This window comes from Emydura macquarii, unplaced genomic scaffold (assembly GCF_026122565.2).
Source record: "Emydura macquarii macquarii isolate MOO-44397 ecotype Brisbane River unplaced genomic scaffold, CSIRO-AGI_Emac_v2 contig_1253, whole genome shotgun sequence".
NCBI classification, from domain to species: domain Eukaryota; kingdom Metazoa; phylum Chordata; order Testudines; family Chelidae; genus Emydura; species Emydura macquarii.
Genome location: NW_027131390.1, coordinates 34,494,461 through 34,555,408, shown reverse-complemented (window position 1 = coordinate 34,555,408; position 60,948 = coordinate 34,494,461). Strand labels below are relative to the sequence as shown.

The 60,948-nt window shown below is 44.6% G+C and overlaps 2 protein-coding genes across 3 annotated transcripts; one reads left to right on the top strand and one right to left on the bottom strand.

Moving 5' to 3' along the window:
* Window positions 1–225: 225 nt before the first annotated feature.
* Window positions 226–18,156, bottom strand: NUP62CL (nucleoporin 62 C-terminal like). Of its 2 annotated transcripts, none has more exons than XM_067548429.1 (13): window positions 18,020–18,156; window positions 16,389–16,689; window positions 13,953–14,341; window positions 12,344–12,454; window positions 11,650–11,775; window positions 8,336–8,431; window positions 6,850–6,961; window positions 6,362–6,506; window positions 5,843–5,892; window positions 5,544–5,678; window positions 4,738–4,849; window positions 3,661–3,727; window positions 226–444 (listed from the first exon to the last, which is right to left on the bottom strand). In XM_067548429.1, the coding sequence occupies exons 2-13, from the start codon at window positions 16,673–16,675 to the stop codon at window positions 353–355; spliced, it is 1,722 nt and encodes a 573-aa protein (XP_067404530.1). In that variant the 5' UTR covers window positions 16,676–16,689; window positions 18,020–18,156; the 3' UTR covers window positions 226–352. The 2 variants fall into 2 exon arrangements, with proteins under 2 accessions (XP_067404530.1, XP_067404531.1); XM_067548430.1 differs by lacking the exon at window positions 18,020–18,156 and adding an exon at window positions 17,806–17,824.
* Window positions 18,157–18,307: 151 nt separating this feature from the next.
* DNAAF6 (dynein axonemal assembly factor 6) lies at window positions 18,308–32,289 on the top strand. Its single transcript, XM_067549767.1, has 7 exons — window positions 18,308–18,396; window positions 21,034–21,145; window positions 23,205–23,274; window positions 24,933–25,038; window positions 27,794–27,890; window positions 29,197–29,282; window positions 31,373–32,289. The coding sequence occupies exons 2-7, from the start codon at window positions 21,047–21,049 to the stop codon at window positions 31,500–31,502; spliced, it is 588 nt and encodes a 195-aa protein (XP_067405868.1). The 5' UTR covers window positions 18,308–18,396; window positions 21,034–21,046; the 3' UTR covers window positions 31,503–32,289.
* Window positions 32,290–60,948: the final 28,659 nt, after the last annotated feature.

Genomic DNA, 60,948 nt, shown 5'->3' with positions numbered 1-60,948 from the left:
GGTCTTAATATAGGTCATCAAATCCAATCTTAATGCAAAATTGAGCTGGAGAAGCTAGTCATGTGACTTCACTGGGGTTTAAAATACTAGCAAACAAGAATTGAGTAATACACATGAAACGTACAAAAACACAGAAAAAGGACACAGATGCTGCAGAACTAAGAAGCTCCATGCAATCTCCTATGGTATGAGTCAATGTGAATTTCAGTAAGACAGAGACTGCAGTTTGGCATGAAAAAACACTTTATTGAAACAAAACAAGGTGGTATCACAATTTTTACTCTATTTTTCCTACATTTTTACATAATGACTATCAGGTAAATATTACAGCGGTAGAGATTTCTTGGGTCACTCAATCAAATGTGATCCGAAAACTGCGTTCCTGTTCCTTACGGCGGCTCTCACAAACCTTAGTCACCTCCTCCACCTTCCTTTGCAACAGAGCTGTGGGGAGAGAGAAAAAACAATACACACATGAGGCTCACACGAACTTAATAAGAGACAGCTTTGGGCAGCACAGGTCTGAAAGAAAGAAGAGTGTTTCAGAAAGAATGAAGATCTAAGGTTAAGATATGCTGGGGAACAGGAGAGAAAAACCCAGCACAGGACACTGAACTGCACAAGGCTCACTGGATGGCTATGATGGCAGAAACTCCGGCAATACCCAAAAACAAGTGGGCAAACCCAAGAGGACTTTTTATCCAATCTTCCACCATAATCTTCCTTGCTGACCCAGCTTCAATTTGATTTATGTTAATTAATGTTATTTCATTTACTTTTTCAAGAAAAGTTTTACAAAATCAGAAACCAAACACTTGCTGAACTGAGTAGCTGGAACTGCTCCATACTTGGAAATATGCAAATGCACTTAAAACAAAACAAAAAGCATACATTATCCACTCTGCCCCCTTTGTGACCTATAATCCATTCGTAATTATGGTCTGTAAAGTAAGTAAATTACTGTAACAGTTCTGCATGCTGTAGGCACTGCACTGAAAGAGGCCTATTCTTGCTGGAAGCCCGTAAACGACTCCTCCAGAATCATTTCACCAATCTTTTTCATAAAGCTGCACTATGAGTCTGTAGTATGGAGACATTCTAGTCCATTTAAGTTCTTATACTACATCTGTGACACCAGAGAGTCTTCCAGTAGTACATTAAGTAATGTGATTAGTATTTATGATGTTTTCTTTCTTCTTTCCTCTTAAAGGAAAAGATATATATGGGATTATTATATATACACATTTTAATGAATGTAAGACATGCTGTGTGTTTTTGTTAGTGAAGGCAGGCTGAAGTGCATTTTGCACTTGGAACAGAGCATCACGTTTTGTATTGGTACTTAAGAGTCTGCAGGAGTTCATTCCAATCTTAAGCCGGACCCCAGGAAAGCTGTCCCTCCTGCACAAATAAGCTTTCCCTTTGCAGATAACATGCATTAAAATACCTGCAGTGGCCCATATTTTCAAGCACAAATAATTCTGCCAATTTAAATACCCTTTCAAAGCTCCATATTATCCAGGGCACTTTTTGTGTACTGTGAGTCTCAGCCCCACCGTCAGCTACACGTATATGCATCTCAAAACGTAATACTCCCATTACAAAGCAGAGCTCTCGCAAGTGTCCGGTCAGCTATGGTAACCTTCAAACTTTTAATAAGAAAATCAGAAGAAAGTAAAATTCCTTAGAGTTGTTTTGGCAAGAGGGGAGACTTTTTAAAAAGTCTTACATGCTTACTGGACTAATACAGTCTCTGGATGCAAGTGTTAAAGTTACATGAGTCTTATTAAGAAACCCCTCAGACAAGGTAACAGATGTTACAATTATTGTCTGGAAGAGCTCATTTGCTTTTATGAAGTGGCCCAGAAGGTGTTTTAAGGGAATGGGATTTACAAACTTCTGAAAAGTCTCTAATGTTTTACATTTTTAAAATCAAGAAAAATATAATGTTAGAAGCTCCACTTCTCCCAGCCCTGCCAAGGGGACAAGCCATTCTGGCTGTTACAGAAGGGGGCACGTGATGGGAAAACGTAAATAAGAACAGGAACTTTTACATTTGCTAAACACCCTGAGGGAACAAAGGAAGCACATGAATCATTTAGAGGGGAAAAAGTACATTTTCTAACATCAGCTGTTACTACCCCTGCTTGAAGGACTTGCGATACCATATTAAAGTTGACAGGTTCCTCTTTGAAACTTGCATATCCACTAAAAAAAATAGACAATGGACTATTCAATTAACCTAGTGATCTAATTGGCTGTACAGCCACGATTTATAATACAAGAAAAATTCTCACGCTAAGGGAACGAATTGCAACCCTTTTAATAATGATTTTCAGAAGAAGCAGGAAACTGTTTTACACAAGGCTGAAGTTTCCAGTACTTTCTACAAATGGACTCACAAATCTGCTGCTACAAGACACGTCCCAGAAGCTGTCAAATCTCATAATGACGACATGCACTGGATACTGAGAAGTTAACACCTTTTAGGTATCTGGAAGCCAAATACAGCCCTGGTATAAGCAGACACAATTCTATTTAAGTCAAGGAATTGTGCCTACTTTCAACGGGAAGGAGTATAAACCATGGGCTTGGGGACATTCAACAGCTCAGTTGAGAGTGCAGCAGAGCTGGTGTACCTCAGTCCACACCACATTACTCAACACTGCCCCCTAGAGGCTAATTAGGTTTAGCTAAGGAGACACACAAACCAGCTAGAACACTCAGAATCCTTTACTGGGAGACAGATGGTTCCTGGTCATGAAAACAATGTGTAATAACTTTAGAAAAAGCAATTAAACCCTGGAAGCATCCCAATATTTCAGTGAAAAAACCCAACCCCTGGAGAGCAATCTTCCTTTCCAGTACCAAGCATAACATCTGCTCAGTATTATCTTTTCTAATTGTTACTCTGAAACTTCTGCAGTGTCACTCAGAACATGGAGTTTCTACAGCTGCAGTGAAGAAATGTTTGACTCCCAGCTAACAGTGTAAGGAACAATCTTCTTGTCCTGAAAGTCGGAAGACAGAGACCACAGGACAGATACGGAAGTAGGAAGACCAATGGAGGTGACCAAGAGCATTTTAAAAACTGGCATCTGTGAGTCCCTCATAAGACATTTTCATAAAGAAAAGCCTGATAACATCATAAAAGCCCATGTTCATAAATAGGGAAGCCATTTTCTACTGATCTGTTTTAGAACAGTGTTTTTCCTAACATATTGAGCAAATGGCCAGGAATTCCATCCAGAAGCTACTGGGTCTATAGGCCTTTAATGGAGCACAAAGAGAGGGGGGAATCCAAATGACAATAGACTAGGCACTTGGGGAAGACTCCTTGTGTATCTTTCTGAACTGATCTACGATCAAGAAATACACACACACCACCACCACAACAAACCACACACACCAGAATTGCACTTAGTACTTTAACTTCATAACAAAATGTTCGTCCTGCACAGTCCACTACCAGCGCCAATCACTATCTAACTGATCTCTCAACCTTCAGTCCCTCCACTAAGCACTGAATAAAGAAGCCAATCAAGAGATTCTCTTCCCCTCCTCCTTCAAGACATCCAACCATCCTCCCTAAGCACAGCTCAGACCTGACATTTTGGCTGTCCATTTCTTTATTTCAAAAGGCTTCATTAAGGTTCTTACCAGAGTTCTGGTCAATCCACTGCAATGAATCCATGTGTGCATTCAAAATTTTACAGATCTGCTGGAGCTGCAGAGAAATAGATGAAAGATTTTAGGTGAGAGTTATCCTGTTGCAGTACATGGAAATGAACAACTGAAAAAGAAATACCAGTTAGACACCAGACTAGCATGGTCCTTGCTGCAGCTGTCAGGGCTAACTAAGTTCTCCATACATTAGCAAATCTAGCAGTCACTTCGCCCAGGTGAAGCTGGTACGGAAACAGCACATACCACAGCTGTAGGGGGACCTCTGGTTTGCAAAATATCCTTGTGGCCTCGTCTTTCTTAGGTTAATAGAGGTCAGAAGCATCATACCCATAAAAGGTTTACTCTCAAGGTGGTGTGGGAGAAGAGGCTGGAAAAACTCCCTGCTCTGCAATGTTCAGTGAAAGGAAAGTTCTCCACTAACAAGCTTATAGACAAAAGCCATGATGGAGTTTATAATCAAGTTGATGTATAGGAGAAATAGATGAGAATTCGGGTCTGAATTAGAAGATGACAGCTGTACATGGAACAGAGGAGAATTCTGATCCGTCACAAGGAACATGCAAGAAACATAATAGTAAGCAGTATTACAGCCACGCTATCTGTTGTAAACATATACAGTATTTGGTTCTAAACCTAGGCAAGAGATTGCCTTTTGTACTTTGGGCAGCTGAGTGGTACACAGAGTACTATGCAAAGTTCACACCAGAAATCTGATAGGTCTGCAGAAGTCTACAATATGGTGGGAAATATCTCACAGACTTCAAATATATTTATATAAAAGATAAATACAAAAGGTAACTAATTGTGCAAGGAGGTTTTGCAATCTCACTGCTGGCAGTATTTATGTCAATGTGACCCTAGAGGAAGCATAAGAGAGCCTCATTGGCTTGTGCTGAGTTTGGCCAAGAGGAAAAAAAACCACTGGGGAAAAAGAGCTGTGAAATCCTCCTCAAATCCTGAAAATACAAATGACGTGAAGAGTATTCACAACTACACAAATTGTGTATGAGATTTTTACCACCTTGACAAGAATACTAGGCTCATACTCACTGGGTCACTGGTATCGGCAGGGCCCCCAGATGTGTTCAGGTGCTCGATGATGTCTTTGAGATCCTGGGCCATACGCTTCAACTGAGCATCTATGTTTTCAGCCAACTTATAGCTGCAAAGCACATGGGAGGAGATGAGGTCAGAGTGTTTCAAATCAAACAGATATACCAGGTACTCCGAGGAACGTTTTGCTACATGAACTAGGCAACACCAACATTCTTTCACAGAAGACAGACGTGTGAAGACTTGTGCCTTGTGGGCTCTGACATTTAAAATTCAAGAGAATATTCTCCTCACACCCTGCCAGAGAAGTAAAACAAACCAACTGGTCTGGACTCTGCAAGACATCTCTTGGACAAGTCAGACACCCTCTCTGGTTACCTTACTAGAATTCACCAGTCCTTGCCCTAAAATGCTTTCAGGATTATTCAAATCTCACAGAGTGTTTCCCTGCCTCTAATCAGCACCCATAGGATTTCACTTTCAGAAGTATTGGAGAGATCATTCCAAAAATTAATAGTCTGACCTCAAATAGCTAGTTGAGTCTACATCCCTCAGAGAACTCCATTTATGCTACCTAATAAATTATACTGCCAGCTCTACTTCCCCATTCCTCTATCTCCACTTCCAATATGGGAAATTCAAGTCACTGGGAAAATTATGTTCAAGAAAAAGCTGTTACTAGTTTCCTCGTCCTATCGCAACCTTCTATAATGCCCTGTACACCAAGTTTAGTTCTTCCTGTTTGCAAACATTACCACATTAGGTCTGCCCTATCAGATGCTTAACTAGGATGACTTCCTTACGTTCTCTCCCGCTCCTCATCTGCGTGCTGCAAATAGATAGTCCCACTCTGTTCCTTTACTGACTCCTCCAGAGGGGTCAGCAAATCTTCCAGCTCCTTTTGTTGTGACAGGATGAAATCAAGTTCCTGATCCAACCTGCAAAAAGGCAAATGAACAAGTGAGCTACTGAAAGCAACATAGGGGAGAGTTAGATGTTGTGTATAAACTCTACAGCATCATGAGAAGGCTGCAAAGAGATGGAAAGAACACTACAGCAAGAAAACAAAGCAAGTCATTAAAGCACTCAGTCTCTTTCTTACCTCTTCTGATCTAGCTTCACTTTCTCCACTTCTCTGTGTAATGACGTAATCTAAAACCAAACAGGAACACATAGCATTTAACAGATTGTACTAACAGAATTCATCTGTTATGATGTAGGGGTAGCAGGAAAGGGGAGGGATTGAGAAAACAAACACCATGAAAACTGTACTAGGAAGAGGAAATAGTTGCATAAATGTTTATAAAGAACATTTTAGATTTAGCACTGGAGTTTTGGCCACAGAAGCCAATTCCTAGGCAACAGCTGGCCTAAGATTTCTCATTTTATCTGGGCAACTCTTAATCATGATGGGCCAGATTTTTAAAGTTGTGTAAGGTGCCTATAGCAGCAGATAGATGCCTAATGGGATCACTTCCCCCCAAAAACCCACCAATGGAAGTTTGGCACCTAATTGCTTTTGAAAATCCCACTGGGTGCCTATTTGCATCCTTGGGTGCTCGAACACCTTTACGAATCTGGCCCTATGTGAAAAGCAAGTTGATAAGGCATGCCATCTCACCTTCTCTCCATTCTCAATCAGTGTCCGATCCCAGGCATTGACCTGTGTTGCCTGGTGAAGAAAATGCTTCTCCTGGTCCTCCAGTTCTAGGCTCCACTTATTAATCAGACTCTCCAGCTGGGCATAAGTCATCACTGGGGGAGCACTGGGGTCAGGGGAGTTGAGAGAGCATTGAGCATTAGAATGAATACAAGCTCAAAAGTGACAAGATATAAAAGCTGACGCCACAGCTAGTATTAATCACACAATCACTGAATTACAAACAGAGCCCGACAGAGAAGCCTTGTCAGGACATAGTTTTTCTCTAATACTTTCTATACTGCTGCAGTCCAATACCACCACAGTCTCTCTGCCTGAAGAAGCCTATTCTGGTTCCGCCACTCAAAATCCAATATACTGACTGCATCATGAATTTGAACACTCACTCTCCATACCCAGCCACTGAACTAGGGTAGTAGGCAGTAACTCAGTTGGTGGAAAAGACTCACCTGGTTGTTGTGGTGGCTATCGTGGCAGTAGAAGTCACAGCACCAATGGTACCAGTGGTGGTCAGCGGTTTAAGATTCAAGGTAAAGCCTGTGCTAGGGGCAGAAGAAGTGCCTGGAAGGAAAGATTTAGTGTCACACCACTCATAAAAGGAGAGGAATGAGTACAGAGGAGGAGAAGTTAGTTGTGATCTAGTGGACTGGCCACAAGACTGGAAATTAGAAGATATGAGTTTTATTCACAAATGACCTTGACTGATCTTAGATTAGCCGCTTCATCTGAGTTTCTCCATTTGTAAGATGTGGATAACGCTACCTACCCACCTGTGTAAGATGCTATGAGATATCTAAAAAGCTCTATCTTTACAAGCAGGAAATGGTGGCTTATTTCTCTTCATTTTCAAATTATATTAACATTGATTTATGTATAATCAATTTTGCTACAATGGACAGGGATGGACTGAAGATCTCCAACCTCCCTTTCAACCTAAGTGGCTCTATTAAAGTGAGGGACTGGAAGCTCATATTTAATCAGGTAATATTGAGCAAGATACAATGCAAGCTTTGCCCACATCTCTCTCAACCCAGGTCTGGAGCACCCCAACTGCTGTAATGGTGGAGCCACACATAGTTCTGCCAATGCATGCAATTTCTGATCGCTGATGAACATCCAATAATAAAACTTGACAACTGTATAACACCTTCTGTTCCAGGATCTCAAAGCTTTTTATAAACATTAAGGAAACAAGCCTCAGTGCCATTAGGTGGTGGGCAATACTACTATTTTACAAAAAGGAAAGCTAAGGCATAGACTGGCAAAGATCACAAAGCAACTCGCTGGCAGAGCCAGGAATACTGTAGGACGCTGCATCCTGGATCTCAGTACTATGCTATAACCAAGTCTAGACAAGGACTTGTGAATGGTCAGGTGCAACCCAGAAGTGCAAATACCTCCCTGGTTGATGAAAGTGGGGAAAAGGCTCCAAAATTTTGCATTCTCTAGGATCCAGGGCAGGGAAGGAACTAGATGCAACCTTCCTGTCCTGTTTCCACCCCATCCCTGTCACCCCAACTAATCCTACTGCAGCTCCTCAGTCCCTCCTCATTTCTCCCTCCCCTCTATCCCCACACAATGTTCAGCTGTCAAGCAATGTTTCAAGAGGCGATGTGGCCCTCCACAGCCTCCTGATGCAATGTTATGCCTGCTGTGTAGGAAGGCTGGAGAGGAAGATTCTATCCCACTATCAGCACAGTAAACCACTGTCCAACTCTGATAGCCCCCACCCAAGACCCCCTGCGATTTCTTGCTATGAACACAAGTCCACAATGGCCACAAAGAATTGTGGGACCAGGTGAATCACAACAAGAAACAGTGGATGGTTTTCAGACCCTGTGTAGAAAAAGAGATGAGAAACATGGGTCTATACAATAGTTTTATCAGCATGACCATTCTCATCCTTTTCATCCATTTTCAGCATCTAGTCCTTACTGGTGGTAGTGATGGTTGCTGCAGTCGTTGTTCCAGGGATCTTTAATCCAAATCCAAGAGTACCCAGACTGGTTGTCGCAGTTGAAGTGCTACCAACTGTAAACAGAAGAGAATGACAGAGTTTCCTGTTTGTCCCACTGGACAGGGATCCCCTTTAAAATGTTATTCTGCCCTGTGCACTAGTCCCTGTTTTATCTGTGCTAGCAAAGAACCAATAACTATTTAGCTGAGGGAACACCTAGGTGAAGAATGGCAGGCTGAAACCATGGATACATGCAGAAGGACTCATAGCTGTTTTAAAAGATCTTGTCAATTCAGCTGCAAAGCTACTAACCATTATATATGGGATAATTTGAAACTTGCAACATTTAACTGATACAAACTGCTAGATGAGGTAATGAAATCCAAACACCAGGCTCAAAGAACATAATCCTGGAAGGATAACTTCTCAGAGGCTAAATGAGAGTGAGGATTACAAGTAGGCGTTAACTCATTACGGAAACAACCCATTGTTGTCAAATACAGCACCCTGGATATGGCTAAACTAAAAAAAAAAAAATCACTTGCCAAATTTACTAAGCCCCATGGAGATACACTTCTGAGAAGGGCTGCCAAAATGTAAGCAGAATGAAGGAATTAAGCCAAATTAATTTCTAGAAGAATTCCATTAACTTCAATGGAGTTACACCAGGGACAAGTTTGGTATGAACGATTCCATACTCATTAAGTTTTTGCAACATGTCATATAATTTGGTTGGAGTGATCTGACTAGATTGTGTTCCTATGAATTCAGAGTCTAAAGATCTCAAAATACCGTGTTTTCGTCTAATGCAAGTGAGCTGCTATTTCTTACTTCAGGTGGCCCAGTTTTGCACATTCTCTCTAGCAAACTGCACTGTTTCTCTCTTATACAGAGAAGGGAGATGATCCTGAAGTTATGTAGTGTACACATTTATTGATGGACCCAACTTTCTGCTTTTACGTCCTAACACCTGAAACTGCTAAACTATCAGATAACATTTAAACAACAAAATAATTCTGGTCCCCAGAATAAAGAAAGTGTAATCTGTGAACAAAAAGCTTCACAAGCAGTACAGCCAAGGTACAGACCTTTATCTAAAGAAGGAGAGAATACCTGAATGCCATGGTCAAACCAAAAGCCCTCCTTCAAGGCTCTTTGCAAGGGCAGGAGCAAAGACAATTAGCATTCTGGAGAGCTTGAATCATAAGCTGATCAAACCAAGAACCACCTTATCCTGAAGCTTCAGGATCTTAGAACCACATGTAATACTATTGCAAATAAAATAAAATAAAATAAAATAAAAACAAAACAAAACATTCTGGGATGTATTAGCAGGAGTGTTGTAAGATATAATTCTTTCACTTTACTCAACAGTGATAAGGCCTAAGCTGGAGTACTGTGTCCAGTTCTGGGCACCACATTTCAGGAAAGATGTGGATAAATTGGAAAAAGTCCAGAGAAGAGCAAAAACAATTATTAAAGGTCTAGAAAACACGACCTACGAAGGAAGATTGAAATAAAACTGGGTTTGTTTAGTGTGGAAAAGAGAAGACTGATAGGGGACATGATAACAGTCTTAAAATAAAAAGCTGTTATAAAGAGGATGGTGATAAATTATTCTCCTTATACACTGAGGACAGGACAAGAAATAATGGGCTTAAATTGCAGAAAGGGAAATTTAGGTGAGACATCAGAAAAAGCTTCCTAATTGTGAGGGTAGTTAAGCACTGAAACAAATTATCTAGCGAGGCTTGGAATCTCTGTCATTGGAGGTTTTTAAGAACAGGTTAGACAAACACGTCAGGGATACTCAAGATAATACGTAGTCCTGCCTCAGTGCAGGGGACTGTAGTAGATGATGTATCGAGGTCCCTTCCAGTCCTACATTTCTATGTTTTTTCTCCAAGTACTTGGAGAAAATCTGGTAAATTATCCTGTTATTCACACAGCAAATACATAAGCTACTAACAAGCTGTAGGTGGGCAATCAAAAAATATTCTCCAATAGCCAAAAGGACTGTAGTGCAATAAACGCACATTTTCACTTCCCAAACGACTTTTAAAAAGTCTCTCTGGCTATGTGCAAAGTGGTGTTTTTTGTACAAATAGCTGTATTAAGAGCAGAAATCCCTCTTTGTGGCAAAATACTTGTAGCTCAACCGGTAAAGTAATTTGCTGTAGTCAGGTTTGTCTCCCTGTTGTTGACTATAATGACTGTTAACACCTCTTTGTAGGGTAGGAAAGTGAGAGAGCAGATGGACACAGGGTGAGATTAGGACAACTACCCTAAAGTGAGCAAAAGGTTGTTATTTCCTGGAATGAAGTTACTAACACCTGCAAAGGAATTATCCAGATACACAGCATGTTAAAACCGCCAAATATTCACACACACCCTTCTCCAAACCATCACCTCACTTGGAATGGAATGTGATGACCTGACCTGAGCATCATAAACACTACCTCAGAGACACTAGCATAGTGAGGGCAAGTCTACACTGCAAAATTAAGTCAACTTAAGTTACTGTGGTGGCTGTATGTTGAAGTAATTAAATCAATGTTTCATGTCCACACAACCCTCCTTCTGTCGGCGGTGCATATCCTCACCAGGAGCACTTCCACCAATTTACCTGAGTGTGGGGGCACTGACAGTTCCGGGCTGTCAGCACCCAGACACCAGGGCTAAGGTTCAGTACCTTGGCCACCAGAGGCTAACAGCCAGAACAGTCACCACAGTGTCTATACTGACACTGCATCAACCTAACTACATTGACTTAAGTGCTACACCTTTCATGGAGGTGGAATTATTAGGTCAGTGTAGTGGACGACTTACTTTGGCAGGAGCAACACTGTAGTGTAGATGCTTACAGAATTATATTGACATAAACTGCTTTACATTGACCTCATTCTGGACTGTAGACCAGGCCTGAGTTTAACACATGTAAGCAGAGTCACTGGCATGTTCAGCTGTGATGACAACATCAGGAGAGCAGACACAAAAAAATTCAGAGTTAGTTAAAATTGCCATGCTTCTCACATGCATTATGTTCCGGACAAAGTTTTCTATGCAATGAACAGGTGCAGCACTGACAGGATTTTTGCCCTAAAGCAGACAGAGAAAAGCTGTCACTATCAAAGACCAAAACAGCTGTAGTTACCTTATCATGATTCCTCCACTTTAGTGAAAAAACACAATCACTACAGACAGAGCCTGCCAACCTATCCTTTGACCATTTACTTGCCAATAACAGGATGGACTGTGAGTAGAACTGTCTTACATATGTTCTGTGACTTACGTGAAAGGCCTGTGGCAGCAGAGGAGCCTGGTGCTGAAGAACTTGCTATGGATGCAAACAACGTAGGCCCAGATGAACCAAGAAGGGAAGCTGTGGTGGTAGGGGCTGTGGATGGTGCAGTCAAGCCTAGAAACAGAAAAAACCCAAACCCATACAAACACATCCTTCTCTGAAGCTTCAAGAGACACACTCAAAGTGAACAAAGCAGAGAATGGGACCTTTTCTTGGACATGAGTTTTCTCCATTCATGTACACTAAACTTTTTATTAATGCAAGAGTCTTCTTTGAAGCTTGCTTTCTGAAGCTATTTTCCTGTATTATGCCTCATCAGTATTCCATATCTTTTCAAGTTTAATCTGAAAGCATCTCTTTTTTCCCTACCACTCTTAAACTTCCCTTTCTGTTTTATTTTTACCCCGTAAAAAATTGTGAAATGCAGTTTCCTATGCAAAACTCTGTGCAAAAATAAAATTAAGCTGTACAGTAAAATAAGAAGGTGCTTAGAGAACTTGCAGTGCTTTGACGAATCTGACCAATGAGCAAATTCACTGTAAGACTAAGTATAATGCGTCCACTCCACTCCTAATTTGATCTGCTCTCCACACTCCAATAAGCAGAACTACGTCAAGCAGGATAGTCAGCTCCCCTTCACCCTGACCCATCTTTCCTGCACCATGCCCCAATCATCACATACCTCCGAGTTTGGTTCCAAATGATAAACTAGGTCCCTGGATGGTAGTAGCGGTTAACGTTCCTGTGGGTGCAGAGGTGGCTGCTGTGGAGGCGAGTATTCCAAAATTTAAACCTGGAGATTAAAAAATACAAAAAGAATGAAACAAAGCAAACGGTTCTCAAACAGAGACTCTGAAGTACCTGGAAATGTGGCAAGAGACTGAAAAAACCCCGCAATATCCCAACTAGTAGAGCTAAGAGTATCTGTTATCATGTTAATATTGATGTTTCTCTGACAGACCTAGATCCAGCACTGTCAAAGGGATTCACTAGATCTAATAAATTCTGTACATAACAATTGTTAAGATTTGCTCTAATGTAGCCTAACTGCAGCTGACCATCGCCCACACAGGCTCCAGACTCCCCCCACTTTTTAATGACCAAAAGACCACCACTGTAACTTTCTGCTGATATACAAAACCTGACTTTTTGCTGCTGTCTATTTTGTCCCTGTCCAAGGTACTGGAACTATTTTTAATGGCCTGGGAAGTACAGTAGTAGCTTCAAATACCTGGCACAGAGTCCACTAAGCAATTGACTACAATGCAAGGTCTTTTTACTCACATACAGATCTTATTTCAGAACTGATTTACAAATGCAGCCAATTTTCAACTTGCTACCTGCACCCAGGAAGTGGCAGAATTATTTCAGTCCTTTGATGCTGAGACCCAGAACTTCAGGAAAACACCATTCTAACAAGCAATATTCATCTACAACAGTCACAGTACTATGGTACCAAAATGTTTCCACAAAGGATTGTGGAACCGGGATTGCAAAGACCTTCCAAGTCCTGCAGACTAAAGGTCAGATGATCCCACTGTCATCTTTGCAGTTCTGTTTCTTTCTACACTCTTATTTCAGCCCATCATGTATGGGAGTGTCTAGATACTCGCACACAAGACATGAGCAAGTCAGTAGCCCAAAATGTAATGAGATAAGCTTGCAGACCATTATGGTCTTAGATTCAAGTGCTGTGAAAAATGAATTTCCTCTGAGAAGTGGACTAGAAAAGAGACAGCTGCCTATTAAGCAAGATGGACTGATTTGTTGAATCAGTGCACGCTCAAATATTTTACTCCAATTCTTACCGTCACTTCCCATTACAGCAATCTGCAGCTGCAAATGAACACACTCTCCTGCTAAGGTTCTACTGTGTGCATTTTCTAAATTTCATATTATCTGGCTGGTCTCAAGAGATAAAGCTGACCATGGACATTTAGGGTACAAAGTGTACTCTATAATTCTGTGACATTATTGAGACCATCCCCATCCCATAAATATGCTATTTCAAAGGCTACATGAAAAAATGTTACAGACAACTAGAGACTTTGGGCAGGCATATATTGGAAAATGCTAACCTACAGGCACTGGTTCAGTTTCCCACCAGACTGAAACAACAGAATTCAGTGTCCATTTCTCAAACAAACCATCAATTCACCTATATTATAGAACTTTTATTAGGTAAATACCATTTCATTCACATAATTTCAGAAGTCAGCTGACTGAAGGAGTTTTAATATGGATATAGTACTGTTAACACTTGGGCTGCCATTTCAAGATCTGACACTCACCTGTGGACTGTCCCCCAAGATTGAAGGCAGGGGCTGGTTGTGCAGTAGTCGTTGCAATGGTGGTGGCAGCTGGGGCTGCTCCAAAGGTTAACCCCGTAGGTGCTACTTGCTGAATTGTATTTCCTACAGAGCTGATATTAAAGTTTGGGGTTCCAGTCTGAGCTGTTCCACTGCTGGTGAAGTTGAACCCTCCAGTTGCCCCAGCCTGCGTGGTGGCGGCGGTAGTGGGGCCAAAAATGAAGCCAGAAGGAGCCGCTACCTGACTCGATGGCACACTGCTTGGTACAGAGCTGGTAAGGGCAGTACTGTTAGCAAGTCCAAACCCTCCAGTGATTCCTGTAGTCTGAGCAGTGGCACTGCTGCCCAAGTTTAACTTTGGTACATTTCCCCTAGATGGAAAAAAAAATAGCAAGATGAACTAATCTGTTTATGATACAGTGCAGCAAGCTGCTGAAGGGCAGTTTTTTATAGCTTATCTTTAACGTTTTAGATAAGCAGAGTTTCAAGAAGGTCAGTCCTTTACCAGATTTCTTTGTAGAGCACTGGATTTAATCTCAAAATGATTATAGCTCAGTTCTGACATACTGTATTATAACCCCTGTCATGCCCTAACTCCCCTTATCTTGAGGCTTCCTTAATTATCTCTTCTCAGTAAAGACTACATTTTCCACACCACTTTGTATGCCTGGAACAGCCACTCTCCTTCTATACATCAAGCATCTTCCCCATCTTCTTTTGAAATCCCCACAAAACTCAATACTTTCAGCTGGCTTTCCACTGGTGTTTTCCCCACTGCCACTCCCACACAATGTATTGTTAAAAAAATTTACAAAAAAAAAAGAAAACTCAATGATGGCAACTCATGAAAAGGACAAGAACAGATGCTTCCTCTAGTTAGTTTCTCTCTCATTCCCCTTGTGTCTTTCATCCTTTCCCACCACAATGAAATATCATTATCTACCTAATTTAGACTGTAAGATCTTCAGGAGATGGACTTTACAAATATACAAGAGGATGAAGACCATAAACACCTCTGATGCTACGTAAATAATGAAGACCATGATTCTGATTTAATCACCCATCTATATGCAGGCTTCAATTTCAATTTGGTATGTCAGATTCTTTGACATACTTAATGATGGTGGAAGAAAGAAGAAGGATGAATAAAAATGACAAACTAATTTTTGGAAGGGCTAAGGTTTGTTTGATAAGCTTTCCCCCTAACTCCATTTAACAGTCTCAGGGATCATACTTACAAGTGGTGGAAAGCATTGCTTTGAAAAGCACGATGGAGATCTCAGAAAGGAAAGAGTAAGGTCCGACTTTTTTTTTCAGGGTTTGACTACTGCATGTTTCAAAATTGGAGAAGCAAACAGTAGAGCTCCAGGACTGCCTGGTATGCAGGCTTGAGCTGACCTGAGTTTCAGTTTCCATCTAAGCATCTAATGCTCATGTTTGACATTTGGTTAAAGTCCCATTTGGGTAAAGTCCCACTTTAGCTGAATCTGCAGCAATCTCTGTTCCTTCAGCATAACCATCCTGAAGTCTGTCAGAATGGCAACACTGGTAATAATTTCAATAACTAATAGTACTCATCATTCTCTATTCTCCTCCCTTTTCCAGTATCTTCTGGGTATCTCATTGCAGATGACCACTCAATAGAAGTAGAGTGGGCAAGGCAGCTGCATAGTAGTGTTTCTCCATTAGTGTCATTTGAAACTTGGTGAAACTAATATAATCCTTGCAGAATGAAGCTGACTTATCAGCGCTGCCAAAAAATACTGGGCAGAAGCAAAACAAGTTTGATTTCACTGGGCTAGGAATTTGACAAGATTCTCCTACTTAGTTATAGGGGGAAATATCCAGAAAGCTTCCCCAAATCCTCAACCACTGCCTTAAAAGAACAATCTTGTTACAAGGGCTGGATGGTCCTTCCTGTGCTGGGAGAGGATAACATTCCAGATGCTGGGTGCAAGGGAAGATATGTTTTCATGAAGTCTTTTAAAAACTTCAGACCACTTGAAATCAACTTCTACTCACCTGAAAATGACACAAGCCCTTAGGAGGGCTATAATATTTTTGTTATCTATCCCAAGCCTTGGGATCTAAGTCTGAAAAGAACTAGCATGCACATGACACAGTTACCAGTTGAGCAATCTCCAGGATGGGTTGGAGAGATTCTTAGTCCACATTTGTCAAGGGTCTTTACAATTAGTGAGTGATATGACTCACTAGAGGCTCTCGCAAACGTGCCATATTGCAATCTGGATTCCAATATGAACCAATCCTGAATTTGCTTCAGTTTGAACTGATTCCAAAGTGATGTGTGAGATACAACCCAATCCATTCGCCTTAATACATATTTTAAACATGTACCCCAGAAAACTGATACCCTCTGCATCTCCACCCAACTAAAGGAGTCTGTATAGTTCTTACCCTAGTGAGAATACGTTTCCTGCCGGGGCTGCAGCTGATGTGGCCGGTGATCCGAAAGTGAATCCAGAAGCCTGTGCAGATGTAGCTGGGGTGCCCAGGGAGAACAAACCTGTAGACTGGGTGCTTGCTGCAGGGGTCTGAGTTTGTGTCCCAAAACTGAATCCTCCTCCAGTGGCAGGTGTGGGGAAGGAATATCCTGTTGGTGCTGTGGTGGCTGCTGTCTTTGGAGTGCCAAAGTTGAACCCTCCCCCAGCAGAACCAGATCCACCGAAGTTAAATTGACTCATGATGATTTCTGACTCTGGGAAGAAAAAGAATAATTAAAAAACCACCCAATTGCCCATTGAACTTTGTTCCACCCTGATTTCTGACTGGCTAAGGAATTCAACTGTTGTGTGCAACAATGCATTGTGAGTAGGTGATGAAATACAGTTAGTGTGATTCACTCTCAATGTGCTACTGAGCTGTACCCTGCAGAATAAGGAAAGATAAAAGCGTTAAAATGGTCCTATGAATATTTCTACCAGCTAAGCACTAATTCACCACAGACACCAATGACTGCATAACACATATGTTAACTAGAATATTTGCTAGTCACTAGTGCAGTGTTCTTAACCTGGGGTTTTAGAGGGGTCGCAAGTGCAGAGCTGGTATTGGGGGTGGCAAGAAAGGCAATTGCCTGGAGCCACAGGGGCGCCATGAAACTAAGTTACATGCCTCAGCCCCGTGGGGGTGGGACTCAGGCTTCAGGGGTACAGTAGTTTGGAAAGGTTAAGAACCACTGCACTAGTGCTTTAAGGATGAGCACTAATGATCTTGGCCTTAACGTCTATTAATCTAAGGAGGAAGGCAGAGGCTGCCAACCTAACCTGGGACACACCTGAAAACACAAGGATGCACCCCTAGGAAAATCCATTACAGTTGCATACAGAGATCCTTTACTGAGCTGCAACTTGGCTGTGCCATGAGAAGCCAACAACAGTTGACGAAGCTAGGGGTAGGATCACTGCAGATAGTGCTTGCAGCAGCCCCCCAAGCAGGCACTATCTGCAGTGATCCCAACCCTAGCCTAGTCAACTGTTGTTGGCCTCTCATGGCACAGCCCTGCAGCTCAGTAAGGGATCTCTGTATGCAGCTATAGTGGATTTACTGCAGCAGGCACCGCGGAGAGAATGCACCCCCCACATAAACATCCCATCACCCCAAGAAGCCACGTGCTGGGCCCGTACCACCCGGGGACGGGCAAAGGAAGATGTTCTAGAGTCCAAGACCAGCACCCCATTGGGCTCATCTAGTCTGAGCTGCTGCATCGCACAGACAGGCCAGAGTCAAGTGTCTCTGTGCTGAGGGGCGCGGAGGATCGGGGCGAGCTGCGCGGGGCGGGGAATCAGGCGGGGGGGGGGGGGGGGGGTTTCACCAGGCGCTGCTGGGCCCCGCCGCGTGCCGCCCGGAGTGCGACAGGACACAGAGGGTCAGAAAGGCCCGTCAGGTCACCGGCCCGCCCGAGCCTAGCGAGCTGGGCAAGGCCCGGCCGGGGCGCGGCTCAGGGCCGCCAAGCCCGTGCTCCTGCGGGAGCCGCCATCGCTCCCCGAGTCCCCACCCTCGGGGGGGGGGACCAGGCGCCTCCTCACCTCGTCACTCAAGGCCCAGGCCCCCCGTTCTTCTTTGCGGTAGATCGCGCGCGCCAGTCTTGACGGCGGCCACTCAATCAGTCAGAGACGGGCTGCGTGCGTGCGTGCGTCACTTGTCGCTTACACAACGCGACAACAATCTGCGACCTGAGGGCTGGGCCCCAGCTCCGCCAATCACCCGCAGGGTTGCTGGGTTGCGGCATGTTACTGGCTGAACTTGCTGCCATTCCGCCATGCTCTCGCGGGGTTGGCTGAGAGGTCGAGATCCCGCCCTGCCCGGGCCGCCTGGAACACTCGCCGCTGCCATGGCAACGACAGACGCTGCGCTGGAGTTTGGCTCCCGGGGGTCGCAGCGGGCAGCAGCTGGAGACCGCCGGGTACCGGGCCTGGGGAGCGAGGGAGGGGCCAGCACCCCGGGGCATGGGGAGGCGGGGCGCGGGAGGGACCCCCAGTGGATTGGGACGGGGCGCCAGGGACTCACGGGAGGGCTGAGCCGGGAGCCGGGGAGGGAAGGTGTCGGGGACCAGGCGCGCCCTGCGTCGGGAGGCGGGGACGGAGAGCAGGATCGGGCCGCGAGCCGGCGAGCATGTGTCTGCGCTGCGGCTATCGCCATTGCCACCCCGTAACTCGGCTCGGTTCCCCATCTCGTGCGCATCCTCTTCCCCCAGGGGCGGCATTTCCCCCACAGCTCCCGGCCTTGGGCGCATAACGTGGCCCCTCGCCAGGAGCCGCTCTGGAGTCTGCCGAAGGCGTAGTGAGGTCCAGAACCTTTGACCTGTGGCAGGCGGCTCGGATACCAGGCGATGGGTGCTAGAGCATAGCTGGACCCGAACCACATAGCTTAGTCAACACAGGGTTTGAAGTTCTGTGCGAGAAGAAAGAGCCAGATGGGGGGATAGGCCTGTGCCTCCGCCTTGTCCCAGGAGCAGGGGTAAAGAAAGAAATGTATTGGAAATAGGACCTCGTGCATGCAAAAAGGGGACAAAGCGCCTAAAAAACAGGAGAGATACCAAATGCCCAGGCCTATGAGAAATGGATTAGTCTCAGAATCAACCAAAGAAAATGATCTTTTTTCCACCCAACCACGATACATATTGAGAAATCTGCCAGATACCTTTGAAATAAAAAGAAGTGTCTCAGGAGTGGATAGAAAAGTTACTCTGAGGCCTTGTCTACGCTCATATTTTGCTTCAAATGTCCCATTGCTTTATTACCGCTGTTTCAATTCCAGCACCAGTAACAAAAGTGAAAGCATAGTGTAGGTAGGCAGCCACCAGCGTTTTAACCTCTATGGCTAAGATTTTCAAAAGTGGCTGCCAATTTTGCCTGCCTCAATTTTCTGGTGCTCATTTTGACATATCTTATAGAGCTCTGATTTTCATAAAATGCTGAGCATCCACTCTATGAAAATCAGGCCCTTTTAAGATGTCTCAGATTGGGCACCCAAACACTGAAGCATTCAAATCACTAACCACTTTTGAAAACCTTGTCGTAAACTATTTGTATCTGCTCTGTACAGGATTGGATGACACAGCAGTTAAAATACCAGTGACTGGTCGACACGAGAGTTGTGCCAATAACAGCAACAATTGGAAGTTTTATGAAAAACAGTCTAGTATAGATATAGCCTTATATATCCTAGAAAAAGGACAATTGATAGAAGAAAAAGAACAAAATGATTCTGTATTATGCCTGTAGAAACAATTTAGGATTAGGTCTTACAATCTGCATCTGCACAAAGGAATAGAAGGTAGTTGGTAGTTGAGGCAGTGGGATAACACCAGCATTGGAACCACTGGGTAAAGTCCGTCAACATTAGCTGTGTTGTTTTGTGTGCCATTTTGTCCTGTATCCCTACTAGTGCTGTACTACATTGCTATAGTTGCATTACCTCTTGAGTACAAATCCCACTGTTCCTAGCACAGCAACTGAAGCAAAACTTTATGATACAGAACTGAAGCAAAAATTTGATAGATTTTGAAAGACCTTCTAGGAAAAGAGGGCAAACACCATGGTTCACCTCATAAGGCTTAGAGAAACAGAGAGTTTGGAAAATGTTAAGTATTTCATTTTCCGTAAGCTTATCTTTATTATTTTTATATTATTATTTGTACTGGTTATAGGAACCGTATAACTTTATTAATACTATCAAGTGTCTATATCTCAAAATAAATTATATATAAGTAAAAACAATTGAGAAGTCAAAGTCATCTCCTTATCATACAAAGCCTTCACCAGATTACATTAAACAAAACAAACAGACTCACCAATAGTCACAGTAAATTATAACACCATATAACTCAGCAATTTTCTCACATCCATAACATCTCCGTAATAGAGGTAGAAATCTTCTTTAATATAGGGCTAGCTGAAATTTAACCCCAGTTCTGTGAGGTGTTTAGATGCTTCTGTGATCAATAGAAAAAAAAAGGTTAGGGTTCAGGCCTACAATTGGGAACACCGAGGTTCAAGTCCTTGCTCCACCACAGCCTTCCTGTGTGACCTTGGACAAGTTGCTTAGTCTCTCTGTGCCTCAGTGCCCCATCTGTAAAATGTGGATAATAGGACTTCTTTAGCTCACAAGGATTTTGTGAAGATAACTACATTAAAGATTGTGAGGTGCTCAGATTGTTTCCTTTTACCACCATTGATCTATCTGTATCCATCTGCTGTATCTTGTCTTATACTTAGATTGTAAGCTTTTTGGGGCAGGGACTGTCTCTTTGTTCTGTATTTGTGCAGTGTGTAGCACAGTGTGGTCCTGGCCCATGACTGGGGCTGATTGGTGCCACAATAATAATAAAAAAGAATAAGGTAAGGGGTCTAGATAAGTACCTTAGAAAGATTTCTAAGTATCTTGCTTCATAAATAGTAGGATCAATGTGTGAGCTTCTGTCCAGAAATTATCACATCTAGAAAACAAACAAAGAAAGTGCTTTTAAAAATAAAAAATACATACACAAGGAAAAAGCAACTGTTCTTTCTTCATCTGTTATGTATGTTTCTATGCACAGGTGAGCAGTGGATATGAATCTAGACAGCGTTTCCTCATTCTCTTCTTTGCAAGCTCTTGCTAAGCTGCTTGCTGACCCTCAGGAAGAAGACAATGATGACAATGAGCTTGGGGTGAGTACCTGACAAGAAATAAAGAACTCTGTAGTCACATGGGGCCAAATGCAGGTCTGGTAGAAAATGGTGCAACTCCCACAGAAGTCAAAAGTTCGAGGGCCTGATTCTCTTCTCTCTCACTGGTTTTACATTGCTGTAACTCCAACCTCAATGGAGTGATTTTGATTTTCACCAGTGTAAGTAAAAAGAGAATCAAACCCCAGAAGTCTTTTCAGGTGGTAGACTGATTGAAACAGGAGGAAAATGATTTTAGGGCTGCATTCTACACAGAGGGAAAAGAAGGAATAGTGGGAAAGCTCATGGCCTGGGAACAGGAAAGAGACTGAATGCTAAAGGAAATGAAAATATGTAGCTGAAATAGCCTGCAAACACAGACTTAGGCCTCCCTTTCCCCACAGCCTACCATAGATGAAGGCAATTACTCCTAGAGACAAATGGCTTCATAGGAAGGGATATAAAAATGCAGTGAAACTTCAGAGTAAAGACTGTGGGAGGAGACAGAGTGTAGTAATTCTGTGTGTCTCTGATTGAAACACTTTAGAGATAACCGATCAAGTACAATAGATATTGATGGAGGGGATAGAATTGGGAGAGGTGAGTAATCATTGCAGGATGAATAATTTAGAACAATAATTAAGGAGAGAAACATCTATCATCTTGGGACTAGATGACAGTCGTGGCATCTGGAAAGTGTACTCTGTGCCCACATTAAGCTATTGTCACTGTTGTTGATATTTTCTCAGTGCATGTAGCAGTGGAGTTAAGTGTCTGTGCCTGTTTTGGACACAGTGGCTAAGACACGTGAGAATCACAACCTACAGTGCCTCACGGTGTCTTCATAACTCTTTGAAAAGTCTGATAGTATCTTGTACATGTTCTGTTATGGCATGGATAAAAATGACAAATGTCTCAGTCCTCCTTCATGACCTTGCATCCACAGAGACCCCCTTATAAGAACAAACTAGCTGGCCATAGAACCTTTTTGTTTAGTAGTCTTTAGTTGGGGTTGTATGCATATCCCTCAAGGTATACCTTCAGTAGCTGGAGAATATGAATCCTTCACTCTCCCTAATCATCCCTCAGTTTTTCTACATCTGCCGTGACATCTTGTCAGGAAAGAAATCTCAATCATTAGTTTATTTCTAATTAATAAAATGAATAACACCTCTGTGTCAGCAACTGAAAATTGCCCTCAGTGATATCCATAAAGTCTGTGTCAATCTTCCTGTATGCAGTGTAGTTGTAGCCTGGTCCCAGGATATTAGAAAAACAAGGTGGTGAGGTAATATCTTTTATTGGACCAACTTCAATTAAAGATATTACCTCGCCCACCTTATCAATCTTCTTGGTAATTTGGAATCTTTGTTTTGATTTATTTTAATGTCCTCTGTGTGTAAGACACTTTTATCAAACCAAGAAACTTTATATACATAGAAATGCTGCACACTAACTGCCAATTAGCATTATAGTGATTCATCATTTAAAATAAATGCTATTGCCTTGTGTGACTGCTGGCATTAAAAAGACTCTAAATGCTATGATGAGACTGCATGTACTACGTGAAATTAGCATGCAGCACTGTCATGGCAGGTATAGTGCGGCAGTTTTCCCAGATGACCTATAGGAAAGATTCCCTCAGATGCTAGCACACATGGCTGTAAGGCTGTAGTTATGGAGTCCTTGTTTAAGTCCAACACATCAAAGCCACTGTCTCATGGGTGAGAATGAGGAGGGAAGTGTTACTTAGTGGTTAGAGAACAAGACCGTGACATGAGACTTTTGGGTATTGCCATTGACTTGTATGAACTTGGACAAATAATTTAACTTTTCTACGCCTCATTTTCTCCATCTCTAAAATGGGGATGATGATAATGCTCACAGGAAAGTTTTAAAAGTTTAATGTTTGTAAAGCATTCTGATATAGGTAGATATTGTAGATATCCTTTGATGGGCAGTGTTCTGTAAATATAAAGTATTATTGCTATTAATTATTTTTTTTATTACTGGGGTGGGCTATGGACACATTCATTTCAGCTGTATTTGGCTTTTTTTTCAGTCCCATTCTTCTTCTGTTAGCGCCGTGGGTCCTGGGAATATTGGACCAGCAAAGAAAGCAAAGCCCACAGGTAATCTGTGTTGTAGCAGAATGGTGTCAGTAAAGACTGGGATCCACCATAACGCTAACACAATATAATAGCTGTAATAACAACTGCCTCTGACGCAGCTCGCCTCAGCTACAACTGAGAGTGGTTGCTTTCCTCTGTGTTGAGGGGGGAACAATACTATTTTACATGTACATTATATAGCACTTTTTATCCTGAAGGGTTGCAACACTTTACAACTCTGTACATACAGTGCCACTAAAATGTAGCAACCTCTGAGATGGAGCGTGTCAGCCACAGAACACTGAACACTGCACACTGCCCAGTTATGTGACGAAGGGAAATTTTGGCCAAACACACCAACTAGGGCAAACCTCTATTCTTACAAAAAGTGCTGGGGACTCTTTAGTGCTCACACAAAGCAGACAAGAGCTTGTTTTTTAAGATCTCATCTTCACACAATAAACTGCATGGAACTCAGATTATCCACCCAGTAAGGGGGAGAAACTATTACCCCACTACCATGAAACCATAGACTTCTCCTTTACCTCCCAAAAGTCCTGCAAACCCATTTAGGAAAAAGCTTGAGAGAAGAACTAAGCCTTACTCTGTGCCCTGAAGATCAACAGACTCAAACTGTGCCAAAGCAAGGAGAAAGTAAATTCCACATTCAAGGTTCCCCTCATTGAACACGCTGCCTCTAGTCCTCAGTCGTGAAATTGGGAGCTGCAGCAAAAGTACTCACAACTCAACTGGCCAAACGTAAAGAGAGAGTCAGGCTCTTAGACAGCTGAAACCTAAACTCCCTAGGGAATTATGCATTAGTGTCAACACCTTGAATTGCATCAAGAAAGAAATAAAGTAAGTAAGAAAGAAAGTGTAGTCTTTGCAGAAAGGGTGTAATATCCTTCCTGCAGCTAACACTATCAGACAGTTGGGCAGCTTCATTATCCACCAGCTGTAGCATTTGTGTAGTCTTCAAGAGTGGCCAGAGAGCAGTGAGTCATTCTAGATAGAGGTCACAATGACATAGAGAACTGTGGTGAGAACTGTGTCCAAAAGAAATAGTCACAGATATAACAAAGATGCTTTTCAACACTGTTTCTGCTTAGGAATCTAGAAATAATCAGGGAGTCAAAAGAACCCCAACTTGTACATCGACTGCATGAAGGGAAGACACATCCCTGCCATATTCCCTATATGCTTTTCTCCAATGTACATCATCACCTTTGTTTTGCATACCCCCAAGGATTTATGGAAAGGATTTGATATATTGTGCTGTTTATGAATGAGAGGAGAAAGATGATCCCTTTACAAAACATCTCTGCTCACTTAACATCCTATTTGGAGAAGTCTTAATATTCCTTAATCCCTCTAGATTTCACTCAACCCAATTTGATTTTGATTGGAGTGTCTGATGTTTTGTGACCTGGAGCAGAATGTTCCCTTACTTATTCCACAAATAGGGTGGGCAAAGGAGAGTTAAGTTTCTGGAAATAAAAACTTTCCTCCTTTCCTAAATCTCCAATTAGATTGTGACTAGGTAAATCCTAGGGAGACTACAATCCTAGAAATACCTTGTATCAAGCAGCCACACCATATTTAAACACAGCAACCCGAGAAAGTCAGACCTATCTTAGAAGTTGACAGTATCAAATTCTCTCTTTCACCCCCTCACCTAGTAACCCCTCAGGTGAAGTCTGGAAATAGTAAAGATATCTGGAATACAGAGGAGGTGCCAGAAGGATCAGAGTTTGATGATATCTGGGATCCAAGGGAACAACCAGAGTAAGTGTAACAGAGCTGAGACTGTGTGCATGTGTTTTGTGCAGCTGAAATCCAAGCATGTTCTATGTAGCATATACATTGTGTTTATAATAAAACACACACCACTGAAAAGCTTGTGTTAAGGAAGGGCGGAAGGGATGTACACTAAGGGTACCTCTTCAGTGCAATGTAAGCCCAGGGTTAGTGGGACTCAAGTCAGCTGACCTGTTTTAGGGAACCTTGGGCTTGAGCATCTACATTGTATTTTAACCTTATGTTAAGACTTTTTTAAGCGGTGCTCAAATCTAAGTCTGGTGTCCACACTGCAGTGCACAGACCCAGGTCAAAGTAACCATATCCCAGAGTCCCTATCATACCCAACTCCCCCAGCCCTGACACTGTGATACACTATAGGAAAACTTTACTGCCTACCCGCACATTACCAGGAAGCAGCTTGCTTTGCAAAAGGCTTGATCAGTTCGCTCTCCATTGCAAACTCAGGAACTGCTCTGAAAGTGTGCTTGCAGATCGGTGTTCAGAAGAAAATGGATTAACGCCGACTTGAGTTGCTCCAGTTTGCAAAATGGGGGTGACATCCATTTTCAATAGAGTGGATTGCAGATTGTTGGGATAGGGAGGACTAAGGAAGTTGTCCCGTGGAATTGTGGAATACTGACTCTCAGGACCCGAGTTAAGCAGGGCTGTGTCTAGACTGCAAAGCAATAAGGCTTGGATCTTGGGTCCTGGCTTAACTCAAGCTTGGACCCTCCAGCCCTGCAGGGTCCTGGGACCTTGTGTCCGAGTCCTGGATTAGTGTAATTGCAGTGTAGACACCACTGGGATTACAAATTTACATTGCAGTGTAGACATGCCTTGATGAGCTTTGCCTCCAAAGCAGCAATAATTAATAAATTACTTTAATGTCTTCTGTGGAGGAGACCTTTTAGTCTCATAACAGAAATTTGGAGTCTGTTTTCCCTGTTATAAAATTATTCCCAATGTCAGATGCTTGTATGAAGTAGGATTAGGAGGGAAAGAAGGCCATCACCATAATTTATTAGCCTTCATACATGCCAAGTTTGCATACAACATTACTGAATTTATCTGCTGCTTTTGTGACAGCAAGTGAGAGTTCCATTCTTTTGATAATGCTGCACTATATCGGGGTTTTGGGATTTATATTTATATTGCAGGGAATTAAATGCTTTAGAGGTAAATGCCTGCTGTCAGAAGAGTATTTTACAGGCAGTATTACTCTTCTAATGAATGGCATTCAATCAGAGATGGATTGTAAAAGAAAAGCCTAAAAATAGTAACAGAATTCTTCTTTCCCCACCTCAAATAAAGCATTATTAAGTGGATGCTGTCACACAGTTTAGGTTGTGAAGTGCTCTGAAGCAATCTGGAAAATTCTCTAGCTCGAAAGGATCAGATAATCCTAAAAGGAGCCTTTACATTAATCATCACAAAATATTGCACCCTGAGGGCCAGATCCTTAATTGGTGTAAACTGGAGTAATTACATTGAAGTCAACAGAGCTCCACAGTGTTCACCTGATTGAAGATCTAGCCCAGAATTTCCACTTTTCTCTGTGCATATATACAATTAGTCACTCAGTTGCCTGATCTAGAAACTGGGCAGAGTTTTCCCCTTTAAAATTAGACCTTAAAAATGAACATTTTTAACAGCCCTCTATTTAGTCTCCACTTATGCACCCATATGCTCTTGTGCACACATTTTTATTTAAAATTATCATCTTTATTGTCCTGTCAGGGTAAGGTAAATTTGTCCAATGCTGATATGAACCAAACACTCTGGACCCATTCAGTCTCTGCTGAAGGAGGGGCAGCTTTTCTCTAGCCCTGAACTATTATGTATTGTGTAGTACAGATAAAATGAGAGAATAAATCTTTGTAATAGTTCATCAAATTAATGCATGGAAAAGACCCAAAAGGAAAACAGATGTCTTGAAGGTAAATCTAGAGCTGTTATTAGACAGATTTTACATTGACTGAGAGACTAGAACTTTGTTACATGCATACATAACCACTGGAAATGTAAAAAAGAGCTTCTTTCCATACAACCTTTCAACAGTCTAGAAAAATTGCTCTATTTATTTTGCTCAATTTACTAGGAGTATTACATGTTCTAAATACAATCTTCAGTTGTGTTTCTTCATTCCTTAAATACCAACAGGAAGAGAACAGAATTCCAGATTTTGCTGCATTCTGAATTAGACAAACTTATTTGTAGGGGGAAAAATCAATGTATATAAAATGAAATATAATTAATATTAGCAGAGAAAGTGATGTTATTTTTGGGCTACAGGAGCCAAATGATGGCCAAGAAATTGTTTGCAAGATAATTACTTGACAGTGTCTTTTTCAAATGTTTCCTCCAGGGAGCTATCTTGGAGGTTTAGTAGATAAATATCATACCCACAGGGTTCAATTTCCAGTCCCAGTCTTATTCCCTGGTCCTGCAAAGGCTGATTGTGCTGTGGAGGCAGCGTGCCCAGAATCTGGTGGGGAGTGAAGGATGACTCATTGTTCATCATGAGTCCTCCAGCCTACTATAAGAGACAGTGATGGTTCTGAATAGAGTCCCAGTCCAGGTGTCTCTTTGAAGGGCATGTAAAATGGAGGAAAACGGGGAATCCAGTAGAGAAGAAAAGGACCTACATTCCCAAGGAAGACAATATTGTCTTCCCCTTCTCCTGCCCTTCCTTAACATGGAGAGTCAAACAAGGTTTGATGACCAGTTTTGTCTCTGCTAGGTATGAGATTTTATTCAAGCAGCAGGTGGGAGCGGAGGACATCTTCCTGGGGATGAGCAGAAAGGACCCTTCCACAGCCTGCTGTGAGGACATGCTGGTGAGCATGACCTCTGTTTCCAGTCCCTTCTCTTTCCCCTTTCCTTACTGCTTCCTTCTTCCCTCTCACTGTCTCCTTCCATGTAGCACATACATACACAGCTATTTTATTGTCTTTAGGGCTATGCAGGATCTTCTAAGTAGCTTTCATTGAATCTGCCATTGCCACTGACCTGTACTGGGCTGAGGGTAGCCATGCAGTATCTCGAGAGCCTGGTATATTCAGAAAATACACAACCTGCCCAGGTATATGGGCCATGTTCAGACCTGGTGTAAGTGGAAGCAAGTCCCACTGGGTGTTGCATCCACTTATCTACAACCCTGTGTGGTTGGGGTTTTTTTTTTTACACCTGCATAAACTCATTGAACTGCAAATTATGAATAGACTCTGTCACAACCAGGTTAGTGGATGGCCAGACCTATTAGTCAGAGCCAGAGTCCGCAGTCATGAGTCAGCTGAAGCAGGATACTGGGAGTTCAAAAGCAGGCGACAAACCAGAGATCAGGAACTACAAGTCAAATGCCAGGAATCAAGACAGGTTGAGGTGCTAGGGAAGCAGGAGCAGGAACAGGATGGTGCTTAGGAGCAGGATGTTCAAACAGCTTCCCGTTTCTGTTGCTGGCTTAAGTAGGGCCAATGTGCCAATCAACCACTCTGGTACTCCACCAGTTGGCGCTCGTGGGCAGAGCCTCATACTAGGGCTGGGCTTCATGTGGCCCAGGTAAGCTATTGTCAGCAGGCTGCCAGGTGGAAGGTTGGCATGTGGCTGCTCCCATTGAACCCTGTGGGCTTGAGTTTGAGACCTGTGGGCATGACACTGTGTGAGGTGATGGAATGTTACAACACTGGGACACCCCTCAGAGTCACAGGTGTCTGATCCTCTCCCCATATTATACTGTCAGTGACTTCCCTCAGCTGCAACATTCAGAAGGGACATAACTTCTGTATGTGTGTTTTATTCTAGTTGGTGTAAGGTGCCCCTGGCCTTCACTAAAGCAGGAGCTTTAAGTGACTGCAACATATCTGTCATATAGGCTTTCAACTCAGGATTTGTGGAGAGAGTAGGAGTATCTGTAGACATCATGAACCTTTGAAAGAAGTGATTACTACTTCATCTTTCTTCTGATACAAATCACCCATGCAAATTCTAGCTCTGATCTTCTAGAACCAAAAGGATTCATAAGGAAGTTGGGTATTTCCTACAGACCATAGTACTGCAAAACTCATCCCAGCCTCCAATGCATCTCTGGATTCCCCCTGCATTACCTCTCCCACTCTTCGGTCTTACTTGTACCTGTTATTTCAGATTAAAATCAAACTGCCAGATACAAAGTCCTCAGACATTACACTTGACATCCAGGACAAGATTCTTGACCTTCGAACCCCAAAAAAGTAAGTGAAGCAGAATTGTTATAAGTTTGTGTGGCATATTCTCTAATGGAATTTAACAAAGGCTTCAGGTGAACGATCAGCAGCATGAAAGGTGAGGGTGCAGATGTGATTATTCAATTGCAAAGGAAAAATACAGATAGATGGAAACCCAGCCATTATTAATCTGTTAGGTTAGTAGTGGGATGCGTTTGGGGCCCCCTAAGACTAACATCTCTGGAAACCTCTATGATCCTGCTCTGTCAACGGTAGCCTTAAAACAGCAAACCGTATGGGCCAAAATTGTAGTCCTCTAAAATTGCGCCTACAGTTTTGAATGCCTGCTTGGTTATTTAGCACACAAATGCAAGTGTACGTGCATACCTCTGCATATACATAAAGATGGAGAGCCTTCTGCAAGTGGATCCAAGAGGTGTGATCTGGATTAAGGCCAGAGGAAAGTTGTCCCTAATAGGCTAACTATATAGTACCACATAAAGGGCCAGCTTCATCCCTCCAAAAGCATTTCAAGCTCTGCATAACCTTTTATATTGAAAGATCAGATGTTTTCCCTATCTTCAGCCAACAGGTTAAAGTGTTTGGGTATCCATGATTAGTAGGTTGAACATATACACCCAACCCATACTCTTCCTGCCTTGAAAAGATCCAAAAAGCCCAATGTTTAGTTTTAAGTTGATGCACAAATACACAGAGCTTCAAAAGGGCATATTTTGATAAATACTAAAGAAAACCTTTATTTTAAATATGAAAAATATAGGAATTGCCACACTAGAAACAATAGTCCATAGGGCTTTCTGAGCACCGACCTGACCCACTGAAGTCAATGTAATTATACCAGGGATGAATTTGACCAAAAGACCTATGAATACTGGAAGGTCACACTAAATTAATGTGGCCCACCAAATTTCCCTTCTGAAATGCAACACTAGCCTTTGGAAGTGATGCCAATCGAAAAGCAGGAGAAATGCATATTCAGCCGACAACCACTGCCTAGGCAAAAACCCCTAGTTGGCAAAATCAGTATAACACTGCAGATGTAGGGAAACCTCAACATGCTGTTTCTCTTGTGATCCAGTTTCTTTGGTGAGTTAGAGATTTGCCATATCTTCTTCACTTCCAGCCATCACAAGTCCTGAATCCTGCAAATAAGAGGTTCTCAGTAAATCTAAAGGCTGTATGAGGCACTCGCTGAGCTAGTGTAGATTTTGCAAGTGTTCATGCAATTTCTTTCGCTATGAAAGAAAGTAAGATTTTCGGCCCTATATTTTCAAATGCATTCAGTAAATGCTGGGCACAGCTGAGCAGGAGGAGCACAAAACTGTCCTGGGGCTGGTTGTGTGTCAGTCCACTGTCAAGCAGCCTTAGCTTGCTCTGAACTATGCCAGCTCCCAGTGGCCCATGCCAGCAGCCAGGGCACAGAGAACTCTGATCACACCCTTTCCCAGCTACTCCAGCAGAGGGCTAGGAGGGACATGATGTAGAATCAACATGGCTTAGAGCCTAGTTTAGAGCAGCCGTGAGGTGTGCTGTCTCTATGCTAGCCAGGAATTCCCCCACACTTGGAGTAATGCTTGGCTACGCAGATCCCCTGGGTTCAAGGTCTCTTTGTGTCAGTGGGGTGGCCAAACACTTTAATCAGGATGCTCCAGTTTTTTCTCCTTCACTGGGGAGGTTAGGTTACTACTCTGTGTGCTACATTTTCTTCAAACACACATTTGGGCTGTATGCATTATTCAGATTTTTACCACTGTGACAGCATTGTGGATGTGTCTCATTCTCACTCTGCATCTAAAATGCACCACTATGCAGCTTCAAGAACTGTGAGAGGCCCCACAATCAATCACTGGAAATCTTTGTCAGAGCACAAAGCCAAAAGCGTGTTGAGAGAGAATCAGTATTGGAATTATGCGAGGGCCCAGCGGGGCAGAGCCCCAGTAGTTCAGTGAGCCCCACCCAGTCATAATAAATTAACGTGGCCCGCCAAATTCTGTTTTCTGAATTGCAAACACTAGCCTGATGCAAGTAATTTGCTTTCCTTTCTCTAGTGCCTACTTGGGGCTGGGCTAAAAAATCCTCTGTGTCCTGTTTTCTAGGAAGCTGCTACTGCATCTCCCCCATCCTGTGGACAGCAAGAATGGCAACGCTTGTTTCATCTCAGAAAAGGAAACCCTGGAAGTCACCTTGAGGATGAAAAGAGAGTTTGACTTCATCAACTTTGCCTGAGGGAAAATGGGAACGTTTTCAAGCAGTGATCTATTTGGCTACCTGATTGCTAGCCATACCATAGTCTATTCCCCTTGGGAATGGTTCAGAAAGGATAGATCTTTCCACTACAGCTCCTATTTGTGCAGTTAGGCAGTGTGATGATCCACACCATATGTCTACTGCAGGTGAATAGGAGTCAGAGGTTTCTCTGAGCAAGTACAGTATAGTATATCTATCTCTGAGCAATACTATCTCTGAGCTTGGGATCCGAGACCTACCATACAAATTCTTAGTAACTCTGAATTTTCTCTGAACTCCTCTTGGTATGTGAGTGTGACCCAGGACACCAGCTGTAATGGCCAATGGAACAGGACTGTGAGACACCTTTTCTGCCTCCTAGATAAAATCCTGCAGAGATCATGGATGGAGGGGATTCCGTCTTTAGCCTCTCATGAGACTCTAGTATTTGCTGTGCAGGGTTCACAGGTTAAGCTTGATCTTGCCCTGTTAGGTAGCACTCATCATTCCATATCTCAGAAAGGAGATGCCTGTGAGTATGTGTTTTGGGATAGAAGCCATGGGTATGATCCAAAACCCATTGAAGTCAATGGAAACACTCCTATTGACTTCACTGAGCTTTGGATTAGGCTTTAGATGGTGGTGCATCACTTGGCCCAGAGGGCAGGACTGAGACCAGACCTATATTTTTGATCGGAATGATTTGTCACTGGGTTGCTGCTGTTAATGTGATACTTTAGTCTATGCTCCATGAATAATTAAAATGTTACTCCAACACTAACTAAAATGTCTTGCATTGACACCTTTTTGGGGAGATCGGGCCCTGAAACCAATACATATAATGGCTGGGAAAAAGTTACTCGGTAAGTTTGGTTTCCAAATCTTGTAAATAGCCATCATACCAACATTCAGTTTTAATTTACAGATAGGTTGATTAATTATAAACAATGCGCATATTTGTAAAGCACCATTACATTTAAAAATAGGAGTGTAAGTAATTTCTATACACAGATTTGGAACGTGCATAAGGATATAAAAAATACTGAGGAGAGTCATGCAGTTGGCATTAATGCATTTAAATTGGGAGCATTTTGATGAGATAGGGGCTTAAAACACTCCACATGCTAAGATACCGTGTACTTTATATGTCCCATATTTAGAAGGCCTATTCATAGCATCTGTTCCAAACAGGAAAACTGGCCAATCTGCAATGTTTAAATATATATTTTCATGTATACTATATGTGCGACATGTCATTAATCATAGAACAAACACATGGAAAATATATGGTATCTTTATGGCTGATCCCATGTTATAAACCCTATTGGCCTCATTCTCAGTTGTTCCATTCCTATGCTTAGGGCAGGAATGGAGAGGAAGAGGCAAAGGTGATGTTAAACCATCTGTGCTTCCTGTTTTCTGGGGCTTTGCAAGGGGTCTGCCTGATGCCCAGGCAAGCTAGAGCAGCCTCAGGGCTCCTCTAAAGTATAGTCTGCTTACCATGGTCCCCGAGAATCAGAGAAGAGTAGATTATAAATTCTTTGGGATAGGAAGTGACTTTTTGTGTTTGTACACTGCCTAGCACAGTAGGGCCCTAGTTCATGAGTGGGGCTCCTAGGTGATATTGCAATACAAATAAATAATAATAGTGTAGTGCCCTCTGGCCACACCCCCAACATGCCTCCAGTGGCCTCTTCCATAAGCATGGAGCCCTTACTTCAGCTCTCTACTTGCCAGGTAGACCTGTGCTGTAGGTATTCTCTGGGGGCCATTTCCACCAACTTTAAGGGCTTTTGGAGCTAATGTAGCATGCACTTTATTCTGACTGTTAAACTGCTTGGCATTGAAGAACAGTTTATTGAAATGTGTGGTGCCGTGTTAGCTACCCACCCTACCGTGCCTCCATCTCTACCATGATCTGTCTTATTAAATGAAAGTATACATTGCCAGGGGTGCTGGAACAATTTTTGCAGAGGGGGTGCTGAGAGCCATTGAACCAAACTGTAAATGCTGTGTGACAGAGTGGAGGGTGGTAAACCCCTCAGCTGCCTCTGTTGCCCCTAACCCAGTGGGCTGGGCTGAGGCACTGCAGGTCAGCAGAACCAAGAACTAAAAAGGGAGAAGGCAATAGCTGAGAGCACTGATTAGGCTAAGCCAGAACCCTGACTAATGAGGCAAAGGGGGAACAGCTGGCTACCTTGCCAGGGATGGTATATAGCCACCTCAGGAAACCAGGGGAGAGGTATGGACAAGCAGATGGGTGAAGACTGTGAGTCAGTCTGCTGGCTGGCTAGGAGGGGCAAGCAACGCTGAGCCTCGGAGGCCCTAGACTGCCTCAGGCAGGGACTGGGGAACTAACTGTGCGCACTGTAAATAAATCAGCACGGGTGACTGCAACGCAGATGGCTGTGACTTCTTTGTACAAGAGGGGAAACCCGAGGGCCAGGAGGGCCTGGCCACGTGGCACACTACACCCTGTATATAATGGAAACCACTTCAAGCCAGGGGGTGCAATAGCACCCCTTGTTCCAGCACTTATGCATATTGTAATGAAGTGGGCCAGTCTCGTCCTAGCTCTACCCCTCTCCAAAGGAGGTCCTGACTGAGAGACTTCCTGTAAAAAAATAGTAATAGGGGAAAGCTTGTGTAACAAAGTATCACTTTACTGAGGGGCTGAGGCATTGCAGCGGTTCCTCTGTAGCCTTGGAGTACATTCCAGAGACACAGCGGTGGGTAACCAAGAAACATTTCTCCTTCACTAGCAGCCAGACCAATAAATACTTATAACACTCTACAGACATGCTCTGGAGTTAATCATCCAGGAAGCAAACAGGTATCTACTCAATGATGAGAGCAGAGAGGGCAGACCGAACCTGGGCTTTGATGGATTGGATATGTTTAACATCCAAGATCTTGTAATCAGTTTAAAAATACAATGTCTTGGGGCTGTATCCTTCTGGCATGAATGTGGAGGAAGATGATTGGCTGGCTACACTGCAGCCAGTGCCCATACAGCTAATTTCATGACAGGTTGTAATGGGGAGATGGATCCCTCATGATGGAGATGACACACTGCCAATGATTTCCCATGAGAAGCATTTTCTGTTGGATCAATGACAATTTTCAGCCTTCACTGTATGTCTCTATTAGGCTATGTCACATCCTAGGAGAAGCTGAGGTGTGTCAAGGCATTTCAACCACTGCCTTTAAATTGGTCCCTTCGCTGAGGTCCAGGTAACACTACCCAGTCCCTGCTATGGTGTTAATACACTGTCTGGAAAACAAAGGTGCTAGGAGTTGCTCAAATTGCATCTTAGAGCACCTTAACTTCTGGCAAGGCCTAAGGGCCTTCTGAATTTCTCTTTGCCAGAGGGCTTCAATAAATCACATCATGCACTGGCTCTAACTCAGAATCAATGCGCAAGGAGAATATGCTGGTGTATGAGAAATCTGAGATCATTTTTGCTGGCTGAGTGTATGCAAACTGTTGCTGCCAGAAGTTACAGCACAAACCCTTATTGGAAAAAGGCTAGCTTTGTAGTAAGACAAAATGATGCTACCTCTGGTACAGAATAGGAATTGGATTTACAAGAATGGAATGGAGCCCCAAATATATAGCCATCTGGAAACAGCAGTCACCCTGCTTCACGTTCCATGGTCTTAGTTGTAGAAAGCTACAATATTGAAGACTTTACCCTTTACCAGGAATTTTCAGTACATTATAGCAGATTGACAGCCCTGGAGACCGAAGCTCTCTATCCACCAAGATGAGTATGGTATGAGCAGCAGCTTTGTCAGTTTCCTCTACCACTGTGACTCAGTGCTTACCTGGAGGAACCAGCTCTAGCTTGCATAGCCACTCTGCTAAGACTGACAGTGGGGGAAAAGGAGCAGTTTTGATTGTGCTTTTTCTGGTATCAACACTTATTCAGTAGGAGCTGGGCTGAGAACCACCAATGTATTTTACAGAGACACTGAAGATCTTCCAGATAATATATTTGGCCACTGCCAACTTAGGGCAGATTTGAACTAGTGGCCCAGATGTATCCCAAGGCATCAGGTTCTACTTAAATCATTGATTTACTGGTACATTTGTTAGTAGTAACATCTTGGAACCTCATGACTGTTTTCAGATCCATGGGGTGAATTTGGCCCATTGTGTCTTTATTTGATTTATTAATAACAGAGGAGGCCTCTGTGCACGGTTATCATCCCTGTTAGGGCCCCCTCCCTCAGTTCTTGGTTTGCTGACAGAAGCGGAAGTCTAAAGTCCAGCAACAGGCAATACTATGGGTTTATTGGGATAATAAGCAAGAATCCCAATTCTTCACATCAGTAATTTTCCTTCTTCTACCCTTACTTCCTCTTTGACCTCAATTTTTATAGTGTCTCTTAACCAATCATTTTCTTAAAAATATTACAAGCTAATTCTTTAACCAACCCTAACATATTGTAACATAATTCCCTAACCAATCTTACCCCACCACCTTAACCGATTACAAATAGTTATGCAACAGACAGAAATAATAAAAGAATCAGACAAATTATCAGAAAAGTGGGTACCATAATGACCAAACAATATGAAGTGTAGATTCTACAACTACAACTGTTGACCAGTGTTTAAAAACCAGACAGAATGCTTTCAGACAAAGTTTTCTTTAAACATTCTAGGATCTTTCCTTTATCTGGAGGTGTTAGACTGGATCGCCTTCTTAACAGCCTGCTATTGCCTTATTTTAATGTAATTTGTTTGGAATGTGTGGATGTGTCCGCACGCTTCCCAGTCTATGGCTGCCTCTGCTGCTTGTTTTTGCTTAGCCAAAGTACAAGGCCTCAGACTGTCATAGTGAGAGAAGGCCCATAGACAGGCAGCCTGTGATTTTGATTCTTTGTTTCTATATCCCTATAACTAGCTAAGAATATACCTAAACAATCATAGGCCTTTACAGGCAGGCCTAAATATCTATATTCTAACAATCCCAATCAAGTGCATTTCCCTAATTATGAGCAGAAACCTACTTGAAGTGGCTCTCAAATTCTCCCACCCCCTCCCATCAAGGGTGACAGAGGCCTGCCACTGCCAGAAGGGATTTTCCCACAAACTGAGCTGAAATATAATTGGACTGGAGGGACAGAGGTGCTGTCGAGTCTCTGAGAAGTCTTCAGATGCTGTCCACCAGAAAAGGGTTAACTTTAAGCAAGGGCATCATAGAAGTTTTGCTTTGCGAAGCCAGCACCAGCAGAGACCTTTCAGATGTGTCCAAAAGCACCATTTACCTCTGAACATCACAGCCACCTACCACTTCATCACCTGCAAGCACCTTAATTCATCAAAATTACCAGCCCAGTTAAACAGCAGCCCTAACCATTAAGTATCATCAAGCTTTGTTTGGTTCTTCGGGAAAGTTAAGAATATAAGAACTGCCATACTGGGTCAGACCATGGTCCATGTTTCCCAGAATCCTGTCTCCAACAGTGGTCTGTACCAGAGCCCAGAATTAAGTGCGTCTGTGAAAGAGTGTAGTACCCCATTAAGGGACAGGCTGGAGCCTACAACCAAGGCATTCTGGATGTAATCCTAGTGGCCCCTACCCACCCTGGCGCTGGGCTATTTAAACAGGACTAGGAAGCTAAACAAGTAGAGGGGATTAAAAGCCATGCAGGCTGTAGTGGCTCCTGCCCTAGGTTCTTGGAGACTGGCTGGCCGGCCAGGGTCAGAGACTTTGTTTTGTGGACTTTAAGTCTGGGAGCTCTGAACTAGAATCGTGAAGCGAGGGCTTTATGAACTGTGCTCAAACTGTTTCTTCCCTGAGACCCTATTAAAGAGGACAGACCTATTTTCTTAGTTTGTATTTGGCTTCCCTTTGTCCTGATACTTTTAAGCAAACTTATTGGTGCCCCAGTTGGGGAAATTAAGGTGGGGCACACTCACAGTGCCATGCCTGTCTGCAAGGGAGCATGCAGGAATGGCACATGCCTTTTCTTTCTCCTCTCACACCCTCAGGTGCATAGGGCGGCCACCAGTTCTGCCATTTATTTCAGTCTTGGGCTGGTCTGTTTAGGCTTCTGAATGTCACTCTGATGGGTTTAGTTTCTTTCTCTATTGTTCTGCGTTATGTTTCTCTAAGTTGCCCTTTTCTTCTCTCTCATATGACTGTTTGACATGGAAGCCATGTCGGTGATATCTTAATGTGTCCTAAATACGTCCATCGTTGTCTTCTTACCCCATTTAATCCTTTAGGTTGGTTTGCTGTACTTAGAATTTCTGAGGTTGATACTAGGGAGAGATACTGAGCTGCAGCTGACATCACTTTAATCTGATAGTGCAAAGAAGGTGGCATTAGCTGCTGCCGGCACAGGGAAGTGAGAGCTTCCAAGTTACCCACACATACCCACACAGTCAAACCTTTCTTTCTCTCTGAGCTGGTTTTGTTATCTTTCTGATTGCATTTGTGTAGGTGGCGTTGTGTTCAAAGCTCTCTCCTCCCATCTTCATAGCCATGATTAAGGCTCCTCCTCCCTGATCCGAAGAAGCAGGAGTACAAAAAGGTCTGGCTTTCCAGGGTTGGTGCAATTTGCAGGAAGAAATAAAGAATCACAGTTATGTCAGGTCATACAAGAAAGTTTCACAGCATAAGGCCATTGGGCCAGAGCCCCAGCTGGTGTAATTTGGTTTTGCTCCCTTTTGACATCATGGAGTTAGGTCGATTTACACCAGCTGGCTCACTGAGTTTTCACACCTTGACATGGCTGAGTAGTATGTTGTCGTTTGTGAAGTACTAACAAGGTGATTGGTGCTGTACAAGATACAGAAGGGACGTCTGTCTCTGCTGCAGATAGACCTTGTGAGGTCATTTACACCTGAGCAAAGTGAGTGGGAAATGCTAGCCGTTCAGAATGGCAACGTTTTATACATACTTCATGCTCAGCATAGGGGTCAATGAGTGAATAGGATGCAGTGGAGTGTCAGACCCAAAATCTTTGGTGCCTTTAAAAAATATTTCCTGGTACTCAAAGAGAGCAAGCAGATCAGAAAATGCACTGATGGTGCTGAAGGGAGTATGGGTGTTCTGTCAGAGAGAGAGACTAAGCAACTTGCTCAAGGTTTCACACGAAGTCTGTGGCAAAGCAGGAACTTGGACCCGGTTCTCCCAAGTCTGATATTAGTGCCCCAACCACTGGACAATACTACCTCATCCATCCTCCAAGGTCACTCTCAGTTTGCACTTCCCAGATTCTTACAGTTGTTTTTAAAAGGGGCAGTGAGATATATATTTGTATGCATTTAAAAATTTTGAACCCAAAATTGCTATGTGCTTTCTGCTGTGTGTGTGAAATGTTGCCTACCAGTATCTGTCTCCCTATTGAAAGAAGGGTCAGTTACTACAAAGTTTTATATAAAATTACTAAAATGTATCTAGAAACACTGAACTGTCCTAGTAACTCTCCACAGAAAGGATCTCTGGGAGAAACTTGTCAGACAGGGTCAGACACAGGCACAGTGTAGTGCTCTAGTGGTTCATAGGCTCATCACTTACTGTGGTAGGAAAAGAAGGGGGATGACTGGGCCTTGCCCCTCCTTCATATAACCCTGGGCCCCCAAACGTCCAGTGCCACAAGGCAGTGCTCATGCGAGCCCAACCAGCACAGCTTTCAGGAGGTCCTGGAAGACTGATGTAGGCACCTCAGATCCCAGGAGTGACTCTGCAGAGGCAGTTCTCAAAGAAGCACAGTTCCTGGGAAGTAACCTCTCCATCGTTTCTCCTTCCCTGCAACGCTCTCAGCACTTATACTTTGGAATCTTCTCCTTCAAGGGCCATTGCCAACTGCAATTAGTCATCCTCTTGTCTGCCTGTCGGCTTGGCCCAAGGAAAGCTGCCTGGACTCTGTGAAGGGGCTGGGATCTTTGGTTTCTATAATCCTCCAAAACAACTTTCTCTCTTTCTCTTTGTCTTCTTGTCCAAATGGATTTGACATTCATCTAGTGACACTGAACACCCAGTCTCCTCTCTTCTGTGGGTCCTTCTTCCCTCTTCTCTTTCCCCGTTTTTCTTCTAATTGTTTCTTTCATTCCCTCTTCCCCTCTAAGATTTTCATTTCTTCCATCTCATCCTCTCTTCTCCATGTCCTCTCTCACTTTCCCTTGGACTGCTCTACCACTAGAATGTCTCTCATAAGGTCTCATCAAAGCTTAGCTGATAACAATAACTGACCTTTACAGGATGTGCTAATTGATCCCTTGTGTTCTTAGGCACCCCTGGATTCACGTCCTACATACTACTGCAATAATATTTGTATAAAATATGCCATGTGAGGGATGATATGAAAGCTAATAACACGCTGTATTAATATTGTAAAATGCATATGTTCACCTTATATGTGAAGTTATGAATTCCCTCTTTATAATGTTGCTAGAACATGTTTAAGACAAAGACAGACCAGCCTAGGTAAAGGTGATAAACACGGTCTGTCCTAGACAAAGAAATGTGTGTTTATCTCAATGTACATATTAGCCGTAAACAAACCTATCAAGCTAAATCAGCAGGGGTTATCTCGATTCTGAAATCTAGAGACAGAGAATTGACACGGCTCCTGCACCCCAGAGAGACACAGAAGAATGATCCCCAGGAGCTTTCCTGACTTGTAAAACAAAGATGACCCTCTGGGAATATAAGAAACAGAGAGGGACTCCACCTTGATCCTTCGCCTTATGGAGACAAAGAAACTAAGTGATCTGATCTCTGTGATGGGTCCTGGCCAGGCCAGGCAGTAAAAAGCTGGAAAGGACAGTGGGAGTGAGAGAAACCATCTTGAACAAAGACAGTCTTTTGATGGATTAAGTTTTAGACTTTTAAATGCGTTTTCACTTTTATTTGCTTGTAACTGCCTCTACCTTTATTTCTTTTACTTGCTATCATTTACTCCAGGCTCTTTTGTCAGTAAACTTTATTTTTAATATAAACCGGTTTGGGACTGTGTGTGAAGGGAAGGGCATGTTTACCTCAGTTCAATGAATAAGCTGTGGTGTACTGGCTCTTTAACAGAGCAGTGAAGCTAATATCTTCTGCGAATGCATAGAAGATAGAGACCAGTGGTTCCCAACCTTTTTGGCTCAAGGGCCACAGGTGATATTTTTATAACCCTGAAGGGTCACCAGTCTCCACCAGGAGGTACCCCCCAACTGCAGCCAGACAGAAGGAGTTCAGCAAGGAGGCTGCCTCCCACCTCGCTGATCTCCCATCTCCCTGGCTGCAGCAGGGAAATGGAACGCATCCTGTAGCCCCGTGCGCTCCACCTGGGTCCCTAGGCAGTGATTCCCTTCTGCAGCCAGGGGGATGAAAGATCAGTGCTCCCCTCCCTCTGACTCCAGCAGGGACCCCAGTGCCTATGGACCTAGGCGGAGCGCTTTGCGGTGCTCCCTGCTACAGCCAGGGGGAGGAGAGTGCTGATCTCCCGTCCCCTTGGCTGCAGCAAGGAGCCTGCAGCAGTCTTTTAACCCCGCAGAAACACACTCCGCCTGGATCCTTAGGCAGTGACTGACCACTTTGAAAGCCCCTGTGGGCCACTTTTGGCCCCCGGGCCACAGGTTGGGAACCACTGATAGAGACCGTGTATTGCAGAGAAACAGCTCTGAGGAACTGCTCAGTGTTGCCTGGTAGGCAAGGTCTGGGCAGGGTTTGCTGGTGAGGAAGACAGAGTGGAGTGGTGGGGAGCTGATACACGGTCTCATCTTCAGCAAAGCTCCCTCTGACTGAGGCAGAGAGGTAACACTGCTCGAGGTAGCCCCAGAAGCATGTTGCACACCCTTCTATCAGCAGAAAGTGCACTCTGTCTTCCCACTCAGCTTAATGCAGGGACAAGAGACGTTATTCTTCCGTAGTCCCTGTGTGTACGGTAGGTGTGCATATGAGGGGCAGAAATGTAGATGTACTGCAGGTCAAAACGGAGGTACATTAACAGAGCTTTGTAAACTAAAAGTCTAGGGTGTGTTCTGATGTCATGGGTGTTAAACACCCGGCAAGACAGTCTGTCAAAGGCAAGGCTGGCACAGCGGATTCTGTGCGGATTCTGTCTACGTTTGCCCTCTGTGAGAGATGGCTGCCAAGGGAGGCTAAGTGTTCTACATTTTCCAGTTCCTCTCTGTCAATGTTGGATCTGATGGTTAACTGGGAGCAGGCTGGTCAAGAACTGGCACACAAGCCAGAGAGGTTGAAGAGGTTGCCGTCAGTCCAATATTGGATGCCAATGTCCTGTGTGCTGGAGGCCAGGACTAGATGAATTGCAGGTGCTGTGAGTCAAGATGGAGGTGCACTGCACTGGGGGGGTCTAGAGCTGGGTAGCAGGGATGATGCAGTTCAGGAGTGAGGGGCATTGGCAGAGCTGGGCTGGGGCACATCTCTGAAAGGACAAACAAACCAAACTGACCCAACAACTCTAATGTTAAAATAGGTTTGGCTAGGGACATGAGATGAGTGAACCATTCAGATAAGGTAAGAACCATCCTGCACCTTCACCTCGAATTCTCCAAGAGGTTTAAAAGAGTTGGGTGAGCTGTCGCCCTTGCTATTTAGCATTTCCCTGATTCACCTCTGCACTTCTGCATCCCGGCCAGGCCCAGTAAAGGGTATGCCAAGACCCATATTTAGGCCAGACAGGCAGCGGTTTGGACAGCACAGAGAAGCTTCTCAGCTCTTGCGGGCTCATCTGATCTAAACCAAATCTCTGGCCTGTCTGAGGTTTACGCATCACGATTCAAGGCTCCTCCCAGCCTCATTTCCCTTCTTTGCCTCCCTCTTCTGATTCACCTAAATGGCTAGGAGAAGGAGGCGGTGGGTGATAGGAGTTTGCTAACATGGTAGCTGATCCCACTCTCCCTACAACCCTTTACGATCCTCTCCCTCCTGGCCTCACAATCCACCCCCCACTGTGTAACCCTTCTACCCCATTATCTTTTGAACCTGCCTCATTGTGGGGTACAACAACCCAGCAGCCTGTCAGCAGGGCCTTACTGATGGTGGATTTTCATCTTTCATGATGTGGGGCACATAGCCCCAAAAGTCTGTTAGTGACATGTTAATTCAGTGGCAGCAGGGCCGGCAGAGAGACTGCCACAGCATCGAAGGCACATGTGGCCACTTTTCTCTTGCAGCTGCCACTTCCAAACAGGAGAGGAGAAGGCCACAGACCCCTCCTGGAAGGGAATAAGGCACCAGTGCAGTCATATATAGGAAGGGAATGGAGAGGGGTTGGTTGCATGCATGGAGGAAGGGAGGGAGGGAGCTGGTGATGGTCTCATTGGGGTCGGAGATGTCATAGAGTGTGAGGGGCTGCAGGAGGGGACATTGTTGGGTGATTGCATGTTGGGAGCCTTAAAATGTGTGGCTAGGATGCTTGTCTGAAGTGAGTCTCTGTACCCTTGGGGCTGGACTGTGCCTCAGGCTACACGTCTGCATGAGGGAGTAAGAGCCCTCCTTACACCTTTATGTGGTTACTAAGACCTTGGGCCTAGATGTGTAGGAGTAAGCAGGGCCCCTCCCCAGGGCCTTTCCTCCATCGGCCTACTCGCTTGCCCAGGCTAGTAATTTGCTGCTGCTAATGACCAGCATTAGATCACTATCCTTGGAGCAAGGAGGAAAGAAGGAGGAATTGTGACTCAGAAGAGTGAGGCTACTGCTTGGGCAGTGCAGCGTACACACCATCTTCTCTCAGAGCTGTGTCTAAAAGCACAACCTAGCCCTTTGCTATTTGCCCCATAACTTGAATAACAGGGTGCTGTCAGGTCAGCAGTACGGTGCATCTGTAGGGCTTTGTTAGGGATTAAGGACAGGTACGACAGGCAGTGCTGCTGGTCATGATGGAGTGGTATTGGCAGGACTATGTGAAAGCTCTAGGACTAAAGTAGCTGGGGGAGCTGTAAATCAGGACTTGTAAATCAGGACAGAGCTGTGTGGAGCACCCAGAACTGGAACAGAGGGAGGGGCTGCAGGTGAGGATAGAGGTGCAGTAGCAGAGCTGCTTGTCTAGCCAGTAGGAGACATAAAGGCTAAGGTGTACGTGCGAGATGGTGATGGGGAGAGAGACTGATGCATACGGTACAATTACTAATTGGAAGGAGAGAACGGCTACAGAAGTTTCTCTAAAGTCACCGCGCTGGAGGAAAAGGACAGAGCAGACTGATGAGAAAGCCAAGCCGAGAGAGCAGCTGGGAATCCTGGGCACAAAGGATGGGTTAGTGGAGGATACCTGTGCCCTGAAGGTCAGTTGGTCTCAGAAGAAGCTGATGTAAAGGCTGCACAGATCTATCCAGTCAGGGATCCTCCTTTCCCTAGCAGCCCATTCATGGCAACACTCAGCAACTACCCCAGCCAACAGTAGAAGAGGGGAATCTTGGAAGTAGCATGGAGAACAGAGCTTGTGTGTTTTGAAAAGATGGAGAGTAGGAGGGAGAGGGCTACAATTCATGCACCCTTTCTCCCCACCCCACCCCCCCAGCAAAAGCCCTGCTTAAAGCAGCTTGATTTTCTGTGATGGTCTCACTTTTTGTTTGTTTGTTTTTTTGTTTTGTCTTGTCCTGGTAGAATTGGTGTACGAATTGCACAAGCATTGTGGAAGGGACTCTCCACCAAACCAGAGCCAATGGACGTTCCTTTGTCCTAGAACCATAGGCAGGTGCACCCTGGACTCCGTTCTCCTTTCCCCTCTAAAGAGGACCTAGTGAGGCAGGTTTGAGTCCATTGGTTATGCATGGTGGGGGCAGTTCGTTTCTGAAAGCACTTGAAGACTGCATTCCCCCTCTCGTTCTGCAGAAAGGAGCCCCCTACAGATCAAGACTGGGGGAATCCATTGGGAGAAGAGTGGGTGCTTGAAGTCTAGTACGGAATGGATATGGCCACTGAATTTCTTTCTTGCAATCAGGAAGGATCTTCCAGGCTGGGGGTCAGCCACTGCTGGGGGAGTGTGAAGGTGAAGCCCTGGACCGATGGCTTGATCCAAAGCCCAATGAAGTCAATAGAAAAACTCCCATTGGCCATTTGCCTTGATTCATCCCCTGAAGGGAAAGCGAATTCCTCTCTTGGGCTGAGGGAGGGTGGTTGGAAAGCAACAGAGCACAATCTCCGCAGTTCTCTCTTTAACCCTGAAATCTCTGGCTCACGCTCTGCAAGTTTATTTAAATAAGACCTTTGCCATTATTGGCAAGTAATTTTGTTCTTTTGAATAAAACATCTTCCCCAGTGCTGTCATCCCTGCCTGAGCCATAGAGAAGTAGCATCTCAGCCTGGTCCTTTAAATCAAGAGAAAATTGTTTGTGTCATTGGAGGCTGGGATAATAACAACCAAAGAAAGCCAGGAGCCACAGAAGCAATTCATTTGTAAGTTAATGAAGATTGTGCAAAGGGGGTGGGAAGAGGATAAGGGGCTGTTTTAAGCAGTGTTTGCCAGGCTAAGCCTCCTTCTTTTGGCACTGCATTCCCCATGGAGAGACGGCTGGATGGTTTAAATACCACTTGTGTAACTGGGGGCAAATGATAATGAAACATTTCTTTACACAAAGAGATCCGCTGTGTTGCAGGGGAGGAAATCCGGCACTACAGGGAAGAAGAGATGGGGAGAAATGAAGAGGGAAAAAAATCCATTCCCTAGTTTTGTGCCATATCATAAAACTCAGCCATCTGTGTGATATTTTTCATATAGTTTGCAGTTTGTCGCATTGAAGCAAATTCATCCCTCATTGAAGCCCATTGTAGTCGATGGCAGTGCACAGGGGATGAGTTTGGCCCACTTGATGCCTTATTTATGTGTGTGCAATCCATTGTATGAAACACAAAACATCTGAATGGGATGGGAGTAAATGTGCCTCTGGGATCATGCTGCTGGCCTCCAGGCAGGGGGGGGGGTGCAGCAGAAAGGAGAGGAGGCAGGAAGTAGCAGCTCAGCCTTCAGACAGTGGGGGTGCCTGAGCGGGTCTTTTCCTGGTGATTTTTGGTTCACATGAGGTCTGTGGGAGTGCTGACCATCTTCCATGGCTGCAGTGTGTGCAGGCTGCTGGAAGTGGAGTGGGATTGAGTGCCCAAGAGCTAGTTGGTCTTTTAGAGGCAGCAGATTGTGTGCCTGGGTGCCATAAACTCTTGGGTTCTACTCCCAGTTCTGCCACTGCCTCGCTGCTTAGGCTTGGACAATCATTTAACTGCTCCAGCCCTCAGTTTCCCTGTCTGTAAAATGGGGATAATAATACTGCCAGGTCTTGTCAAGCTGTTGTGCAGTCTAGTTCATGTTTGTACAGTACCTAAAGGCATGGGCGTAGTAAATACTGTATTTTCTTCACTACCCCTGCCAATTCAGGAAGAATGAGTGACACTGATAGAGAAGAGAAGCTGTATAATAAGAGATTTGCTAAGGTGTGTACATGTGACCTGCTCTTACTTGGACGTCTGAGCTGATGGGACTCATGGGCTGCGGACAGAGTGAGAATAAATATCCATCAATAACATTAACCCATAGACCCAGTGCACACATGGTCATGTAGATTATAAGGACAAATACCCCTGTGGTAGCGTTTAGCCCCACCTAGGTGGTCATTATCAGCCAAGTGAGCCTTCAGAGAGAAAAGCAGCAGTGATATCGTGTGACAGCAGCCTTTAATAATGGGAAATAACAGCTGCATGGAAGGAATTACCTCTGCAAATGAGCTTCAGTGTGGTCTGTGTAATCAGGCACTGGGCATTAGGGGAGAGAGAATGGACAGGTGGGCAGGGAAAACCTATTATTAACTGAGGTTTAGTGGCAGCGGAGATGCTAGAGAGATTGCTGCTGGGTGAAGGAGAGAAAGGGGATATGTCACACTCAACTGAGCCTCTTCATGCCATTCCCTGATTAAGGGGCAGCAGCGGATTCAAGTAGTGCTTATTAACAACTTCTCACTCTCCAGGCAGGGAAGAAATAACCTTGCTCAGATCCTCAGCTGGTGTAAATTGGAGCTGTTTTGCTGAAGTCAATGGCATTATACATGGCATATATACACTGGCTAAGAATTCGGACCATCCACCAACAGGCTAAACTCTTTCTGTGAACAAGAGGCAGACTTCATTTCCTTTTGTTTTCTGGTGCAAAGTGCTGGATGGACAACCTCAGAAATCAGAATCTCTTAGACCATATGGCAGTCATGTAAACTTTCCCCAAACACGCCACCCCCTCAGCCTTCATTGTTATTCTTACCACCAATATTGGAACCCCATCATCTGACAGAGGCTCGGAGAGGTGACGTGACTTGCACAAGGTCCTACAGCTCGTCAGTGGCAGAGCCATTCTTTTGATTCCCATTGCAGTGCCCTACCTGCCTCTCACTGACCTGGAGGGACAATCTCTAACAGCAAAAGGGTGGTTCACTCTTCATGACCCATTCAATCCTTGGTACCTCTGCAGAGTCAGACAACTAATCACAATGTGGAAATGGTTTCTGGGAAGTGAATAACTTTCCAACTGGAGATGGACTTATTTCACTTTGGTCACTGACCAGCCACCAGCTGGGAACAACTTGCAGTCCTTAGCAGCATGGCTGGATGCAAACCAACCACCTTGTACACAGCACATGGTGAAATTCTCTCTTTCCCACAGCTCAGTTCCTGAGCTATCTGCTTTCCCAGTTGTAGTTTTACATCTTGCAGTGAAGTCAAATGTAGATTGGTTTACAAGCAGGGAGGTTGAAGAATGAGAGGCACCAATGCCGTGCATGAGGAATGTGAGTATTACACCCACACTGCCACCCCCTTTTTTCTGCCTCTGTAGGGTAGTAGCCAGCCTTCCATTTACTATCTTGGGGCTCCACTAGATGGGGAGTGAACACAAGCTAGCAGATTAGCATGCAGGGGTTCCAGCAGTGAGAGCTCAGATCCAGCCACCTGTGCAGCTTCCATGTGATTTTACTGATGGATGCTTGTAGTGATCATTTGGCTGGCTAGCTCAGATCTTACTTTCCAAAAGCCAGTTTCCATGTATGCTAATAAGTTTGCCCCTCGCCTTAATTGCTGTGTAGGGCTGTCAGGTATAAGATCTGATTGTAACCACTGCAGATAAATAACATTACACCTAGTGGGAGTGCCAGTGTGAGCCGGTTCTGACCCAGTTAATTTGTCTTGGCATTATAGGGACTAATAAAATCAGTTTACCCTTCTGAGATGAAGATTTTCCTTCTTTTGATGTGTCTGATTTGGGAAGACGACTGTTCATTCAGATGGCTAGAAAGGGGCTGTAAAGTTCATTCTTATGATAGACTGCTACAGTGCATGTGTGTCTGATTTAATCATAGATATGCATGAGTTTTTCAATATATGTATGCATTGGCCACGTTTATGTGTTTGTACATAGGGGGAGCTAACTGCGGACTAGTTGTGCATATGTTCTTTATATAGGTATGATTCTGTACACATATGTGGGGGTTATCATACGTAAGTGCTTGTAGACCAAGTGCTTGGGTGGATTATGCACATGGAATTGTGCAAGTACATTTGGGTGGTCTGTGTACATTGTGTGTGTGTGTGTGTATGGGTTTGGATTGGTCATGTGCACAGCTGTGCCAATGGATCATGCACATGTGAGAGTTAATCATGTAAATGTTCTTCTTCAAGTGGTTTACATATGTATTGTACTCAGGTGTGCACAGCGTGCCAAGAGCCGGAGAATTTTCTGTAGCGCTGCTGGCCGGGAAAGCACATGCACTCTATGCCGTTTCATGGCCCCTCCCAAGGCTATTTAAGGGCAACACCACCCTGACCCCCCTCAGTTCCTTCTCATCGCCCCAGCTTGATTTGGAGCTCCCTGTGTGGTTTACCTCATGATTACTATTAGCAATTTTTTTCTCTTACCTGCTAGTGTTCTTTAGTTTTTGTAGCTTTAGTAATAGTACCCAGTAGACAGTGATAGTTTAGGTAGTTAGATTAGATTAGATTAGATTAGAGGCTGGTGGCATGCCATTACCAGGCTTCAAACACTGGCTGTCGCATGACCCCCACCTGTGCTGCCTCTAATGCCTCGGTGAAAGGCATATTAAAGAAAGGTGCAGTATCTGTCATTCCTTCCTATGCGACCTCCACAAATTTATCAAGTACCCCAAGTTCTGCCTGGTTGCCCTGGTATTGATCCTCCCTTTCTTAAATCGCAATGACTGGTTTGCTGCCCTTGCTCATCAAGATGCTTATTTTCATGTGGCAATTCTACCATGCCAAAGGAAGCAATTTGTTCCCAGAAGTCATCATTATCTGTACATAGTGCTTCCCTTTGGACTGTCCTCAGCCCCATGTACATGGTGACAATCAAAAATACATGTTACTTCCAACACAAAAAATCAAGTTCATTGGGGCCCTGCTTGATTCTACAAAATCAATGGCTTTTCTTCTGCAGGACAGATGGTAAGTAATTCATTAACGCTGCTTGTCTTTCAGGCCCCACCCCCCACCACAATCTGAGTATGTTTGAGACTCTTAGGCTATATGGCCTCATGTACTCCTGCATGTTTGAAGCTGTGCCTGCATAGCCTTCAAGTGTGATTAAAGTCTGTCTGTTGACCGAATTTCCATTCACTAGACAAGTTGGTCACAGTTCCCCCAGTGTCCTGAAGTCCCTGGAACTGTGGCTAGATCAGAACAACATATACAGAAGTGTTCCGTTTGCTTGTCCACCTCCAACAAAGACCATGGTTATGGACATTTCCAAAACAAGTTGGAACTCTGCAAGTTCAGGCAGTATAGATGGAGCAAAAGGCATCTCTGCATATCAACGAACTTGAGCTTCATGTGATTTTTCCACGACTGCCGTGCCTTTCTTCCTCATGCCAGAGGCCTATAAATTCAGATTCTTACAGACAATATGACTGCAGTGTATTATATGATCAGACAAAGAGGGGCTTGTTCAATTAACCCTGTCAGGAGGTGATGAAACTGTGGTACCATTGCATCAGGGAGACTATCACCCCAATGGCTGCTCACATACCTGGCTCTCAGAATCATTGAGGTGACCATGTCAGCAGGATCTTTTCCTGGAATCATGAGGGGTCCATCAGCAGCAGAGTGCTGTGGGTCAACTATAGAGCGTGGGGCATCCCATCATGTGGCCTATGTGCTCCGATACACAGCAAGAAATGTCACCAGGTTTTTCTCAAGCAGGTTTCAGTCCTGATTTGTTAAGCATCACTTTTCTGCTGACGTGGGGATTGGCCCTCATGTGTGCTTTTCCCCCCTATTCCTCTCATCCCTCAGGTCACCCTCAAGTTGAAGCAGGACCAGGCCTGGATTATCCTCACTGCCTCAGAGTCCCCGAGACAATGTTGGTTCTTGGACCATCACAGTCTCTTGCTTTGGCCCCCCGGGCTCTTCCAGGCCTGTTGCACAACATCAGACGTGGCAACTGAACTTGAGCAGCCTGAGCCTCACAGCAGAGCTGTTGAATGGCTAGTCACGGCAGAGTTCAACTGCAGTTCAACAAGTCCTGCTAAGCGGTAGAAAACAATCCACTAGGTCTACCTGCCTGCCTACATGGAAGCACTTTTCCATCTGGTCAGCTGCTCAAGGTATCCAGCCATGGTTCACTGAAGTTCAGAACATCTGTGAGTACTTGTTACACCTCAAGTCTTCAGGTCTCTCTCTCAGGTCACTGTGGGTCCGCATAGCTGTAATCTCAGCGATCCATCCTCCACTCAAGGAAAAGTCAGTGTTGTCTGATCCAATGGTGGGTAGATTCCTCAAAGGTATTATTGATCGCTATCCCCTTGTAAAGGACACATGTGGGACTTAAACACAGCTCTGTATGGGCCCTTCATTTGAGACTTTAGCTAATGCTCTCTGGCTGACCTTTCTCAGAAGAGAGTTTTTCTTATTGTAATAGCATCAGCCAGAAGAGTGGGAGAACTTCACACTCTCTGTATACCCAGTTCTTCAAGGACAAGGTAACGTTCAGGCCACATCCTAAGTTTTTGACAAAGATTGTGTCTGCCTTTCATCTCAACCAAACTTACCAGTATTTTTTCTGAAGCTGCTCTCCAGTAGTGATGACTTGCAGTGTCTTCCTGCTTTAGACGTACGAAAAACATTGCCATTCTAGTCAGACAGAACTAAGCCCTTTTGAGCATCTTCTCCCCTTTTTGTCTCATATGCTGGTAGAACGAAAGGCTAGATGGTTTCAGCACAGACTGTTTTGAGGTGGATTACAGTTTGCAGCACAACAGCCTATGGGATAGTGAACCTTCCTCCTCTGGAAGGGCTCTTAGCTCATTCCACAAGAGTGCAGGCTACCCCTGTGGCCTTCTTATGGGATGTTTCTACTCTAGACACACACAGGGCTGTTTCGTGGTCCTCTGTACGTACCTTCACTCAGCACCATGTCATGATGACTGCTTTCTGATCAGTTGCAAGTCTTGGAAAAACAGTTTTGAGTCATTATTCAGGTAGACTCTGAGCCCTCCCACCTACCCAAACAGCTTGGGGGTCACCTGGGTGAAATACATGTGTGAACCACTCAAAGGAGAAAGAATGGTTACTTGCTTGTAACTGTTGTTCTTTGGAATGTGGTTCACCTGTCCACCCTCCGGCCCTCTGCATCAGAGTTTCTAGCCTCGTATTTCAGTGCAAAGGAACTGAGGTGGTTTGTTGGGGGAGGGAGTGCCCTTAAATAACATTGGGAGAGGCCACAAGGAGGTGTAGAGCGCATGCACTGCTTCAATGGATACTGTTATGGAAAATTCTCTGGCTTTGGGCACACTGGGTGCGCACACACCTGAGGGGAATACACGGGTGAACCACATCTCGAAGAACAACAGTTACAGGTAAGTAACCATTCTTTATGGAGAGAAAGAATCATAGCCCTGTGGAGCTCTGTCTGTCCACGGGGTGTGTCATGTACACATGTGGACAGATCAGGTACGTGTAAGGTTGTATGTAGGTGGGTCATTTATAGCATGTGAGAGCCAAAAACATTCCTGGTCCAATCAAAATCAAGAGCTGCACCAGCAGGTCCCGGGAATGAATTTGGCCTGTGTGTCATATTTGGGTTGCTGTGTGTGAAAGCATGCAAGTGAGTCATGTACATGTGTGTGCCTCATGTATAAGTTTGTAGGATAATCCTGGGCACATGAAGCTCCATATAAATAGCGTGGCTTGTTGGACAGGTCACTGGAGTCCTCCGTTCTATTCCCAGGTCTGACACTGACTGGCAGTGTGATCTTGATCTGTGTTTGTATTTCCTCTCCTGCTTTTGTTTGTCTTGTCTGTTAGACTGTGGGCTTTTCAGAGCAGGGAATGTATTTTACTAGAGGTTTGCCCAGTGCCTGACGCCATGGGCCCCAACCTTAGCTGGCTTTTATCGGTGCTACTGTGATGCAAATAACATCAACCATGTGGATGTTGTGGTTTATATGTCAGAACGTGTGAGAAGGTGTACTGCAGAGGTTGCACAGGAGTATGGATCTATGTGACCATGGATGAGAGTTTGTCACTGCAGCTATGCTGCACCTTTGCTTCTCCAGGCACACCAAAGACAGTGGGGCTTGTTAGCTCTGTGGAGGGACTCATATAGTGGCAGAAGAAATACTGCAGCTGCAGCAGGGCACTAAAAACGTCCTCGACTCATGGCCAAAGCAATCTGTGCGCGAAGAGCTGAAGACAAATCAAATAATTATCAGTGAAGCTGTCCAAATGGGAAGAGGCAGCCCTTCATTTTAAACATGAGATTAAAAAATTCTGTGTGGAAGATGAGACACAGCTTTCCCACCATCCCCAATTCCTTTTCTTTCTCTTTTCTGCACTCCTCAATTTCTGTCCCGCTCAGTGCCTTCGTGCTTATTAGCATGTAACATGGCAAAAGTTACAGGATTGTCCCCAGAACAACTCTCAAGGCAGGCAAAGCTGTTAGTGTTGATAACAGAAGGATTATTTTGTTATTGAATTAAGTGGCAATGTGACAACGGCTATGTGTGTGCCCCACCTCTTGGCACTCTCCTAAGTCATGGTGAAGACCAGATCTACCGGACTTGTAACCAGCAGCTTCATCTCTTCCCTACATAGGCAGTGTGGCTTTGCGGATAGTGCGCTGGGAGCTGGGAACATGGTTTCTAGTCCTGGCTCTGCCATGGGTCTGCTGGCTGACTGTGAGTAAATTCGTTTGCCTTTCAGAGCCTTGCATCTGCTGCTGGAAGGTTTGAAGCCTTAGGGCTATGCGTGGTTGATATTTCAAGCCAGCTGGGGCAGGGACCATCCTTGCTGGTGTAAGCCAAGCACTGTATTGGCTTTCAGTTAAAAATAACTAATAGCAGAGCTGTTTTCTAGGATCCAGCAGAGGTTCTATTTATTTATGTAATTAAGCCAGGATTCTGGTCTAGAGGCAATAAGGATCAAACCGCTGTCATCCTTCCAAAAAAGAGGCAGCACTTCATTTCGTGACCTCGGCTTTATCCTCTGCCCTTCGTTAGCACCAACTGTCTCTGTCTGTCTGATAGAGGGCTGCTAGACCTCTCCTCATTGCTGGGGCAATACAAATATTGCTCAATTAATCTGTAACATTCCAAATGCAATTATTCAATTAACATCGTAATTGAATTATTTCAGTTTAATTACTCCATTAGGAATTCTGTGTCTCAAGTCTCTGTCTCCCCCAGTGGGATGACTGCACAATGCAGCATCTGGCCTCGACAGGAGAGCTGGTCTCATTCAGACTCTAAAGGGACACTAATGAGGTTTGGAGAATTCTGACGCTGCTGAGTCACGATTCCCCAACTGAGGTGAATACGCTGGGATGGTTCTGGAGTCGCCTTTCCTTTGTTTTCCTTCAGCGAGAGAATTTTGGCATGCAAGAGTTACGTTTGTGGGAAGAGAAAAAATAGTGAATACTCACGCGACTGTGCCCTTGCTTGGGAATCGGTGCCAGACGTCTTTGGCAGCCATCTCCTGGGCGTGGATGTCATCCAATAAAACATCAGAAACAATGTAATCTGTTTTAGATGACCAGTCACACAGTGCAACTGTCAGACTAGGACTACTGAATGCTCAAAGCGATGGTCGCTGGGATTTGTTCATGACAAAGGTATAGGCTCAAGACAGCTGATTAATCCCGGGTAATGAACTCGTCTGTGCAAACGGAGGTTCCTCTGTTGATGGTTCACAAACATAAGAAGGAACAAAGGCTGGGCTTACAAAGGCAATAGGTGTTTGGCACCTAATTCCCTTAGGCCACCTTTGATGACCCCAGCCTAAGTGTGCTAATGAATTATCTGCTGAGATTAGTTTTCCCAGCTCTCCTCAAGACAATCCTCAGGCTAACGGGCCTGTCCTAGCCCCCCACTGCCCGGAAGCACTGCCAAAATATCTCAGTAGATTAGCCCCCAAATTTTCTCCTTCGTTCCCAACTTTCTCCTGAGCCCCATTTCTGGCTCTTGTGGCACACTGATTAGCGGGCACTTTAACGCAAACTTCCTTTCTCTCTCTACTAACCATTATGAGCTTTTTAAATTCCAGGACGTTGAACATTTTGACTTTCATACCAATGGCCCTGGTTAGATCCTGGCTCACTTGGAGCAGTCTTGCTCTGGCTCAACAGCTCAGGGTTCAAGCCCTATAGCCAGCCCTGCGCGTACGTGTAATGCTGACTCTGCAGCGCAGTAGTGGGAGAGGGCAGGTATTATTCCCTTCTTCCAAGACATACACTGAGATCATTTTGGCCTGTTCCTTGTGGGAGTGAGGAAGAGGAAGAGTTAACTTAGCATCCTGTCCAGGATTCCCTCCTAGTGAAACTTGCCCTTTGTGTGAAGCAAGGTTGAGCACACATCAGCTGTTGTGTTTGCCTGCACCCCTCCTCCGCCACCTAATTCATTCATCAGAACAGTATTTTGCCTGGGAAATCCCTTAAATTTGGGGGAAGAACTGCTCAATGAAAAGCACCCCTGTAGCCCCTCTTCATCCGCACAGCCCACTGCACTTCCCCATGTCCATCTTCTGCGCAGTCTTTGAGCCGAACCTCCCACATCCCACCATGTGATGCCATGCCTGCCGCTCGCTTCATTCAGAGATGAGTGCTGGCTGGCAGAAGCCTGGAAAGTGGCTTGTGCAGGGGAGGAAAGATGGTCCAGTGGTTATAGGGTGCTAGCTGAAGGCCTGGTTTCAATTCCTTGCTGTGTTACACGCTTCCAGTGTGGCCCCGAGGAAGTCATTTACAGCCAGATTTCTGGAGGAATTTAAGCACCTAAAGCAGATGGTGCCTAGCAATATTTTCAAAAGTGCCTTGGTGCCTAGCTGCTTCTTTATGTCTTAAATACCTTTAAAAATCTGCCCTTAGTCCTCTGTGCCTCAGTTCCCCATCTGTACAACGGGGTAATAGCACCACCCTACCGCAGAGGGATGTTATGAGAATAAATACATTACAGATTGTGAGGTGCTCAGATACTAGAGTAATGGGGGCTCTGTAAGAACCAGATGTAGATGGCAGTCTTTAGCGTGATCCCCCATTTCTTCCTCCTGTTCCTCAGCCATGTTCCTCAGCTCCCGTGTTTTAAGCAGTAAACAATTCCCCCCACAACCATCCCAATCCAATTCAAGGCAGCAGCAGCCCTCACGGAGACGACCAGGGTGAACTCCTTAACAGCTTGCAGCATACTCCAGCCAGATTATACTGTTGTATGTTTCTCTAGTGCCTTCCATCCTCAAGGGATACCAAAGCAACCTACAGGCTATGTACCAGCTTGTGGCTGGCCATATTGGGACTCAGGGGGTGGAGTGGAAGAAGCATTGATCCTCATGCTGGGTCCAAGCACATTGCTGTGCCTGAGCATGCCTAGACCCAGGAATTGCTCCCTGACAGGTCCCAGTGCTGCACTAGGTACCCCAAAAGGGAAGTGGAGGGGGGGATCACACCAGAGAGCTGTGCTGACTGTCTATGGAGGGGAGCATGCTCTACACCCTCCCAAGGACTGGAGCTGACAGTAGCTGTGCTCCCGCTCAGCAATGGGAGGTCTGGTGCTGTGCCTGAGATACATGCCTCCCAGCATTCCTGAAGGAGGCAGGGGAGGAGGGGTAGCTCCCACTGCCTCTCTTATGGGCGTGTACCATGTGCCTTAGGCACTACAGCCACCTGGAGAATGGAAAGCAGAGGTGGTTAAGGGAGACAGCAACAACCTTCACAAGAGGTTGGGACAGGAAGTGATGAAGATCGTAGCCACAGGTGGTGAGCAAGTACAGCAGCTGGAATTCTGCCAGGATGCTGGCGGGTAATAGCTCAGCCCTTCCACACTAATGACATGGGGTTATTGTTTTAAACATGCCTATGCACTGAGGAGTTGCTGAAGGACACTGGCTTGACAGCTCTGGAGAGGTAAATCCTGTACTTACCCCCGGAATGAGTAGTGACAAGTAAACTGCCCCCCTTGCATCTCAAACTCATCCTGCGGGATGAGTTGGGGGTTGTCTCCATGCCCCATTGTCTCCTTGGCCTCTCTGCTGAGACAGCCAGCAAGGCAGTAGATACTGGACTGAGTCCAGCAAGCACATTTCCCCACTAGGTCTCTAATAGCCATGTGTGATCAGGCCCCCTGTTTTACATCGCATCTGAAGGAGGGAACGTACTGGATGAAAGGAGCAAACCTCTCCATGCGTCATGCAAAATGCATGGCATAGAATTGCACAGTACCATTCAGAAACACTCCCAAGCTGGGGGGGCTGCAGTACGTTCCATAGAGATGGGGCCAAATCCCCTCTGCTGTAACTCCAGGGATGTCAGTGGCATGGCATCAGGGATGCTTTTAGCTCATTGGGACAGCCGTGTATTTTAATCTCCTACAAGCTGGCTGATTTTATATTAATTTCCATATTTCCCTATATTACCATTCTTTCTGGGCTCCCTCAGTCACACCCCTCCCACCCGCTTTCCCGCATCTATGACCTGCAGCCTTGTCTCTATTCTAGAGCCTTTATCCTATCAGCATTATCTTCAGTGCACTGCCTTTTCCAATTTAACAGCGAATTGGATTTCCTTAGCCTGCGGTATCGCAGAATCTCTCCCCTCCCCTCCCCACTCTTTCTGTCCCCTCACAAGCACACTCTGTTTTACATACATTATACATGATGTCTCTGCCACTTTGTCATTGCCCTGCAAGTGAGTTGGGTTCTTGGGGCCAGGTTTTCAAAGGTATTTAGGCACCAAAAGAGGCAGTTAAAAAAGCTGCTCTCAGTACCTCTTCTTTTACCTTCATCTCTCTCCCTTTCTCCTTTCCTCTCTCCATCTTTTCCCTTCTGTGCACTTTGTTCCTCAATCTCTTCCTTTCCTTTTCTCTGCTCTTCCATCTCCTCCATGCCTGTGAATTTACTAAGCAGTGACCTCTTCCATGGGCCCCATTGGATCTTAAGCGCTGGCAGACAATTCTGCACTCCATCTGAAGGAGTCATAATTTCAGTCTTCTTTCACCTATTTTACTGGGCCTGATCCATTGCCCACAGGAGCCTAGGCAAAGACTCATGTTGAATTGGATGGGCTTTGGATAAGGCCTGTTGTTTCTGGTACATCTCCCTTGGGCAACAGAAGTCAGAGACACCTGCAAGTGTATAGACAAAATTGATGTGTAATAAAGGTGCCTTCAGAGTCAGTTTAAAGCAGCACATCATAACTAAGATCCCACATACTCTGCAGCAACCCAGCCCTGAATTCTGTGTAAGGGCTGCTGGTTATTGCAGAACTCTACCATGGTAAGGAAGGATGGTCCAGTGGTTAGCCGGGGGCCTGGCAATCAGGCTTTGATTCCCTGATGCACTCTGGTCAAATCACTGCCCCAGCTATCAAATGGGGACAGTGCTGCCCTTCCCTCAGATTAGCATTACATTAAAGAAGGGGAACTCGCTTACTACAGTTATGGGGGCCACATACGAGTGGAAATTCTGTGGCAGCTCCAGATAAATTGGCAAATGGAATGTTTTCTTTAATTAAATAGAATAATGAATAATACAATCAGGAAGGATTCCCTTATGTGATTAATCATGAGCCAGATTCGGCTCATTGTTACTCATGCTGAGTAGCATCTTGTTCCACAAATATTCCCCACTGACCTCAGTAGAATTATTCATGGAGCAAGGTACTATATTCAGTGTGATATTAGAACGTAGCCCTTTGATATGAAATTCAGTTCCTTTGACTCTGTCCCTGCATTTTAATTTTTCCCCATATTGGCAATGTGTTACTGCCCTGTGGAAACCCACAAGGGGAAGCTGGAGGTTTTGGTAACCGACATCCGCAGGCTTCAGAGTTAACAGCCTTTGAGATGAGTGGGGCAGTTCACACATATTATATAGCTCGAAACAGGATTTTCAGAAGTGCTCAGCACTGGCCTAACTCTTCTCCCACTGAAGTCTCCTGAGTTCGTGGGACAGAGAGGACAGGACTGAGCGCTTTTGAAAATCCCACGCATTTTTGTATTTATTTATTTTTAAATCAAAGCCTTGATTCTGGGACTCAGTTCTGTGGCAAAGGTTAGATTCTGCCACAGTCCGTGGCTGTCGACTACACAAAGCCTTGATTCAAAACATTTTTTTTTTACATTCTGGGTGTCAAGTGTCTTCCTCCTGCCCCGCAGCTAGGGGACCCAGTCTTGCAACCACGGCTCCCACTGACATAAACTCACAAGAGTAAGGCTTCCTCACGTGAGTAAGGACTGCAGGATCAGGGCCCATGTCTTTGCAGGGGACTAGAATTACAAACAAACACACTCTGTTCCTGTTCCAGCTGCAGAACTCCCAACGCTGCTAACAGGGAGCCTGCACACTAAAGCAAGCGTCCAGCATCCCTCTGTATTGGTGATCGCTTCACTGACGCTGTTTCTGGTTATTCTTCAGATCTTTTCTTTCCTTCCCTGCTTCAGTCACTATCACTTTTCTTCATCACTGTAGATTATTCTTTTCAGTCTCTTCAAGAGCCTCCTTGCGTCTCTGAAGGCTTCATTTCACCACATTTAAATCTTGCAGCCCATTTCAAAACCTGATAAGGCTGAGTAAGATGAAGATTAGGTCTTAAATAAGTGTTCAGAAGAAAAGCTTTCATTCTCCCCCTGGAGGGGCCAGAAATTATTTTAACTATTGAGGAGGGGATTGTTAAAGGGGAAAATCACTTTAGCTGCCATATGGCATTGATTTACACTGGCTTGAGCCCACTATATCAGGGATGACCAAACTGTGACTCAAGAGCCACATGTGGCTCTTTTACAGTTAAAGTGCAGTTCACGGAGCCCTCTCATTCCCCCATTCTCCACCTACCAGATTAGGGGAGTTCCAGGCTTCAGCCCTGTGGCGGGGTGGTGGGACTAGGGACTTCTGCCCCACAGGAGGCACCTGCCAGGGCTCAGGGCTTCTGCCCCACAGGGTGTGCCTGCCGGGGCTTCAGCACTGCAGGGAGGAGGGTCTCAGGGCTTCTGCCACATGGGAGGCACCTGCCGGGCCTGGGACTTCAACAGACGTGCCCCATGGAGCAGAAGATCCGAGCCCCACCACAGGGCTGAAGCCCTAAGGCCCGGCAGGCGCGCCCCAGCTCTCAAACTTCTGAAGATTGTTGTCTGTGGCGCAGAGAGTCAGTAAGTTTGGCCACCCCTGCACTATACACTATTCGGGGGGCTTGAGCCATGTATCCTATCTCTGATATCACCATCTAAGAGGGGCTATGCCGAGTCAGTACTTGCATGCAAGACCTCCAAGGATGGCCCAGATGTTGCATTCTTTCCACTGCCCTAGCATGGTGCTCGGGGATGCTGTGACATTGACAGAGTCTTTCTGAGGAGGCCCTGGGCCACTTGTGTTTAATTAAGGTCCCATGGAATTTTTTCCCCCAGTGCGGAGGTTGCTAACCCTATAGTCCTGGCCCAGTTCCAGCTGGAGTAATTAATTACATTTGATCCTTTCCTCTTGCTGTTCTGATGTATACAGGGACACAAGATGAGACTGTAGTGACTCTGGGAAGAAAGCTTCCTCTTCAATTATTTTTTTAAATAAACCACACCTTCAGCTTTATCCAATCAGATCCTGATATTCCGTAACCACCTCGCCCTCCTCAGTTCACCCAAAAGTGTTCCATTTCTCTGCGCACGGCAGGGGAGTTTAATCTCCATTCATTATTTCCTTAACACAGTAAACACTTTGTGCTGTGATTTAAACACTTGCTTTTAATTAGTGCATCCTTTGGGGCCTGTTGAGCTTCATTTAATGCATGGCTTTGAGGTCCTCTCACCCAAGCAATGAGGCAACTTACCCGCATTCTGTCTTTTGAATGAGAGTTTGTATTTACAAAGTGCCTTCCATTGTGAAAGATGTCATTGCTTCTCACCAACTGCATGTGTCTTGTATTACTCGCTCATTGCTGAAATCTAGCCTACTCTGGAGGAGGCCTATAAAAGCGATTCTCCATCAGTAACACCCACAGCAGTTAGAACAGGATGTCAAAAAGAATACTGCATCCTGTTGCATTGTCTTGTATACAATATTTTCACCTCCTGTGCTAAGCTGATGTGCAGGATAACAAAGAGCAAGTTGCATTCTAGTATACACAGTCCTGGGCTGCCAGAAGGGCAGCTCATGCTCAGATGGCCAGGAAAGCAGCCAAGTAACTGGTAATGTGGAATCACAAAAATTCAGACAAGACGCCTTAGACTGGAACTGTGATAGAAATGCTAAATTCGGGCAGGATGTCTTAGAACTACAATAGAAATGCAAAATCGTTGGCCTATGTTGTAAGACATTAACTACCTTTGTAATAGCACCCAGCCATACCCTGTCCGATAGATAACAAGTGACTTTATGTGACTCAGGACTCAGTCACCAAAAGAATCACCGGGACATGCTGGCATCATGAGACCCCCACTGTGTGTTATAAGTACCCTTTGTGTGATAAATGATCTGTTAAGTACCAGAAACTCCACTATACGATCTGTATGTAAAAAGGAATCTTAAAAAACCTGTGTAAGCCATCTGTGTTTTGTACCAAGGTGAAGTTCCAGAGATCAGCACAGGGACGTGCTGTCTGGGCTTCCCTATAGCTATAGCTGTCTGTGTGTATGTCACAATTAAAGTTCTGCTCGATCCAACCCTAAAAGAGAAGCTGCATGATCTTTTCCATGACAGTACCTAGATTAGTGTCAGAGATCCCCCAGAGAAAGAATAAGGTGAAGCAGAGAAGAAGCAGTTAGAAACCACATTGGGAGGTGATGTGCAGACTGGCTGGAGAAGGGGACTAGGAGTAAAGAGTTCTACATTCCATTCCTGGCTCTGCTACTGACTCACTGTATTACCCTGGGTAAAAGTCACTTTCTCCCTTGGGCCTCAGAGCCCTCATCTGTAAAATGGGGAGGACACCTGCCAGAGGAGAGTTGTGAGGTTGAGTAAGTCAATGCTTCAAAAGCAGGCATGGAGACAGGATTCTTGTCATTAAATATGGGCATTAAATGCCC

What these genes read in the sequence shown, in the direction of transcription:
- DNAAF6 (XM_067549767.1), top strand. Translation starts at nt 21,047, where the DNA reads ATGAATCTAGACAGCGTTTCCTCATTCTCTTCTTTGCAAGCTCTTGCT. An exon ending in CCTGCTGTGAGGACATGCTG is followed by an intron (nt 27,891 to 29,196) that starts GTGAGCATGACC and finishes CTGTTATTTCAG; the next exon opens with ATTAAAATCAAACTGCCAGA. An exon ending in GACCTTCGAACCCCAAAAAA is followed by an intron (nt 29,283 to 31,372) that starts GTAAGTGAAGCA and finishes CCTGTTTTCTAG; the next exon opens with GAAGCTGCTACTGCATCTCC.
- NUP62CL (XM_067548429.1), bottom strand. Translation starts at nt 16,675, where the DNA reads ATGAGTCAATTTAACTTCGGTGGATCTGGTTCTGCTGGGGGAGGGTTC. An exon ending in TCTTGGGGGACAGTCCACAG is followed by an intron (nt 12,455 to 13,952) that starts GTGAGTGTCAGA and finishes TTTAATCTCCAG; the next exon opens with GTTTAAATTTTGGAATACTC. An exon ending in GTGGATTGACCAGAACTCTG is followed by an intron (nt 445 to 3,660) that starts GTAAGAACCTTA and finishes CTCTCCCCACAG; the next exon opens with CTCTGTTGCAAAGGAAGGTG.